The sequence below is a fragment of the Lissotriton helveticus genome, chromosome 7 (assembly GCF_964261635.1).
Source record: "Lissotriton helveticus chromosome 7, aLisHel1.1, whole genome shotgun sequence".
In the NCBI taxonomy this organism is placed as follows: Eukaryota; Metazoa; Chordata; class Amphibia; order Caudata; family Salamandridae; genus Lissotriton; species Lissotriton helveticus.
The window spans coordinates 1,835,019,547-1,835,080,494 of record NC_136068.1 but is presented as its reverse complement, the minus strand read 5'-3'; the positions used below and the strand labels follow the sequence as shown (position 1 = coordinate 1,835,080,494).

The window sequence follows — 60,948 nt, the reverse complement described above, 5'->3', positions numbered from 1 at the left end:
AGCATTCAGTCTCTTGAGCTATATTTTCAAGAATTGTCCGCCAACAGATGTGTCTTACACTGCACATATATTCGTTGATTTAGTAAAAGCCACATGGTGAGCAATGCCTTTATTGTGAGTCAACGTTCCGGTTCTGCATGCAGACCACCACATGTCTGTTTTTTTCTCTGATCAAAATCATTTAGCGTGGATTTTGTCGTGTGGAAAAAGTAGGAAGTGATCAACACATAAAAAAACGGATTTCTAATGTGTGATCTCAGGTGCTCAAACAAAAAACAGTTGGGAGTTTGGCAAAAAAATATTCACATGGTTTAATAGGCACTGAATGATTAGTTAATGCATTATAAAAGCCATTAGTGAGTTTCTAGATAGCCAGTGCTCTGGAAACATTGAAAAATGTTTTTTAAACTTTAAAATGTTAGTAATTCAGATATTTTATAGAAAACAGATTTATACTTTCAGTATGCTATCAAAGTAATGTTCTCTTTTCTTTCTGAAACCTATACTGGCCTGAAGGTTAACTTTGTAAAAACACTCCCAAGACCCGCATTGGTTTGGTAATTATTACTAGAAAACTCCTTAATTAAATAGGTATACACATTGCTAAAAAAATAAATATATATTTTTTTTGAGTCTCGTCAGCAAAGTGTAACACTCGTCCCAGCAGCTCAGCGAATATTTTCCTAACATACACAAGAGTATCATGCATGATGGACAGAGACCGGTCACTAAAGACCATGTCTGGAGTAACTGTGAATATGTGCACCATACATTCTCTAAATACCCCTATGAAAACTTGGCAAAGTTTTCTTTCTTTTATACTTTCTTTCATATGTAGACACTTTGTTACAAATCCAGTGCCGTGTGTTGTAACTGTCTCCACTTTTGACGTTGTGATGGTTGAGGTAGGCATAGTCCGAGTAATCTGCTACCTTGAACCTGCAACAACAAGAAAACACTGTCAGGACTGTGGAAGACGTTTACTTTAGTACTGAGGAAATATGGGCAAAGGCACAAGAGCAGCTAAAGTCTTACAAAATATATAGTAGGGAAACAAGAGAGATACTCTAGGTATGGGATGCAGACTGTTGACCCTCAGTTAATAATAGGTGGGTACTTGGGAAAATGGAAGTTACAAGTTGGTTGACAAAGATCTCAGACTGGTGATGCTTAAAGCTTTTCTAAGCAATGTTGCACATCAGTGGGCAGGTAGGGAATGTCCAAGGCCCGGTCATGGATCTGATGCCGCTGAGGAAGATGAAAGCCTAAGATCATGTGAGAGGGAGGAACAGTGGTCTAGAACAGAGCTTTAAGGCACTCAAGTGCAAGACCACACACTGAAAAGGTGAGGTCCTAAAAGTCTCCAAAGAGGAGCTGAATTTATAGGTTATAGGTTACCGTATTTGACGATCTCAAAGGAGCACAATGGATAGCACAAAAGGTGATGGGTGGAAGGCTTTAATTTAATATAGTCATTGATAACCACCCTAGATCGCTTTCCAGTCCATCCCTTCCTAGGTCATGGATCCCATGCTGACTGTGCCGCAGGACCCAAGAGGGACCTCACTGAACAGGCCCAACAAGGCGTAAGTAAGTAAGTCATTTATTTGTACATGATTAATTAAAATCTTTACAAAACAATAAAACATTGCTAAAAATTGTTAAACAGTTCATATGTGCGCAATCCCCTCAATTTGCAAGGTTGATTAATATCAGTTCATATTTGTCCATAAAATGTTTCGATGGTCGTCAGGCGCTCGTGTCTTTTTTCTGCTAAATCCAAAAACTTTACGACCCGGCAGTTTAATTTAGTATTGCTGGGGTTAAAGCACAGTTTAACAGCCTGCCTGCATGTCCGGACGCCATGTAATTTAAAAGGGGACCGTAATAAATTTTGCCTCAAGTCCTTTAGTTTGGGACAAATACATATCACGTGGATGATGTCTTCCTTGTCAGCTTTACACAGGCGGCACTGCTGCAAGATGTTTTTTCTTACCCAGATGGTAGATGCGGGTTATTGGAATTACGCCAAGGCGTAATTTTAAGAACTTTTCTTTCGTTTTTAGATTCATACCAATGTTGAGATATTCTTGTGGCTGTGTTCTTCCATAGTCACTGGGCGTGATCCAACCATGCGCTCTTTTTGTTAATGCCTCCTTGTCCTCAATAGATGAAATAATGCGTGTTGATTTTTTCGCATCTTTTTTGAAAGACAAGAGGTCTATTAGGGTGCCCCAGATATCAGACAGACCTAGGACTTGAAGCGAATCAAATAGGTAATCTCTAGCTGAAGATGTTTGATGTCGGAGCAGCTCTTCCCATACGTTGGAGTTTAGAGAGCCAACCTCCGCGCTGGGAATCTTATGCCAGCTGGTAACATACGCACTCCACATTTCTAGTGTTTGTTTAAGAATACCAAATTCTAACCGGATCTGTGCAGGTGAGCCATATCTTGACAGGTTAAAAATAGCCCTGTATGAGTTAGCTATAACTATGTCCAGTAATGCGGCGTCCTTCCCTTGAAGGGATTCACTCCCATATGTGAGAGTCGGCTGTAACTTTGCGCGATCTGGAGAAGAGGGTTGAGCCTTAGATCAGGGAGTTTGGCCTTTAAAGATTTTATGGCCAAGTAGGTCATGGTTCCCTTTCCTCGTACGGAGATCAATTGAGGTTTAAACAAGTTCTTGGAGCCCAGATTTACACCCAGATACTTGTAGGTAGTTACCAGGTCTAGCCCTTCTCCGTTTATGTGCCAATTAATTTTCCTTTTTGTTTTTTGTAATTTACTGCCATAACCTTAGATTTGTTGAAATTTATTTCCAGGGCATTCTTTAGTGAAAAGGAGTGGGCTACATTCAGAAGATGCTGGAGGCCCATAGGTGTCCGGCTTATCAGCACCAAGTCGTCCGCATATAGCAGATTGGACAGTGGAATTTTCCCTAGTTTCAGTGCATGACTGAGGCATTTATCAAGTTCCCCTGGTAGGTCAACAAGGAAAAGGTTGAATAGAATTGGTGCTAGCACACACCCCTGTTTTAACCCTTTTGATGTCGGAATGGGTTTAGAGAGATGTGTGCCCGCTCCTAGATTAACTTTAATCCAGGTGTTTGAGTGGAGTAGTATCAGCACATCTAGGAGATGTTTAGGTATTCCCTAGTTGTCCAATTTCTGCCAAAGTTTGATGCGATCCACGTGGTCGAATGGGGCAGGTCTGGGACTCCTTGGGTACCAAGCATAGAGAGGCGTGGCTCTGCAGTTCAGGCTGGAGGGTCTCTTTTGGGACATGGTCACGACTGATTTCAATATGGTTGCTTCCGGTATGCAATGCTCAGGCGGCCTAATGAACTATGCACTGGAATGCAGCCTGAAGACTTACCGGTGGTTGCAATTAAATTCAGTATTACCCAATCCCCTTTTTTGTGCCCTCTCCCTTGATTTAAGGATAACCTCCACCTATTTACACAGGGCCTTGCCTATTATTTGCACCATAACCGCAGGGGAAGCAGCTTTCTACAGCCGCTGGACACTCACTACCCAACACCGTGCTGCCTGCATCCTGCTAACCGCTTGAAAAGAGCAGATGTCGCCCTGCTGTTTTGGTGGCCTTTACTATTTTTTGCACCATATTCCCCAGCGGGTACTACGAAGCTTCAGGTGATGAATCTCCCTCCAGCGTCCTGCCCATATGTGGTTGTCCTAACTGGAGGCCCACACTTTTGGAAAGGCCAACACGAGACTTATGATGAACTATTTATTAAAACCTTGGATTGGCTTGCACGGTTCAGAGGTTTCCAACTGGTATATTATAACAATATTCTATTTACCAGGAGAGTGGCCAGGATTGAGCCCGATAGGATTGAGAGTGCAGGTGATTGTATTATTATTAATTTTAGATTTCCTTTCCTGGCTCACAATGTATTATTTGGTGGTGCAATTCATCCATCTGACAGCACAGAGCCACAACCCTTAGTCTATTTCTCTCAGCCCTCCCTTACATTAAGTGACAAGGGATTACCCACCTCCCTCACCGGCAGTGTCTCGTCACCACCAGAGTGGGCAAGACAATATTTTTGTCTAACCCTTACACAACTGTTTTGACTGCATTGGCAGGGGTGGGCTGACCACTAGTAGAAAGACTGATGGAAGTCCCCGGTTACAAGTCTAAAGGATTGGTTGCTGAAGGCTCTAGCCACTTGAGTGTAGAGAAAGTCTCTAGTTCGGTCCCTGTATCTTGTACCGGAATCACCAGGATTGAACAGGTCTGTCTTGTGAGGATGCAAACGGTAATCTGGCAGGGAGGGGCAGGGATCCCTGCCCCCAGAAACTTTAGAGACTAAAACAATCACCCGCACTACTAAACCCATATTAATGGTGGGCAGTGGCCAGATGTTCTTGTGGGTGGGCAATCATCTGCAGATGGTCTGGCACTACACAGGATGTTACAAGCTACAGAGGGCTCTAATGTTATTGATTTCACTATTAGTGCAGGACGCTCCAATGGGGTTCTCTTCACTGTTAACAAATGCCAAACAATTGATGCGGTAAGGGGGCCTAATCCACTGCTGTAGACTGGCAGATTAAACTCATTTTTTGGAATGTAGCAGGTTTGGCTTCTAAATTAGTTGCAAAACCAACAGTTGATGAACAGAATGTAGAACAATGTCATACATTCACCCCAGTACAGAGATCTGGGCCTAAATCCATTTTTTTTTTTTGCACTCCACACCACTCCAGTTCAGACATGGCCATATGCAAATCAGCCTTGACCCTGCCCCTCATGGGAACAGTCCAGTCCGAACTGACAAGCCATGTCTTTCCTGGCCCGGAATCGAGCATCCTAGGACCGGTTTCTGGCTATCAGCCGTCTTCAGCCAGGATAGCTTGACTCCAGTGGTGTGGAGAGCATGGGACTCCCGTCTGAGCATACCCATCCCACTCGGGGTGACAAATGCAAAACCAACAGTTGATGGATAGAATGTAGAACAATGTCATACATTCACCCCAGTACAGATTAGTTGGCCCGGATTGGGCGAATATATAGAACAATATGATTTTTGCTTATTTCAAGAGACCTAGTCCCACATGAAGGTTATGCAAATTTTTTTAAGGATGCCATCACAGCAGGAAGGGGTAGGCATTCTGAAGGCCTCACAACTTGGGTGAGAACAACTGTGAGGGGGGTCCTGAGAGAGGTGGAGGTGGATTTCCCAGACCTATTATGCGTATCTCTGGTGGATCCCTAGGGCGAAATCTATCTTATATATAATGTGTATTGCAGTTCTTTTGGGAGCAAAAGGGAGTCAGTCGTTTTAGAGCAACTGAATGCATTCTATCCCTACAGCCACCCTATGCTAGGAAAATTGTGGGGGGTGATTTAAATTATCAATTTAAACCATTGAGCATTGAAATTTCACCTTTGTCAGTTGGTGAGGATGAATTTTGGTTAGTTTCAGCCCTTGAGATTCCAATGATTATGAAATGGGCCCCAAGGGCAAATTAAAATCAATGCACTTACCTTAAAACAGGAGTTAAGGGCTTGTAATGGCAGAACTAGGCCTGACAGGATAGGGACCCACACTTGTAATTGTCCTAACTCAACTAGACTAATCTATTATATCCTCTTGGACCTTAAGTTATGGCCATATCTTGGGGATATGCAAGTAATGGCACATCTGGATAGTGACCGTAACGCATTGGCACTTAAGCTCAACTTAAATCTAAAAGGTCAGACTACCCGCACTGGACAGCCATTTGATAGGAGACTAAGCATTAGCAGCAACTGGCTTATGCCAAATGGTGTAGCCTGGAGATCTCGCAGATCTTTTGTTTTTTGGCAGTAGAGAAGGAGGGATTGGTGACCCTCTTTTCAGCAGGGCGTCTGGAAGGATCTTTGGGTGCATTCACTGAGATCCGTACAGGATTGTTTGGGAAACTAAGGAACCTCTTTCTTGTTGTAACCAGGCAAGTGCTTGACAGGAAGCACCCCCAGACCTGGTACAACAAATGTTGTAGGGACTCCAAGACCAATTTTTTCATAGCAATAAAAAAGGAAGATAGGATTTGATCCTGGCTGCTAGGAGCATTTGTAAAAAGGGCCTCATTAATGCTAAAAAAGAATGGAAAAGGGGAAGATGGGAGAGTCTTATACACTGGTAAATGTAAAAATCATCACACATTTTGGAATATAATATCCTTTGGTAGTAGGTGAGGGTCTGGACCAGTAGAAGGTGATGTTTCAGCCAGTGACTGGGTAGCCCATTACTCGAGCCAGTATGTGCAGGAGGAAGAACCGGCTAATGTTGTTAGCGATCCTATGGGTTCAGGGATTCGGGGGCTCTTAACTCAGGACCTGGGAGAGGTAGAAAAATAGTATGACAGCGCCTGCCTTAGGTGGCATTTTTAATGACCAGGGAATTTCCACCCAGGAAGTATGTCTAGCTGTACTGGGTATGTTACCCAACAAGGTGCCAGGCCTAGACCACATTCCCAGAAATGTATTTTGGAGGGAGGCAGATATCTGGGGAGCTTTCTTTACTCTGCTATTTACAGCTTTTCTGAAAGAGGCCCCCATGCCACCCACTTGGGTTAGGGCTGAAATCATCCCCATACATAAGAAAGGACCTTGCGATGCACCTGCGAATTATAGATCCATAAGTCTCATTGACAGCTCGCAAAAGCTGTTCTGTAATCTACCAAGTATGACACTACAGGAGTGGATGGAAGGAAATGACAAAATGTCACCTCTACAGGCAGGCTTTACGGAGGAGACAAGTATGTTTGACCAGGTGTTCCGGCGCCTGATGGCGTACAGGAAGGTGGTCACCCTGGAGGACAGACACTTCTATGTCATATTTGTGGATCTCCATTCCACATTTGACCTAGTCCGCAGGCCAACCCTGTGGTGGTTGCTACAACAACTAGGGGTACCTAACAACCTACTTGATATTATAGTGAGGGTTGCACATGAACAACTATGCACAGGTGAGGTGTGGCCAGGATGGCAAGCTGACTGAGCCATTCCCTGTAAGTAGGGGGTAAGGCAGGGATGTGTACTTGCCCGACACTTTTTTCTCTCTACATTAATAGTCTAATAGATGCCCTGGGGCAGAATGAAAATGACGTCCCCAGGTTGTCAAACATGAAGATTGCTGCCCTCATAATTGCTGATGACACCTTTCTATTGCCCAAATCTCCCATGGGTCTGAAAACGTCCTGGACCGCTTTGAGCAATTTCTCAGGGATCGAGGTCTTGAAATTAGTTCAGGTATGACAAAGTACATGATCCTAAACCCAGGGAATTTGACCAGGACTAATCCAGTCCTATCAGGGGCTCCTTTAGAAAGAGGTCATACCTTCACCTATTTGGGCATCACACTAATTGAACATCTGGAGAGGCAGGCACATGTGACCCAGAGCAGAAGAAATATGGAGCAAGTTACGGGGAACATATATGAGAAGGTATACAGCTCAGAGTTTCGACCTGTCCACCCGGCATTACAGGTATATCAACTGCACGCCCTGGGGACAGCAACCTACGGTGCTGAGTTGTGGGGCCACTTGGCTGCGTCTGCGCTAGACTTAGTGGAAAACTTGTTCATTTGACAGCTGGTAGGTGTTTCTATAAATACTCCCCTACTTCCTCTTAGACTTGATCTCGGGTTAAGAGCACGCTTGGACAAAATTGGCTTAAGCCCCATCCTGTATTGGATGAGGATCTGCGTTATCCCCGAGCTCTAACAGTATCAGCCGGGCTTCGCTGAAATAGGTAATCTTGCATGCTCCTGCAATTTATCCTGGGTCAAGAATGTAAAACCATTCTTGGGAGAAATGGGGCTCACAACAATGTGGAGCGCTCCAGAGGACATAGGAGAAGATACCCAAGAACACTTTCAAAACAGCATACTGGCAGCACAAAGAACTTTTATTACATTCCCAGGAAAATCGAGCCTCCATGACTGACACATTTCTTATAGTCAAAGACCTTTATGGCAGGGAATATTTCCTGGATGAGAAAGAACATACCTTAGCCAGGTGTCTATTTTTGCAACTTCGCTATGGGCCCTACCCATTTACTCTTTTACAGCTAGTTGGGCAAATCCCTGTGGGCCGAGAACTGGCAGTGACTGGTTTGTGGTGCCCCAAAGGAGACCCTAGAACAGAGGTCTTCAATCTGTTGAGTGCGATCCCCAGGGGGGCAGCATGGAGTATTGGGAAGTGGGGCACGCATTCCTCCATCTCTTCAGCTGGAGTGTCATTCAGGGACTCTCCTGTGCTGTAAAACCAAAGCTAAAATCTATATTTTCGAAGCACCATTCTCGAATAACTTTTTGCTCATTTTGTAGCAGTCTATCTTATACTGTGTGTAATGCAAGTATGACATAATGGCTTACATATTCAGTGCTTTTAGTCACAGGCTGTGACCTCATAGCACTAAAAATACACAAGTCCCTATTCTCCACTGCACGAACCAAGATTTCATTATGTGGCTCTCTGATCACACACTGACCTCTGAAGTGCATTAACTAATAGAGGTTTCATATCGTACTATAGTGTATTTCCCACTGAGCAACAACTTTTTATATTTATTTATTTTCCATTTAAGCTGCCCTTTATTTTACATGTAGCTACCTGGTGGTGAAGGACCTAAAAACGTTCAGAATATTCTGTTTTTAGCCACATCTTTGACCCCACCCCATGTTCCGACTCTCAAGGCCCACTAGCTCCACCCCAAACATGACTCAAGTCAACAACAGCAGCAAACTAATATAACCAGGAGTCAGTTTTTGCTAAAATAGAAGTGTCTGTTTTCATAATGTTAAAAATAAAAACATTTTTAGAAAAACAGTATGAAAGAAGATGAAGGGACCACTTCCTCCCCGGGAATTAAAGAGAGAATCCTACTTGGACCTTAGGGTGCATCAATAATCATTGGTATGTTTTAATTATGATGAATGATGTTCAGCAACCTCCAGTTCCATGCAGCTGTAAAAGTCAATCCATCAGTATCTCATGAAATACAGTATGGTTCTCCTTGGATTCCTTTCACTAAAGTTGCAGCCCATGCATTACAGCCATTATACCCAGGACCACTGGACATATGCCATTGTGTGGCCGTTGCAATGATAGCATCATTATTCATTTACTGCTTTTGCTACATCATCCATCATCTGCTGATTTTCACAAAAACCTTTTTATTAGTACATATACGGTATAAATGTCACTAAAAGGCAGCGACACATGTTGCCATGCAGTAGAAGGCCCTTTGCAAAGCTGGGCTAGTCACATTTTTGTTTCTTTTTGCTATTTTTGGGTGTTTAACTTGTACTTATGAGGTGCAACCACAGATTGACTGTTTCTCTGGAGAAAAACAGGCACACGCATCACATTAGTTCAGAAAGGTATTTTAATCCGAATACGTTGTGTCAAACTATGTTTTGTTTGTAAAAATTAAAGAATCATTGTGCATATTTAGGTAATTCTTTTTAGAGACTTCTTGATTGAACTTTGTGGTAAGCCTCTGACACCAAACCACAGCCACCCACAAACATTTGGTTTGCCAAACATGATTTCATATTATTTCCCCACCATAAAAATTATTTGACTGGGGGAGTTTATGTTAGTCGATGATGAGGAGTACCAGGTTCTAGAAATGTTTGTCAGTAGGGGGTCCCTATGCCTAAAAAATGTGGACGGGGTCTCAGCATCAAACAGTTTGAAGACCTCTGCCTTAGAACATGTTCTGTTCTTCTGTCCAGCTTACGAGATCAGTAGGTGATGTTGGATTTTCCCATTGTGCCAGATCCTGGGCCCCTAGAGAGCATAAAGTTGCCCTAAGGATTCTCAGACTTGATCTCAGCAAGCCATTGAGCTTTGCACTTACTCTTTATTTGATGGCTATGTGGAGAACTAGGACAAAGTTTTGTGCCTTATCTGATAAGCAACCCACCGCAGATGCGGTGACGTGACATGATGTGCAAATTCTTGTTTAGACCCCCGATGTTGATATCTGATTGCCTTCCATATCCTCTCATATCTTTTTCTGTTCTTGACTTTCAGTCAACCATGACATCTGATGTATAAAAGACTAGCATGAGTATTGATTGTAACCTAATGAGCTGGATTTTAATTGTATATATCACCTTTTAATGTATTTATGTTTTAAATTGTTTTATGTGCTTTTATGGCTTTTGAGCCGAAATAAAAAAAAATTACTAAATGACTAGTATTTACATTTATCTTACGTAGATATTTTGAAAAACTGCTATAGATCCAGCCCTGTTGCTTGTTGGTTGAACACCCCTGAAGTAAACAATGTGCGAAGGCCATGGGGTGAACAGTAGGAAGGCTGGAGTCAGACAGACAAGGGGAGAAGTACCTACCCCGGGGCAGGGTGGACTGTGCGATGGAGGGATACTACAGTGAGGCTTCAAGTGGAACACAGTCAAACCTGCCCAATGGAGAGCGGGGGGAAATTAAGGTGGCAGATGGGAACATGCACCACTTGACTCTCTCCTATTTGGCTGGATTTAAGGCAAGAGACACCTGGTTCAGAAACACTCAGACCAGTATCCAGACATTATCCAGCCGCACCTGAATAAAGCCATTACAACGTTTACCGCTTGTGGGCCCTGAAACTGGAATTAATCCTAGGGATAGAGGGATACTGGGTCCATTTGTACATGGTTATCTCTGATTCCAGGGACGTTTCTGTTCGGATTCACCCCCTGCAATGAGCAGGAGGTAAATGGGAAGTTTACCTGTGTGTTGTGGGTAGGGTTGGTGCAGGGGGAGGTCTGGCTATTGTTAGTTGGCGGAACAATACATGCAAACCCTTGGCATTGGGGAGGTCAGGTGGGGGCTGGGCTCAGTCTCTGCCCACACCCCATTCTGGAGATCCCAAATCATTGAGTGACTCTAAAATAGATCATTAATAATTGCTCTGACTATGGGGAGGTGCAAAGGCTGAACTTGTTGGGCCTTGACGTGTTACCTATACACACTAGCAGGAGTATTTTATTTCAATGCAGTCTCACTATAAACACACAAAGAAGCTGTGTGATAGAGATGCTAAACAGTCACAGACCAGACACCTAAAGCATGCCAGGTGGCAATGTGGCAGGAAAGGAACAACTGCTTTGTTTGTTGCCACTGTCTATAACAGGGTATTTTAAATAGGGAAAAAATGCATGCACCCACATTTGGAAACAGAAGCCCTCATTTTCATTCCATCATTGACAGACATCAAAGAATCGAAAGCGCAGTCTTTTTTCTCCCCAAGAGGTATGAGTAGTTTTCTGCATTATTTAATGATTAATTCATTTAGGGCCACATGCATCAAAGTCCGGATTTGCGAATCTTAAATAGCGAATTTTAAGAAATCGCTATTTAGATGCGCAACTCCCTATGCATGTAGGAATCACAAAAAAATTGCGATTCCTACAAATTCCTTAACTGCAAATCTCAATTAAGGAATTGCTTCCCATTCATTCATATGGGCCTAGAGGATAGGAATGAATGGCAATTGCATGCGCAATTTGCGTTTACCAAATAGGTACTCGCAAATTGCGCAAGCAATTTCAAGGGTGCCAAATAAACACCCCGTTGCACCCCTGAAAATGAGATGTTACCAAACTTTAGTGCATTTTTCAAAGGTTTTGCAGATTACCATCATGCTCAAATTTATGGTAATTTGTAATCCCTAATTGCGAATTTGCAATTTGGAATTGCATCATGCATTGCATTTAGGGAATCTCAATTTACGATTCCCTAAATGCATTTGCAGTTTAAGTTATCGCAAATGTTGCGATGACTTAAATTGCGAATTTGCATTTGGGTTGATGCAGCCCAAATGCTAAAATACCGGTCGCAAAGGAGCAGATTCTGTTTTTATATAGCTCTATGAGTACAAGGTAGAATACAGGAAAATAAAATGTATTTATTTATTTTAAATGCTTTTTTTATATAGGTGGTCATTTTTTGTACACAAAGAATTGTAGAAAGACACTGATGTTGCACTTTGTGAATCTGGGAAGCTACCTAGGTTTTTTTTCAGCTTAAGAAACAGCAAAGTTATTTTCCCCGCAGAGCCACTTAGCAGGCGGAATCTATTTCCAATCAATATCGGCCAAAAGGTGTGTAAAAAATACTGAATGCTCAGGATACTGTTGTGAGAACTTTATATACAGGCGAAAATACCAACTGCTGGCTTCTCCCTATTGGTGTGTGCTTTTAAAATAGAAATAGGCAAAGAATAAAGTTTGCGTTGATCCCAAGCAGGCCTTCACAAGCACCTTGTATGTTGCAGGGAGAGGTAAAAGAGTTTAACATGCAGGGTCACACATGCCATGCCAGGTATTTTAGGGTATTTCTGCTTGTCGGCGCATGACTTGTCGTTGGTGGCACACTCCGAATCTCTTCATAAGTTTTTTATTTGTTGTGTTGTAGTGCTAAGTAGGTCTGCACCCCGAAGTCACAGGAGAGTTACTGTCTTGTTCTATTTTTACCTAGGCCACAATAAGTTGTGAGAGGGCTAAATACACCTGCTTTTTGGATGAAAAATGTTTATCAGGTAACATAAAAATTCGATAGGTAATACGTGTATTATTTATATTTTCATGCACAGCAAGATGCTATGATCTTTGCTGAATCACATGCTTTTTCAGCCAAGTTCCTTAGGTGTTAGGCCTGGTGACGAAGGCCTTGGTGTCTCAGGGGTTCTGGGCACTCAGCATGGTTTGTGTAGACCCCCGTCTCTGCTCCCCGAGGGCAAGGTGCCACTGCAAGTAAAACAGAAATGCTACGAACCTGCAGTGACTTTTTGCATCCAGAGGCAGTCGAGGGCTGCTCTCAGAGGGTGAAACAGGGTTTCGAAATTCGGACATATTCGTATAAAAATAACATGAGTTTATTTAAACCCAGGTTCAATAGTAGAGTAAAAATCGATCATAAACATGATCTTTTACTTGTCTGCTGTGAGGCGTGGGGTGACGGGGGTGATTGAAATGCTCTCATATTTCTTGAGAAAACCAGAGTGGGGGTGAACAGTACTGTGTTAATCGATGCCACCCCTCACCCTTGTGCGACAGACACGTGGCAAAGTCGAGGCCAGTGTTTGGGTGTGGCACAGCCTTGCCTATTAGGTCTCGCCTACGCAACGCACATGCGTTGGAAAGGCAAAAAGACCTTTTCCCATCGCCATGGCTTTCCAGCCATACAAGTGCATGTGTTCCATTGCCTTCAATGGCAACGTGTGCACGTGAGGCGATTTACTTGCGGGACCGAGCGCCACCATATGGTAGCAATTATCGCTCCCGTAAGTAACTCGTGCAGGCCCCCCGCTTCTAGCGCGCGTGCGCACACACGTAACTCCAGGGCTTTTTATTTTTTTACTTTTAGCGCGAGGCGCGCGTGCGGCCACTGCTTGTTGGGTATGCACAGGGAGACTAAGTGACTACAATGATCTCTTTTTACGCCGAGGTTTCTTCCACCTTAGGCCCCTTTCATAGCACCCAGGTCGGAGGAGCTATAAAATACCGATGCAACGCCTCTTTGCTTCATTGAACTAATTTTCCCTCTGAGACTTCCCACAATGCAGTGGCGAGGGCAGGGAGCTCACTAGTAGCCTCAGTGTTAACTGCGGGTCAGGGAAGTCAGGAGGGATATCGTTAAACAGTGACACTGCCAAACCAGGCCGTATCACTCTCCCGTCTGCAAGGGACGAATATAAGCCTCAAGTCCGAGACGGCACTGCTGCTCGCGGGTCCGCAGCATTCACACGAATCGCTCATTTTGAGAAAGCAGCCAGCCGCAGTACGGACCTCCGCCGCTAAACGAACAAAGGGGGAGTTCTGTAAAAGCAGTGCATAATGGGAACCCCCTTTCATGGGCACTGCTAACCTTTTGGCAGCCACCAGCAAACTCTATTCTGTGCCGTTGATTGGGGAGGACAATAAGCCGAGGCTCCCTCTGAATGACTGATACCGCCAACATTGTCCCCATTCACTGGCTTTTGGGAACCACGGGGGACCATTGTCCGCCGTGACTCCTTCAGACAGTAGGGAAGGCGAAAGTGAGAGCATCTATGGCAGCACAAGTGTTATAATCTCCCTTTAAAGTGCCCCAGCTCGACATTTCCAGCTGAGCAACAGGAACTATACAGTGTCAGAGGAACACAGAGCAGAGGGACTCAAGCGGGGCCTTCCAATCCCCTTATCGCCCTGCGCTGCTAATACCGCAAAGATGGCGCAGTGGAAAACACAGGAGGGCTGGACTTGTGCAGATCAGGCCTTTCAACTGCTGAGGAGCATTTAGCGGCAAAGCAGTTCAAACGTGGTGGGCAATGCTGAGAGCAAAAACAGTTTAATGAGCTAAAGAGTTGGTGAATGAAAGCGAACCGCCGTCCCACGCTCATAACGGCCGCTGCAGGAGCAGGGCCAGTGACTGAGGCCCAGTGTGCTGTGTGCAGAGGGTGTAAAGTCAAGCTGCTTCACCGAGAAAAGTGAATGAGCCTCTTCTGTTCGAGGTTACTTTTCATAAGAAACTTTTGCGAAACAGTTTAAACTAGAACACTTTTTTATAACTTTTAACATTTCTAACTGTTCACTTGCAACCTGCGGTAGCCATGCACAATGAGCAATTCTTTGCCGAGTGAACCTCCATTTACGCAAGATGAAAAACAACAACTATTAAACTTGAGGCTTTAAAAGGAAGACAAAGTAAGAGAAGATGTAAACTAAATTCAGAAATACATAGAACTTATAGTGTATATATATTTTTATGCCCAGATAAACTTTAGGGTTATAGTGACATAAGGCAGCCAACTTTATCTATTAGAGGCCTATTGGTTTTTGGACAATTCAGAATTTATGAAAATAGACCATACCATGAAAGTTTGCCAACTGAGTTGCACTAACTGTCTTGGGGGAATCTGTTAAACATTCAGGGGGCTCTCACCCTTGCAGGACGCCGCTGCCGCAAACGCGGTCTACCGCCTGGACTATCGGGCCACCTGTGTTGCTGCTCCTGACCCCTCCCGCCCACCCAGGGACTACAACACCCGGCAGAACTTGCGGCCAGGACGCCGCCTACGTTGTTCCGGCACCCGGTGGCGCTCAAATACAGCTGGGAGCTCCCGCTTTGAGGGACGCGCGCGCTGGTGCGTCGGGCTAAGCTCGGGAAAAGGGCGGGCCCTCTGTGGCCATCAGGGGCCAGAAGAGGCCGGGCTGGGACACCCCCTTAATATCTGCATTATAGACAAGTCCTCAAGCTATGTGAGTAATTACATGTATTGTGATTAGTGTAAAAACTAGAAAGGCTCTCTTCTGATACTTCTGGAACATGACATACGTGGTTACTCAGTAACACTAAATGAACTTGTGAGGACTTACGCACATTGTAGCTGTAACAGTGGTTTTATTATTTTTAGCATCGTATTTTCAAATACAGCAACATTATTCAGCGATTATAAGGGTATAATTTTGTGTATAAAGCATGCTGAGAGCGGAACTTATCCTGATAGATGACGGCAGCATGTCCAGAAACCTGTTGATATTTTCCCTACTGACGAAGGAATAATCCAGAAACACATGTCTAGGGATGCGCTTTGAAATAATGATGGTAGCACTGGCTATGAACTGAGAACTGAGCGAGAAACACGAACTACATGTACCAAGATGCTAGAGGTAAACACGCTGGACGTGTCAGCGGCCTGCTCCCACCCCCTGTGTTGTTATAATTTTGTGTATGTATAACTCTTTTGGGGATTGAGGTGATGTGTTGACGCATTGACACTGTTGTAATTCATAACACCCCTTAAACTTTCTCCTCCCTGAATTAGCCCAGTTCATTGCTATACATATTAAGTGTTGGGTTTCTGTTTTAAAACTGACAGTGCTTCTTAAATGGCAAGACGGAAAGTTGGAGGTGGCCCGGGGATGGCTGGGACCCTAGATGCTTATCTAACCAAGGCAGAGTCTGTCATCAACAAGGAAATTATAATGACAGAGCTTGGACTATCCCTGGCCCCACCTATGGCAGGTTATCTGCTACTCCAGCACTCCCAGATACCCAGAAACAAACCTCCCCTCCACCTGGCCAGGACAGGACCCCCCAGAAAGAGGATGATATGTCCTTAGTTCTGGGCAGTATGCTCTCTGGGACCCCAGAACTGATAACCAGCCCTGTTAAGTACAAATTACGGGGAAGAACACCGAAACAAAAGTTAGTTTCTTCCCGGCCGAAAAAAAACAATCTCATCCCAAAGAAAAAACGGGTAACCAAACAGGGACTCACAGGGGTAGGAAATAAAGGAGTGACAACAGTGAAAATACATGACACAGGAAAAGAGGACCAAAGAGATTTAACTAACAATGCCCAGAGTGCGGGAGGAATAACGAACACAGGGCATAGTGAAGGAGATTTCTGGGGGGAACTAGAGGGTATGGTAAAAATCTTGCTGGAACCCATCGTATTAAAATTGTGTGGGGTAGAATCTAGGCTATTATTTCTGGAGTCTTCGCTGGCTAAATTTCTGAACGCAACAGGCCCAGCAGAAATACAGAATACTACACCCCACCCTTAAGTACGAGGGACAGATTATCTGGCAATAACGATAAGGTGGCTCAACCAGCGTCAACTAGCAAAAGGCCCATGGCTACAGATGGTGCTAGTAACCCTAATGGAAACATGAGAGAAAAAACACCTCTAGTACAACCCTTATGTACTAGGAGGAAATCTCCTACTCCTGAGTTAACTCAGAGGTTAGATGAGGGATCTAGTGTGGCTCGCAGACCCATTGTTATTGATCTCCCGTCATACTGAGTAATGCCCCTGCTCTCCCATCAAGAGGAACTGAAAGCTATGAACAACTACTGAATAAGACAGTGGTTTGGCTTAGTCAGAACACCCCTGATGGAGTGAACATCACCAACAATATTATAATGGTACACAGGGTTAACTGGATTGGTAGCTCTAACAAGATAGGGAGCGGGGACTGCATTATTATTAATTTTGACAATCCTCATACTGCGGGCCGCCTATTATCAAGAGAACTTCGCCCACAGCTGACGCTGGGCACTGCCATTAAACTACTACCCTTAGGGTTTTTTTACAGGCCAGTTCCATGGAGGGAACTGGTAAGATCTAATCGGGAGGAAAACTGGTGGATGGGAGACTGGTCCAGGGCGAGATCTTTCTCCGATTGTGTTCCCCCCTTGCTACCCCAGATCACACCGAGCAACTTAATCACTACCGGGTGCAGGCTCCCAGTCCATAACAGGTGTGAAATCCTGTCAGGCTTGGAAGCATGTGATTGACTCGAAGAAATTGGTGACCTGGGAGGAGGGAGGATGAATGATACAGGAGCTGTAGCGAATAGATTACACAGGGAGAGTTCAAATAATTTTATCTCCTGGAATATTGCAGGGCTAGCTTCCAAGATATTGAACCCTAGCTGGATTGCTTATATTAAGCAATTCTTGATAATCTGTTTGCAAGAAACATGGTCGGTCGAATGTGATCTCCTTCTGGAAGGATACAAGGCATATTTTATACTAGCAACTGTCTCTAATAGGGGGAGATCAAAAGGAGGACTGGTTATTTATGTCTCTGTAGCCTGGTCATGTAAAGTGCCTACGGTCTCCACCTCGAATCTGGGTATTCTTCCTCTAAGTCTAATAGGAGGGAACTGTATGGTAGGTCTGGTAAATGTTTACAATTCACCTTCTTTATGCAGGGATCGCAGTCACATATTTGCTCTGAATGCTTTTATCAACAAGTCTATGAGTCATAGCCTACACAATCTTATGGTTATGGGTGATTTTAACACACATCCCTGTGGTAACCTCGTATCTACAAGTATTATTGAGTTTAGTTGTTCTCGAATTCGTGGACTTCATTTTGAGCACTCGACCGACGGGGAGTTGCTTAATGATTTGATGAATGATCTTGATTTGATATCCACCATGGCTTTGACAGATCCATACACTAGATTCAAGGTTCCTACTTTTAAGGGTCATGGGAATGGGACATTTATTGATTTTGTGTTAATCTCTTCCCTAATGCAGACATTTGTAGATTCTTTTTCAATTGAGGAAAGTGAATTCAGTGACCACAACTCTTTCATTAAACTTAACAGGACCTTGGGTTACAAAAATAGGGACAAACCTTAGAAAGGAGAATTGAGTACAACTGATGGAAAGCATAGACTTAGATGGTCCCAAGTTACTCCTGAGCTGTTTTATGAGGACATCAAAGCTGTGTGTGCAGATGAAATTGTCACCTGCACTCAGGGGGAGCAACAACACACAAAGATGCTAGTAGCTTTTCAGGTCATCTCAGATAGGGTCACGGAATTGTTGTCTGTACCAGCTAAGAAACAGACCAATACGGGCCCTAAATGGTTTGATCAGGAATGCTCAAAAACTACAAGAAGTCTAAGGGTAGCCTTAGTTTCTAACTCTAGAGTACACGCTGACGTAGTAGTCTATCGCAGGGACTACAAAATAGCGTTAGCCAAACGCAAGGAGACCTTAAGGAATGAGGCCTGGAATGAGTTATTGGATCCTGAAACTCTCAAGACTAGTTCCAAGTTTTGGGATATACTAAAAAAAATTCTTGTCCAGGAGACAGGAGGTGGTCTTGAATGTCACATATCCAAGGAGGATTGGGAGGCTCATTTTGAGCAAATGTATGCTTGCCCCCTGGAAGGGAATTACATACTGGTATCTGATTCTAATGATAATAAAATTATAATTGATAGGGGTGAAATACTTGAAGGAATCCTAGGCTTAACAGCCCCGAAAGCACCTGGCCCAGATGGGATTCCCCCAGACTTATTTAAGTCTGATCCTTCCTTCTGGGCTCCAATTTTGGAATCCGTTTTTAACGCTGCGATTCAACGTGGATGTCCACAGTCATGGAGGGGTTTCCACTATTGTACCTGTTTTTAAAAAAGGGGACAAAATCAGTCCACACTGCTACAGACACATATCACTGATAGACTCTATGGTGAAAGTAATTGAAAGGGTTCTCCTGCAGAGACGTACTGCATGGTTTGAAGACAATAACATCATGTCTGCCTCCCAGTATGGTCTCTGTAGGGGACGATCCACTACTACCCACTGCCTTAACCTTTTTCTGATACTAAGTAAGTATACAATGGCATATAAGGGGACCATCCATATTGCCTTCATGGACCTGTCCTCAGCCTTTGACTGTATGAACAGACAGAAGCTGTGGTGGTTCATGAGGGCAAAGGGGGTTGACAGTGGCATCGTAGACTTTCTAGCAGATTTACATAGACACACCAGAGCAAATGTAAGATTTTCTCAAGATCTGAGTGTGAAGAAGAATTTTAACATCAATAGGGGAGTCCGACAAGGATATATTCTGGCTCCCTTTTTGTTTAATTTTTATATTAATGACTTAGATAGTGTTTTACAGGGGGTGGGGGCTGACTGCCCTAGAGTTGGACGTCGGGGTATTCCGGTCCTATTATATGCGGACGATGTGGTCCTCATATCTAGGACCGAAAGAGGCCTCCAAGCTCTTTTAACTGCCTTCAAGTCCTTCATGACAGATAGGGACTTAACAATAAATAACTCAAAATCATTTACCATGCAAGCAGGCAAGCCACCAAGAAGGTATTTCAAATTTAAAGTGGGTGATGCAATAATCCCCATATCTAGCACGTTCTCCTATCTTGGCGTCCTTTTTGATAACAAACTAAATTGGGGCCCGCATGTTTAAAAAAAGAAGGGGATGTTGCTAGGGTGAATGCATCAATATTTAAGTTTGCATCTAAATTTGGAAAAAAGACTACTGGCGCAATGTTACAATTATATAATGCCAAATCAGTGGCCACAGCAACATTTGGAAGCGAAATTTGGGGGTATATTCGGGGTGACCAACTTCAGTCTGTGGAGAACACTTTTTTGAAACGTCTACTGTGTCTCCAGCAAGGTATGCCTACTTTAGCGGTCCATGAAGAACTAGGGGTCCAGTATGTCAGTGATATTTGTTCTCTCCGCCCACTGTCCTGCTGGTTAAAACTGTGGCTAAACCCCGATATCCCACTCACACACATGATTATAAGGGACTGTCTGTCTTTGGATAACTCCTCTGCTATACCCTGGCTGAAATATCTGAAGACAAGATTTTTGAGCCTAGGGCGCGATTAGTTATTTGAAACTCCTGATTGTATCAATAAGAAGGATGTGGAGGCAATAAAAACGGCATTCCGCATGGAAAAGAGAATGATGAGGGAAGCAATAGAGGTTGAGAAACAGAGTGTCAGGACTTATGTCATGTTAAAAACAACTCTATACATTGAGCCATATTTAATGGGCAATCTGACCTCACATGAGAAATTTGTATTGACCAAATTTCGTCTGAACCAATTTTATTTTCTGCTTGTTAGGCCACAAAAAATATTTTTAGTAATGAAGCGGCTCCTTGCGGCTGCGACGGAAAGTCTCCGCAGGACATGCTGCATTTTATGTTTTTATGTAAATTATATGAATTTCCCCGCAAACGCTATCTGGTGCCGGTTTTAAAGAAACTTAACTTCCACCAGATCAGACCAGCTATGATGTATTTACAATTATTACACAGTGAGAGTATTCTCTTTGTATTAGAATTTTTAAAATCAATTGTACAGTAGAGAAAATCTTTGGATCTGTAATGAGTTTTATCAAAACCTTTTCGCACTTGTAGCTACACATTTAAGCTTAATATGTATTGTTGCAAACTGCTGCTAATTTTGTATCTGTGTATCCTGATGGATTTTTTTTTCCGAATTTTGTATTGCTGTATTTTGTACTTTTATGGTTTGCAAACAAAACCGAACTAAAGTTTTTATTGATTGATTGATTGATTGAACTGTTTTGTGCGAAAACATTTGCACTAAACATGTCGGTGCAAAATTAGCTGCACTGTTGCCACTGATGTGTCCCACATCTCCAGTAAAAAGCAAGGTTAATTCTAATGTTTAAATGTAGACAAAAATCCAGATAGTAGCAATAACCAGGTTGAAGAGGCTCCAGGACAGGAATATGATAGAATTTTCTCCTAAAAAGTTTGGTATAATCCCCTAGAAGGCACAGGTGGATCCTGTACAAACTATTTGTAACTGGTCAACAGGATTCCCTCCTAATGGTGCCCTAAAACTCAACCTGTGGTGCATTTGTCCCTCAGTGGTTTTCATAACAGTTGGCAATGGCAAGAGTATTTAAATGCATGCAACTACTGGATTTTTTTTATTTATTATTCACGCATGTTGTGAACACTTTAGAGTAGGATTACATATACTTAACCTATGTATTTAATTGATTTCGATGAAGTTCATGTGCAAAGCAAAGGCATACTTTAATTCGTTTAACTGTGAAACCACCATCCTAGCCCTGTAGATAAACTAGTGATGATTTTCATTATTGAAAGTTGGAAAGTATACTTTTGGTCTCTAATGGAAAGAAAAAAACAGACGCCCGACAAATGGTCTCATACTCAAGGCTCAGGCTTTACAATTGCATCGATTTCTGATTCACACACACGTCACATCAGTGTTCACCTCTGCGGCACTCTGGGTGTTCCAAGAAGCCAGATGAGTGGGCGCTAGCTTTCTTAGTTTGCCAACCATTAAAATGTTCCCAAATTACCGCCGACATTCAGCGGCGCGAAATGAATTTGTTGGGGCGGGTTGGAGCTTGGAGGCAAACAGTGACAGTGCCCTTCTGTTTTCGCCCTTGAACCACTGCCCGGCCTGTTTCAACAGAATTTTTTTTACATTACAACTGTGAAATCTTGGCATAAAGCTCGCCTTTGTGCTCGCCATTATTATCGCACAAACGTAGAGCATTGTCACACGGCTGAAGTTAATTTGATCAACATTGGGACATTTCACTTTTATGCTCGGTCAAAAGAGCTGCTTCATGCTCATTTGAAAAGAAATGATCGCCAGAAAAATAATGTTACTTCTTTTAACCGTAAATCTTGATGAATGCACGTCTCACTTTCTCGAGTTGCTAACTGGTTACAGGGTCTTATTTGCAGTTGCCCAGTTATAATACGGAAAATAGAACATCAACCATATGATGGTAAATGCATAATAAAAGCGCATCTGCAATGGAACAGCCTTAACAATTTTTGTAGTTTGTATCTTCACAGTATCTCCTTGCAGTGTGTAACATTGCAGCAAATCCTCCAGAAGAAGTTTGTTGTGTCCTAGGAATACGCTAGTATTTAATCTGTTTTTAATGTGAATGTGCATTTTTGACAGCACCTGGAATTAATTTTAATGTCTTATAGTGGTTAAATTGGTGCTCTTTCGCCGCTATGGTTGGCACACGCAGCATTTTTAACTTCAATTTTAGTTGGTGGGAGGGAAAAATAATTTTAGACATTGAAAAAAACATAATGGGAAACGCATCTGTTAAAGTCGTTTTGGACTGTTTGCCCAACGGTCGTTTAAATAGTCACAGAGATAAATGTATGCCCAATTGAAGGCCGAGAGATTAAGCGAAACTCTCGGACCCTCAATCTAAGTTTGCTTTTTTCTCCACTGAATTAACACTCTAGAAAACAAGCATTAAAAATGCAATAGGTCTCGCCTTTGATTAAGTTAAAGCCAATTACTTTGCTATACAATACCATTAGCAAAGCAAATGGCTTTAACGTAATCAAAGGCGAGATCTATTGCATTTTCAATGCTTGTTTGGAAGAAGGTGCCATGAAGCTTTCAGTTGGCTGGCAGCTTACCCAACCACATAAAATAGCCTTGTTTTTCTCCACACACATTCACCACAGTTTTTCCAGATTTAAAATGTAAGGGAAAAACACACCGTATTCTACGTTTTGCAGCGTGATACTGGGTTGAATATGAGCAATTACCAAGTTATTCCGATTCTGACCCACGGAGATCGTAAAGGAGGTAATACCACACAGCAGGGCTACCGGAGGTCTCCAGGCGGTATTAGCTTCCGGTGTTCCAATGCATCGTGTGTGATGCATATTCGTTATAAAGCGAAGTATCACATCGTATAGGCCAAAAAATACAAAAGTATTTTGCAAATGTAATGAAATATCCAATTACAGCTCGCCACACAGCTAATTGTGCTGTGTTGTGATTTATAGAGAAAAAACAAATGCATTGTGCTGCACAGTAACATGCTACCCTCCCACACGTGCAAACTCGGATATCTTTTAATTCAATGTTCATTGGCCCTTAATGGCAACCATCTCGGGTATTGTTATGGGTTTACATTCATATAGTGCTTTATACCCAGAAAAGGCGCCAAAGCGACCTGTTGCATGTCACTTTGTGGAATTGCGTTGTTTGATAGGAAATCCCATGGGGAGTGTGTTTCAGTACATTGCTCAATGCTCCATGAGAAGAGTTGTTCTCGTGCTGTGCTAAGTGCCTGCGCCTCAGCGTGTCAGTATGTGAGGAAGTGAAAATGAGTGGCAGTTATGGTTAAGCTTAGAAGGCACTGATGTATTTGGTGGTTTGCTGTGTGCAATTGGCAGAGAATGCATACACCAGTTCCCTGCTAACACGTATATTTATTTTAAGGAGTTTTAATTAGCGTGAACTTGACCCGAATCGGGTATCAGAGAGCTTTACATAGCACCAGTTGCATTACACGAGGACACATTTATTTATTGTTAGGCACTGGGAAATTAAGTGATTTGCCCAGAATCACAGGATGTTCAGCGTTGTTGCCAAGACTCGAACCAAGTTCCCCAGATTGTAAGAGATGATGCAGACTTTGGGAGAGTGCAGAGACTGCCTGCAGGAAAGATTAGGACGTCCTGTGGATCCATTAGTGAAACAAGAACTTAATGCTTGGATCAAACATCTATGTAAAGAAGACCAGAAGTTCTTATTGGAGCCTTCATCTATTGGTGCAAGTCGCAGTAAAAATAATGGAATGGCCTTGCGGGCAGAGGATGTAACATTCATACAGTATCTTGAGAATTTATAAATAACGCAGCATTACATACTGAAGATATAGTTGAAAAGGGATGGTATCTCGATAAAATACTGTTTTCTCTAATGAAAACAGGTTTAAATGTTTAATGCGAGACTCACGGATGAAATAACGTGGACAGAGAAACGCTGCAATGATAGTCTGCCATCAAGGATTGCCTTACAAGTAAAGGGACATGATAAAAACAAGGCAGCGCTGGAAGGAAGGAGAAATGCGAGTCACGGCCGGAGGCCGGCCGTGAAAACAATGCAGGGTCCTGAAACTGAAAGCACGGCCGGCCGGCCGTGAAAGCCTTTGATACCGCAGGGGGTGGAGCGGCAAACTGAAAGCACGGCCGGCCGGCCGTGAAAGCCTTTGATGCAGCAGGGGGTGGAGCGGCACCAAGCTGGGCAACAGATGGGTGACGATTTGATGCTGTGCACGCGCATTTTAGCTCAATGTGCTTGCGCATTGACCTAAAAGCGCACGGGCACAGCACCAAATCGCCAGCTAGTTAAACTCTGTTTAAGCCCCTTTATATCTCGCTCCCGCTCAATGCGCATGCGCATTGAGATAGGTCGCTCGACCTAAAAAGGAGTGCAGGGGAGGTGTGGTTTTGTGGCTGAATAACTGTCTTCGGAACTCGGCGACCAAGCTGCAATTTCGGGGCCTTGTGTGATTCTGGTTAAGTGATTTTATCTCCCTATACACCATGTAAAGCGGGCATTCTGTGCCAAACTCCTTTGAGAATGGAGCAAAGACTGCATAACAGTGGATTGCGAGTTGCTTTTTGCATCACCTGGCATACAATTAAGACAAATGTGAAAATATATGTTTACGGATAAACTGTCCCGTGGTCAGGTCCCTGGTGTATGTGATCATAATACCCTTTAGCATCAACCTGGGACATTGTTAGAGCTATTTTTGCTTTGTTCAGACTGTGCATGTAAAGGAAGAGTTCAGTTGGTTTACTTTCCGGTTAAATAAGACATTTGAGATATTTCTTAGTAGCTGAACAAATGCCCTAATCTAGTGGCTGCTGTGCGTTCTTCTCTTTGTCTGTCTTTATTTGTGTTTCTTACTTTCACTCATTCTCTCACCTCCCTTAACGCCCTCTCTCTCTTTCTTTGTCTCTCACCCTTTTCTCTCTCAGCCTTCCCCCTTTCTTTTTCTGGTCTCGCTCATTCCCTCTCTCTTTGATTCCTCCTCTTTCTACCCCCACCTTAGTCTCTCTCTCGCTTTGACCCCTTCTCCCACAACCCCCCCTTCGTCTCCCTTTCTCATTTATACATCTTCTCTCTCACTTTCCCAGCCATCAGCACCGCTGCCCCCTGTACACCGACAGATATTGGTGCACACAGAAGAGACAACATAACATCTGAGCAGACAGACTTCTGCATGAAAGAAAAAGAGTTTGCCCTGGAGATTATAATGTACTGGTGTTCGATGCTGAGAGCATGCTACTGTGCATAAAAGTGTCTGGGAACATTCATGCATATAAACAGCGGCTTCAATAAACCATAACTAGACCCTGAGCTCCAGCCAAGCAGGCCAGCAGAGCCTGTCAATTACCCCTCCACGGGACACACCCGCCTCCCTTCTCCACCCGTCAGAAGGAGGAACAAGTATTGGCATAGCCAATAGGTCTCGCATTTGGGACCTTATAAGTGTTTAGCCATGCAACAGTTGATGTTGTTGCACCAAGGATATTGCACTGCATGACTAAATACTTATAAGGTTGCAAAGGCGAGACCTATTGGCTATGCCAATGCTTGTTTTCTTCTGCCACTAACGTGCTCAAGCACCGGAAGTGGCGAGCAGCCAGGCGGTCGCACTGACGTGGGTAACCGTAAGCTGGCCACAAGCCAGTGCCAATCAAAATGCAACATGACTAAGGGCCGGCGTGGTTGAGGTTTTGATGTTTGCAACCACAGCCTCAGACTCCGTGGTGATCGATGGTGGGGGCTGGAGGGGGGTGGAAGGAACATGATGCCAAGGAGTACTGGGGTAAGTTACAATAGAAATCAAAGTAAAAGAACATTTAAACAACAGGAAACATCGTCCTCAGTAGGGCCCTTCCAGGCTGCAGCCTTCCCTCAAGCAGACTTGGGAGACTACACATCCAGGTTCCAAACTGGTAACCTGTTGTGCCAGACCGGTCTTAATCAGGAGAGCACATGATGGACCTTGTGGAAGAAGTCACCTCACATGAGCAGGAGAGAGCAGCCCAGGAACCCATTCAACACAAACGTTCACATAAGAGATCGGTGAAGGAAAATGAACATTGAATGTAGGGGAGGAGCCAAGATGGCGACCGAGATGGCTGCGTAACCGCTCGGCTCCGTGAGCCTTCTCACCCCGCGCATACATCCTGGCATTTATCCTGGGCCGTAACGGAGTATTTATGTAGGCGAAGGATAACTTTCACTTACCGTTCACTCCCGAGGCTCCTGCTTGCTGCTGACCCGTTGAAATGTCCCCGACTGCTTTGCGGCCTTCACGGCGCTGGGACCGGGGTCTTGCGTGCGAAGAGCGGCCGGCCGCGACTGCAACAACAGCGGCCTCTGGTGATGAGGAGGAGTCGGCCGGAGGGAACTGAAGACCTGATGGCCGATGGCGACAGTGCCGACCCAGCCCACCGAGAGGAGCGCCATCTGGGGAGTGCGATACAGCTGCGTTGAGGGGCGTGCATGGTACTTGGGCCCCATTCCGGTGTTGTGTCCGGGCACACTTACGACTTTACCCGGAGTCAACGTGCGGCCCCCGGGGGGGGGGGGCGGAGTTTTTAGCCTTTTGGTGTCTCTCCGCTGAGAACCCTGCCTTGACTTTTGAGATTCCCGCTGTGAATCCTGTCCCTCCCTGGTGTGGGGCCCGATCCCGAGGTGAAGTGGAGAAGGACGAGGCCGGATCAGCTAAGATGGCGGACAGCACCCTCTTACGTACACCTCATCTGGGCAGAGAAGCCGTTGTGTGGGAGAGTCCTGGGGTCTGGCACCACGAGAAAGAGCCCACGTCCAGAGATGTATTGGCTGCGTTAACAACTCTCCAGACGACCGCATGCTTCACGGAACGCCGATACTTTAATCGCGGCTTTCAATAAAACTTTGACATTTCAAAAAAATATATATACTGAAACTTGACTGATCTGGAGATTGCGAATAACCGTTAAACATATGGAAAATATTTATATCTCAAGCTAGAAGACCATTGTGCAGCATCATAAATAGAGAATTCGAGATAAAGCCCTGAAGAAGTCCGGTCACGGACGAAACGCGTTGGCTATTGCTCTTAAAAGTTATTGTGAAAATAAAGAATTTTTCTACTGAAGAAAACCTGACTTTGGAATTCTTGGGAGAATGATTGAAGAGATATTGGATCGCTGTGGATAACATTAATGACTTTGTGATATTTATTATTTAAGTGTGCGGAGTCAATTTGTGCAAACCTTTGATTTGTAAAACAATTTCTTGTTTTTCGAAAATTGGGATCTAGGGGATTGTATCCCAGACTACCTGCACCTGAACACACACACACACTAGGGATTTTGTCACCAGTGCGGGCATAATAGCCTTAATCCCCTGTTCTGGCTTGATTTTTAACTCTGCATATGACCCTGATCCGGGACGCTCGGGATCTGGGAAGAAGGATGTCCGCCATTGTTGTCCCGCCGCTCCACATGGGCATGGTTCAATCTCAAGGAAGTGCCGATGTGCCCGCATCTGCGTCAGTGATGTATGTTCCAGCTGTGCCTACGTTCGTGGAGACGCCGATAGACCCGGTCCTTGATACCGCTTGGATTGCCCTGTTGTATGTGTGAGTGACTCGTCAGGGCCCTTATCTGTGCGGCGGCTGCAGAAACAACATTGATCCGTAGTTTGGGCTGCCCCGGCGGCGTTTCAACGATTACCGGATTGTGTGACCCTCTCTTCCTGGCTGGTGAGACTGTATCCGGACTGGGGGATGTTTCCGGTATCGATACCGACACAGATGGATTTCCGCCAACCGTATTCGGCTGGGTTTTGGAGGCTACAGTCCCATGGCGTAATGGCACTGCCCGGTCCGTCCGGATCGGTTGGACTCAACACACTGCTCTGTATGCCGACTGCTGAATGGCTGCGTGTGGGTACTATTGATAGGAAAGGCCAGGGGTGAGACCGTATAGGACATAGTGGAACGCATTGTTGGCTGACGGTGACTAGAGGGACATTCAACGGGGATGTCATTGATTGAATTGATAATTATTGCTGACTGTGGCTGTACTGACCGTGCTTTTATGATGGTAATTGTGCGCAATGGGTGAGGGGGGTGCCGGGTGGTTTGATCGAGGGCCCTTCTCCTCATTTTTTCCTTCTTTTTCCTTTTTCTATTATTCTATATTTCGGGTTCTCTTTAAGGGCGATAGGCACGCTCCTGGGGGAGGTAGGCTGTAGCCTTCTGCAGGGGTGCAGGGTGGGGGGTAGGGGGAAGGGGGTTGTTGATTTGTTCTTTCTTTGTCTCTATGGCCCTTTGTCTTTTCTTCTTTTCAGTGTCGTCGTTTTTCATGTTTCCTACAGTCTGTTTTGTTTTAAGGGCTGGGGTGCTGTTCGACAAGGCCTGTATGTGCTGTTTACATTTATCCTGACTCGTATGCCTTGTCCCCATGTCTTTCAGTGTTTTCGCACTCTTTGCAGATTTCTGTTTCATGTTGCTACTGTAGGACTATGTATGACCGTATGGCAATTATTCTGATATTTTTCTTTTTTGATTTTTTCTTCACTGTAAAATGAACCCTCTTGAATCCTGATTGTCACGCTGTACGCTTGAATACGAGTTATATCCTGGATGCTTATCTGACCCCGACTTATGGGCTGCTGTATCTTTTTATATTGCTTTGCTGACCTTTCGGATTGCCTAGCGGCCGGCCGGGATGGTTGTAGGCCCATGCTTGTATTTATGTGAAGTGCTAATAAAGGTTCTAAAAAAAAAATAAAAAAAACATTGAATGTAAAAAATCAAATATAAACCAAAAAATAAGTTAAACTTTAACAATATGTTATGCTTTGGTGAGGTGTGTTGTCCCAATTACTGTGGTAGTCCTAAATGAATAGGAATTAGGGAATGTGTTTAATATTATTTTTAATTAAAAATAATAATAATCTTTCTTACACTAGCGGTTTCTGGGATTGGGCGGAGGGGCTACGCCTTTCCAATTAAATGTTACATAGATTGATGATAATTGCTAACAGCAATTACCATTTTTTTTAACTATCCATGATGCAGCATTCACTGCCTTGGTCTGCCGACAAGTCTGTTCTACAAAACGGATGTCAAGCAGTCAGGCAGTTTTAATTTTGACAACTGAGCAAGCGCGCATGTGCCTATGGCCAGCACTGCAGCAGTAAAAGTACAGCAGTACGCCCAATTTTGCAATAATAAGGGTCCTCTGGACCTGCCCAGAAATGACGTTTTAAAATATCACATTCTAAAGCAGCAGAGGGCGTGGCCAGGATCAGCCCTGTACTCCCGGGGCTTCTTTTCTATCATAAGCCGCCTTTCAGCACTCCTTCCTTTGCCATATTGTCACAGTGACTATATGGAAAGGGAGGTGTTGCAGCATTACTTTACCAAGCTTGCTGGCCTCTCACGTGCTCTAAACAGATACACAGCGCATGCTTCAGCACCTCGTGTAATCTGTTTAGAGAAGGCGTGCAATGCCCATTGGGCTCATAGGGCTTCAGCCCCACCTCCCCCTTTTGTGTCAGCTCGGGTTGAGACAGCTTCCCGGGCACACACGCAGCCGCACCGAGTACTTCACAGGGCTTTAAAAGACCATTTACTTGTTAACGAGGCTTTGTTGTTCTTTCACCACTTGCATCTTAACTCTGCCGATTGCTGGAAGAATTACCCCCCCCCATATATATTGGAAAGAGAGAAGTTAGCACTGGGCAAGAGTGCTGCTAGTACGTATGTGCTTCAACTATAGCATAGATATCAATACAATGATTGTAATTCACACTTATGTATATTACCAAAAATATATATTTTTATTATTTTTCTTTTCACAATTTATATGATTAATATCCAAAAACATTAAAAAAGATTTGTATATATACAAAGTTGATATCATATGTCCACAAAAAAACTTCATAAGTAGGTAAAGATAACCTACATCACGTAGCTCTGCTTTTGTTTACATCAGATGTGCCAGCTGCCGTTTTTACATTAGCCAACTTATGGTCACCCCAGATTATAGGACGCTTTGGGCATACCTATACCTCATGGTTTTGAGGTCAAAGCCAGTTGGTAAGATCTCTTTGTTAGTTTGTGCCAGATCAGGTGACAAGAGAACGTCTTGCAGTGTAGATTCATAGCTCATTTACTCTTGCTATATTTTTACAGTTGCAAAGTCAAAGAATTCCATTTAAGAAATGTAAGGAGAACACGACATAGGTGCTAGAACGCATGACCTTTGGCTGCCTCATTTGACATAGGATTTAGGTAGCATTCCATGCAGAACAGGAGCTTTTCTTTATAGCGCTCTTGTTGCAAGACAGAGATTTTCTGTTAGATTATTAGCAATTGCTCTCTTGACAGTATTATTATTTTTATCAGTCTTTAGATATCTGGACAGTCATAACCATAAACTGAATGGTTCTTCTGAACCTGCATGTATGATACAAGAGAAGAAATTCTAAACCTAAGTTAAACTTAAAATGTCTAGTTGGATTTCTTCCATAGTACTCATACGTAAATCTTGCTCCACCATCATAAAACTAGCTCCACCACCTATTATTTAAGGATAGGACTTCATACAGAACCTAATAACATATTGGGCTAGCTTATCAATAAAATATAGGGCCCCATATAGGATTATGCCAAATGGTGCTACCCTTTCAGATAAACAGGTTTGTGAAAATGAGTTGTTTTGAAAATGTTTGGGTATGTTAGAGAACCCTGATACCAGTCTGTTTGGATAAATGAGTTGTTTACACATGTGTGGAATTTTGGTGCATGGCGGTGGGAGTGTGGTGGGATGGCCTTATTGTTAGCTTTGTGTCTTCTGAAACCTGAGTTATGTGGGGCGGTGGGGTTGACAATTTTTTGTAATTTGTACATATATTTTTATTTAGATAGTGCATTTGCAATTGTATCATAGATACATGTCTAAGTTGCTTCTTTTTTTCGTTTTAGTATGCCACTGGTAGAAACACCCTGAGGAAGGTTAAACACCGAAAAGCGTTGGTGATAATCTTGTCATATACCAGTGTTTTTTTCAAAATATTAAGAATTGATATTCAATTGTAGTGTTGTACTAACTCTCTCATTGCACTTTACAATATGAGGTTATCTTTACCTATCTCTTAGAGTGGACGTAGTCATATGACAAATGTATTATGAAGTTTTTTGTGGAAATTATGATATCAACATTGTATATATACGAATCTTTTTAATGTATTTGGATATTAATCATATAATTTGTGAAAAGATATACATGTGTGAATTACAATCATTGTATTGATATCTATGATATAGTTGCAGCACATATGTACTAGCAGCACTCTTCCCAGTGCTAACTTCTTTCTTTACAATATAGTTGTTTTCCCTTTTTGGGTATTATCCGTTACAACAGGGGGCCCTGTGATTTTTTTCAGAGAATTATCCCCCCCCCCCCGAAAATTTTATTAGCCCACCCCTTGAAATTCCACTCTAGGTGCACCTCTGGTTTAGAGCATCCTAGCATCAGCAGAGACGGCCTAAGGGTGATGTTATGACCTGCAACTGGGCCTCGTTGAAAGAGCCTCCTTGGACAGGCTGCTGGCATGGTCTTGGACTGCCGGCCACCTCCCCCCTTGAACACCGACTGAATTACCCAATTCAACCAGTCAACACATGTGGGTCTTTGGAAGTCAAGGGGGGGGTACGGGGCCCCCCCCCCTGGCCGTATTTATTAAAATATAAAAACAAATCAAAAATTTTAATCAAATAAACATTTCTGACAATTATTAAAATGCACACTTTTCAGAATATTAGATTGACATCCGTTTCGACATGGTATGATGGGCTAACCTTAACAAATAGCTAATACAGCGTGTCTCCTAACGTAATCTAATCATCCTGAAAATTAAACTGCATTCTAATATTTCCAATACTTTTTAATACTTTTTAATAACTTTTTAATAACTTTAATAAAGGCCTACGGCAAGGTCGCCAACCGGTGTCAGATCCTTTGACAGCTGCGCTCTCGCGTTGAAGATGCGCATGCGCAACCCAGGGCACGTTACACCCACGTGCGCTCCCCGAACTCCATTTAACCATAACAGGAGGGCCCAGACACTCGCGCACCTTAGTGACGTCATAGTGTTGTGAGGGGTGGCTACCAGCCTGAGGAAAGCGTAGACTCCCTCCCCCGCACCCTTTAAATTAATGGAGACCATCTCCTGCCCCTGAAGTTCTGAGAGAGACCAAATGGCCCCTCCCGCGGGCGGCCCCTTTCGTGAATGGGTCTGCCCCCCCCGTAAGGACCTTAAAATGCTGCTCACCGATTAATGACCTTACCGCCAGACACACATAATAAATACGACAATGCTATTCTAAAGGGAAAAACGCCTAAGGATAAAATTGTTAACACACAGCAAATCATAAACATCTACATATATAATTACTCCTGTAAGCGGGAAAAAGGGGCCTAAGGAAAGAATTGGTTAAAATCACGGTACTGCAACAACGTTTTACTTCTGTACTTCCTTCCAGTAAACAGGAAATTCAAGGCCCACTGGACCATGTCCCCCTCACATCTATGTTCCGGCATATTGGACAAACCTGATACTCACCATTTGCCAAGCCCCAAGGTCTGCTAATAAGGGATGGAGGGTGGGGAAAATTAAACGGCCCCACGGTGGGGCGAGGAGCGAGCCTGGGGAGCGCGGGCACAAAGAGGCCGCTTCCCGCGCTCCCCAGGCTCTTAACCCCTTCGCCGCCGCGACCCCGCCCCCTCGCCCCGGAAGCACACCAGTACTTCCGGGGCGAGGGGGGCGGGGAACGCGGCCCCGAAGGGGACGGGTTATGGGAGGGACCGGGCCCCGCCATGCTTGCGTGGGGGCCTATTGGCCCCCACTTGTATCATGGTCTTGGACTGCCGGCCACCTCCCCCCTTGAACACCGACTGAATTACCCAATTCAACCAGTCAACACATGTGGGTCTTTGGAAGTCAAGGGGGGGGTACGGGGCCCCCCCCCCTGGCCGTATTTATTAAAATATAAAAACAAATCAAAAATTTTAATCAAATAAACATTTCTGACAATTATTAAAATGCACACTTTTCAGAATATTAGATTGACATCCGTTTCGACATGGTATGATGGGCTAACCTTAACAAATAGCTAATACAGCGTGTCTCCTAACGTAATCTAATCATCCTGAAAATTAAACTGCATTCTAATATTTCCAATACTTTTTAATACTTTTTAATAACTTTTTAATAACTTTAATAAAGGCCTACGGCAAGGTCGCCAACCGGTGTCAGATCCTTTGACAGCTGCGCTCTCGCGTTGAAGATGCGCATGCGCAACCCAGGGCACGTTACACCCACGTGCGCTCCCCGAACTCCATTTAACCATAACAGGAGGGCCCAGACACTCGCGCACCTTAGTGACGTCATAGTGTTGTGAGGGGTGGCTACCAGCCTGAGGAAAGCGTAGACTCCCTCCCCCGCACCCTTTAAATTAATGGAGACCATCTCCTGCCCCTGAAGTTCTGAGAGAGACCAAATGGCCCCTCCCGCGGGCGGCCCCTTTCGTGAATGGGTCCGCCCCCCCCGTAAGGACCTTAAAATGCTGCTCACCGATTAATGACCTTACCGCCACAGGCCAGGTAGTTAACCGACTATCTGGCCCCCCCCAGAACTCCCCCCTTCTAGAAAGGTCATACTCCTCCAGCAAAAATTTCCACCCATGCCAGGATGCTTCCTATAAAAAGGGCATTCCCTTCCTCTGTTAAGTGCACCCCATCCCGCAAGTAGAAGTGTTCCCCCCAAATGCAACCGTGAGGGATGGTCTGTAAGACCGGCGTCCTAAATAACCTGTCCAGCTTGTTGTTGACCCTCTTTAACGAGCTGTTCAACGCGCTCACTGAGTTTCCCCCCCTCCATTGCATCCTTGGTATCAGTTGTGACCATACTACAACACTACCTGGTAACCGCTTCGCTAGCCAACCCGCTGCAGATATAATTTCTTCCAGGAGGACCCGTCTGCCCAGACCTGCCAGATCATTCCCCCCTAAGTGAAGTATTACCGCCGAGGGTGGTGTAGTATGTCGTGCTAGTAAGTCCGACATATAGTCCCTGAACTGATTGAGGCGGAGCCCCCCCCTGCCATGGAAGGAGACCCTGCACCCCCTACTTTCCACCCTTTGTTTGCCTGAACCTGCAAGAAAAATTTTGTTAGCACGTTTGACATATGAATGCCCCACTACCCAAATGACTACGGTCTTCTGTCTGTCCTCCTGGTCCCTCCATGCTGTAGTAAAGTTGCCTTGATGCTCCATGGGTAGTTTCCGTCCTGCGTCACAGGCCCGTGAAACTGTAAACAACCAGAAAAACAGCAGGTGTTAGCAATACTCCACATGGCGGCAGCTCTCACAACATGTGCAACCGCACGTAGCGTTTATAAGCGCTTGAGGACCATCTCCCAATTCTTTGCACACTCTTTGTGGTCAAACCCCTAGCTGTTGCTTCTGTGGCTGCCCCTATCCGGAAGGAGTGTGTCCCAAACTCTTTGTGGTTATAACCAGCTTTTGCCATGCTCATGGCTAGTACCCTCTGGAACTGAAACCTGGTAAGAGGAGTCCCATCCCCATGCATCAGCAGTGACCCCACACACTCCTGTGCCCGCTGTCTTATTAGTTCCTCCACATGTGTCACCGGGCAGCAGGGATTGTTCCTTGCCCGATGTAACGCCAAACTTTGGCCCCTAGCGTCCTGATCAGTTTTAGATTTCCTGATGCTGATCCACATAGTGTCGCCCTTTATGCTGATATCCTGCAGCTGAAGGCCGCCTATCTTATCACCTTTGTTGGCCGCAACGAGTTCACCTACCCTGAATGCCCCATAGAAGGCTAAAGAGAAAGCCGCTTTAAATAGGCCCACCTCAGATGTAGAGCTACATGTGTCCGGCAGCGCTAGGAGAACAGCTGACAGACGTTCAAAACCTATGGGTTTCCTGGAATCTATGGAGGGGGGCTGCATGCGCCGCCATCCTTTTAATGCCCTGTGGGCCTGGAAGCTGTGTGTAGGGTCCCTGCCCCCCCGCGCCCGTGCGAAAAAGGAGATAGCGGCCTTGTGCCTGTTGGCTGTTGCCACCGTGCGCCCTTCCTTGTGTAGACTGCCTAAATACTCATTGAAGCTAGCCTCCATAGTCCAACTACTCTCCCAGCCCTGTCCCAGAAAGTGACAGTAAGACCTGAACGCCCCTTCGTATGCCGTCCTGGTCTTGGGTGCTAGGCTGGCTGCCACGAGGTCATGTAGTTGGGGGCACCAATTTGCCAAAGAATCGCCGGGAATTGGGCTGGCGCTGTCTCTGCCTCCGGCAAGTGATCCCTGAACACCTGCATCTTAAAGCGAGAAAGGGCATCAGCTGCATTGTTTAACACCCCTGGGACATGTTTTGCTCTGAAAAGTACATTCCTTGTCATGCAACACAGTACAATCTCTTTTATCAAGCGTAAAATGAGTGGACACCTTGCAGCTTGTTGGTTGATGCATTCAACCACTGACATATTATCTGACCAGAATATTACCGATCTGTTGGCCAGCTCCTCTGGCCAGACTTTCAGTGCCACCCAGATTGGGAAGAGCTCGAGGAAACCAATGTTCACCGTCAGCCCGTTCTCCTCCCACCAGGCGGGCCACTTCTGCGCCACCCATTTCTTGCCAAGGATGGCCCCAAACCCGACACTGCCCGCTGCATCTGTCCATAAACCAATGTCCTCCGAAGACACCGTGGGTGCACCCCACAGCACTCTTCCATTGAAATCCGCCAGGAATGCCATCCATATCCGCATGTCCTGGCGCACCTCAGCAGACAGCCGTGTCCGGTGATGTTTTTCACGAAGACCCCTCATGGCCTGTGCAATTGAGCGTGAAAATGGGCGAGCCATAGGAATTACTCTCAACGCAAAATTCAACTGTCCCACTGTCTGCTGCAACAGCCCTAAATTCACCTTCCTCGCTTGTAAGCACAGTCCTAGAGTCTGTTTGAATTTTTGGATCTTTTCTGCTGGTAATCTAAAACACCCCTCAACAGAATCCAGTTCAATGCCTAAAAATTCCAGGCATGTCACTGGTCCAACTGTCTTCCCCTGTGCCAACGGGACCCCGAAAGAGCGCATGAGCACGCAAAATTCCTGCAATGCCGACGCACACTCCCGTGAACCCGCCGGGCCCAGAAAAAGAAAGTCATCCAGGTAGTGCATCACCCACTGGTGACCCGTATGTTGTCTCAATGCCCATTCCAAAAAGGAGCTAAACTGTTCAAAATAAGCACATGAAATTGAGCAACCCATGGGCATACACTTATCCATGTAGTACTTTCCCTTAAAGGAGAAACCCAGCAGGTGCTGGTCCTGTGGGTGAACCGGGAGTAGTCTAAAGGCTGACTCAATGTCTGACTTAGCCATCAGTGTACCTGCGCCCAAACTCCTCAGCATGCCCGCTGCCTGATCGAAGGACGCATACTTCACTGAGCAAATTGTATCATCAATAGCATCGTTTAATGATGCCCCCCTTGGTGCGGATAAGTTGTGGATGAGCCTAAATTCCCCTAGCTCTTTCTTAGGCACCACCCCCAGAGGAGAGCACACAAAATTCTGCGTGGGAATGACGTGAAATGGTCCTGCTACCCTCCCCAAACGCACTTCTTTAGCTATTTTTGTTGACACCACTGTTGGATTGGCAAAGACTGATAGCTGATTCCTACACTGTGGTCTCCCAACATACCCCCCAGCAGGAATTCGAAAACCATGTGTGAAACCCTCTTGTAATAATCTAGCAGACGTGTGATTCGGGTACCTGTTCAACCAGGGGATCAATGCTGACAGCTGGATGGGTGAATGTGCTATTAGCGGGTGGATCTTACTATTCAGGTTTCCTCCTACCCCTGCTTCCTGCACCACTATTTTTATTTCGGCATGTTGTTTCGGGGTGGGAAGTGTGGCCACATACGCTACATGCGTGCCTGAACTTACAGGTACCTGGTGCCCTGTTGCATGTCCGCCTATTGAAGTCCCAGCATACCCCCTTCGCCTCTCCATTCGCTTTCTGCTTTTGGGCCGTCTCCCCTCCCGGTGCAGATCGAAAGGGCTGTTGAAACGCCTGCTGCGGCCTGGGGAAATACCCCCTACCCGCATTCGTGCTTGTGCTTGCCCCCTGACCCTTCTCGAATTGATTGTGCCATGAGATAGAGTCTACCTTGTCCCATGATAAAGTTTTATCAAATTCTTTGGACTTTCTGAAAGCGACATCATATTCCTTCCATACATCCCCTGCATGATTCTCATGGAACATTGTTATCCTACTTTGATAGCAATTCATGGCTGGTTGCATCCCCTTAAAACGTTCGCCCATTACTGCGCCGAACACTGCAAAAGCCCTCAGCCAGTTGATGAGGTTTTCTTCAACCCTAAACTTGTACAACTTCGCTCTCCATTCACTGGGCAAGAACATTTCCTTCTGTGATTTTGCATATTCCCACTCCCTGTTATCTATTAGCAAAGAAAACATGTTCACATACTTGTCGGCCCATATCATTTCCTTTACACACTGTGACACATGCTGCGCTAAGCACTCACCCCTAGAGGGCAATGTTCCTTCGCCCAGCAAAGGCAGGGCAATCTCCTTACCATTCCCATTGTCGTTGGGTAACATTGCGTCCGCGGTCTTGGCACCGCCTCCATCATTTGCTGGACCTGTTTGGGGAGAAACCGGTGCAGGCGGCGTTGCGCCCCTACCACTAGCCGACAATATCTGATTCACCAATGTTTGTTGCTCCATTGTCAGAGCGGAATTGGCCGGCAACGCACCCCCCCCTAACCATGGGAGAATAGCTGCCACCTGAGCTGCCAGGTCTATTGGCCCGGGCCCTGGCGCGGGAGTGGGAGTAGGGCCCGCACCTAGGGGCACCGGAGCCTGTGGTGGCGCGACGGGTGGCACTGGTGCCGCCGCTGGTATCACCGGCACATTTGGTACTGCCACTGGCAACTGGGGCACCGGGGCTGGAACGGGCACCGGGACCTGAGGTGGCGGGAGTGGGGCAGCAGGGGGTACCTGTGGTGGCAGAATTGGTGCAGCAGGAGGTAGGATGGGAGCAATATTCTGTGGCTGCCCCCCCACCCTCTTATTTCTTGCGCGCCTGGGTGGTGTCACAAAAACGCCCCTTGGCTTGGGCGGTACTATAGTTCGCTTGGGTCTACCAGATGGACCTGCCTGGGCATCTACCTTGGCCCCCAGAACCGCTAAAGCCTTATCCATTTTATCAACTTTCCCCAGTCTCTTATCCATTGCAGACATTCTGCGCATCATTTTTTGTAATATTACACCCACATTTGGATTGCCGCGCCCCCTTCTTTGAGACATAATTATGAGCACACCGTGCTCCGTACCTGACCCAGTTGAAGGTGCACGAGCTGGAATACCTGATCCAATTTGAAGGCGCCTGTGCTGGGGTAGGAAGACCAAAACCTAGTCTTGCAGTCCTGAAAAAGAAAGTACGTTACACTTCCAATAGTGGGTGCCTGCAGTAGATAAGACCCTATACCAGTGAACAGTAGAATGCCACTACAACAGTTAAATATCACCAAAACACTTTAAATATTGCTCGTTGTAACATTTGCTAATATTGAAACATTTCCCGCCACACTCAAAGGGGTATATCCTCCTTTCACCTGTAATTCATTAGAATGCCACTAAAACAGTTAAATAGCACCAAAATTAACACTTTCGATATATATCAGTTATAACACTCTCAATATCGCCTATTGTTAGAGTGAGGAGCATTCACTGTTTCTATCTTAAACACACCCTTTATTAGCGCGAAAAACGTCTTCCTTTAGCCAGACCTTCTTTGGTCTCCCATCCACCGTGTGCCCTTAGCTGTCCCTGCTTCGCTTCGCATTAACCCCAGCGTCAAACCGTCAGCTTTACACAAAGCAGATTATGAAGATCGATCGCGTTTCCTCCCTCGAGAGCTCAGCCCTTCACAATTACACAGCGCTATTCCTAAGATTCACACGGCAGGCAATATATTCGGGCTCACGTACACGCCACCTGATGCGCTCCTCCTTGCTGCCTTATTGCTGAGGGCCCACCTAGCTTACTATCACCGATCGTAGGTGACTGGCCGCCCGCCCGCCCCGCAAAATACCTTGTGCTCCGTTGCCTCAATCGAGCGCAGAAACTGCCGGTCGGCGGTCTGATGGATTCCCGGATCCGTTTTACCGCGTTAAAAATCCCCCTGCGCCGGCTCCGTTATGCGTCGTCCTGGGATCCCCGAGCTCGCCGAGAGCAGTCCTCCACCGCGATCCGTCCTCCGCAGCTAGGGCTCCACAGCGCGTCGGGTTCAGGAAAACCGCTACCGCAAACCACACCTGCAACAAAAACAAAGAAAATTAAACGGCCCCACGGTGGGGCGAGGAGCGAGCCTGGGGAGCGCGGGCACAAAGAGGCCGCTTCCCGCGCTCCCCAGGCTCTTAACCCCTTCGCCGCCGCGACCCCGCCCCCTCGCCCCGGAAGCACACCAGTACTTCCGGGGCGAGGGGGGCGGGGAACGCGGCCCCGAAGGGGACGGGTTATGGGAGGGACCGGGCCCCGCCATGCTTGCGTGGGGGCCTATTGGCCCCCACTTGTATTGCACAGCGCCTCCGTGACCGGAAAAGACAACTTCTGAGGGGGAGTGGTGTTAGCTCTACTTTACGAGGTGTTGGACTCACTTTATCTCCTTTCCTTTTCTGCACTGTCCTTGCCTGTCGCTCTCTCCTTATCCTGCTGTTTTCTCTCCCTAGTCCTTCTGTCTTTCAGCAACAGCAGAGACAGTCAATTCCAATAGTTTAAATGAAATGTTTTCCTGTGCTGCCAAACACGAATACCAGGCAGACAGCTATTCAAAGTTAAGCCTTCCTCCAAGGGTGCCTGCTGGTCTGAAAGCAACACAATGTGCAGTACAACGTGCTATCTGCAAGTGTAAAGCGTGGTTGAGCCGTGTACTGGCTTTAAATGTTCTAATCACTCCAAGGCTTGTGGCAAAGATGTATTGTTTTTGAGCTGTAGTGCAAGAGTTTACTGAGCTGTGAACTGTGCACTTTTAATTGTAATTGTATTTATATTGCGCTTACCACCCTGACCAGGTTTTGAAGCGACAGTTATGTTAGAAAAAAAATGCATTAAGTACAGTCTCGGCATCACTCAAATCTATATTTTGGAAGCACCATTTCATCGTAAGACATTTTGCGCAATCTATCTTACTGTGTGTAATGCAAGTTTAAAATAATGACTGGCATATTCACAGTGCTGTCTGTCACAGGCTGTGACTTCATACCACTAAAAATACAGAAGTTTCTATTCTGTACTGCACTAACCAAGATTTAATTCTGTGGCTCTCTGATTACACTGACCTCTGCAGTGTGTTAACAGACTTTCATAATGTACTATAGTGTGTTTGCCATGAGCATTAACATTTAATATGTATTTTTCACTTAAATTCCTTGTTATTTTATAGGTAGCTATCTGCTGGTGAAACTTACAGAATATTTTGTTTTTTTAGCCACACTTTTTGTACAACTGATATTCTGAACTTAAATTTTTAAAAGTGCTTTCATTTGTCATAATGAAGAAAATTAAGTTTAGGTGAAATACAATATTTGCCTAAGATCACAAAATGTAAGTGGGATAGCTGTGATTTAGCAATATTTTCGGTCTCCACTTTGTACAAATCAGCCACTCAATGGGTTTCTATGTGTCTTTCATTATGTTAAGGCTTTGTTTTTAACCTCTTTGTGTAGGCTTTATATGGTGCGAAGTCGACTCTAAATAATTTAGCGCTTTCATACCTAGGTGTCTGGTTTGACTCTGGTCTGTCTTTTAAGCATCATGTCCTGAAACTGACCGGGACTTGTTTTGGGTTCATAAAAACCTTGAGAAAGTTCTTCAGTCTAATTCCTCTGGGAGCTAGAAAGACAGTGGCAGTGGCTCTGATATCATCAAGATTGGACTACTGTAATAGTCTCCTTGTGGGAATCAATAAAACCACCCTAAGGAGACTACAGGTAGTCCAGAACGCAGCAGCCAGACTGGTGCTGGGTCTGCCACGCAGAGCCTCGGCCACAGCTGCATTAAAGACCCTGCATTGGTTACCGGTTTGTAAGAGAATTCTGTTCAAACTGATCCTGATAACATTTAGAGCCTTCCACAAGCTAGGTCCGGGATATCTTTCAGTAACATTTAAGCAATATATCACGACAAGAACATTAAGGTCAACCACGGCTAACTTGCTTTGCGTCCCAACATTTAAGCTAGTCACCAGAGGCGGAAAGACAGCCACTGTTCTGGGAGCCAAAGCTTGGAATAGCATGCCCAATGAACTGAGGGCCTTTAAACAAGAGAGTCAGTTTAGAAAACAGTTAAAAACATGGATTTATGGGTTATCCGTGGAATGCTGCCAAAAGCTTATCTAGGTTTCAGTCATCTATCTGACCGGTTGTAGCTAGCGCCAGGAGACTCCGTTACGAGTGACAGTTGCGCTTTATAAATGTTCCTTTCATTTCATTTCATGGGCACCAATTACATTACACAAAGTCTCATTCATTTTTTATGGGGCAGATGTGAGATTAAGTAATTTGCCCAGAATCGCAGGGTATTCACATTGAGAATTAAGCCTGGTTCCCCAGTTCCTAAGTCTCTAGCTCTGGCCGCAATACCACACCCTGACTAGAAAGAGGGTGGAAGGCAGGCCGAGGCCAGTATCAGAATTCGATTTTTTTGTCCACTTATCGCATAAATATTGCACAAACTTGCACCAAAATACAACTATTTTGAAAACTTTACGGGGGGGAATACTCACCTCCCGAGGTTCCCCCCATAAACACCAACCTCACACACCCTGCCACTCTCAAATTTCACCAGCCGCCACTGCTTTATTAGAAAAAATGTTTTAACAATTTGCTATACTTTTATAATGGAACTCTCCACCCCAGAGGTGCAGAACTGTTCTCCATGAATTTGAGTCTCTTTGTATCTCTACAAGGAGAGCTGTTTCAGCACCATTGGGGGTTGTCATTAGATTCTCAATTTGCTGTTTGTGTAAAAACATTTAAAAGGTAACAAAAGCAAAATCGTGTGTACTTGCCAGTTACTGAGTCCAGTGCCATTAATCCATCTCCACCGCTTCTCAGAATCCCTCCAGAGGCCAATCCAGTAATCAGGATCGCCTTTGCGATTCAGCAGGAAATCCTGCAAACGAGAAAGAAAAAAAGAACATCAAGAAATTTACAGAGTGGCCTTGAGTCAGTAGTCCAGTGGAATTACAGTGTTCAGATAGGCAAACAACACTCCAAAATGAATCAGAATAGAGATATTAATAGTAGTTATTGTTATTATTAGTAGCAGTGAGTAGTAATGTCTCATAATGGAGAGAAGCTTAGAACATGAATTTTCTGGCAGTGAATAGCTTCACTTTCTGTGTCACGGACCAGTGAAGTGTGGACGCCCTCAGACCCCGTCGGGTGTGATTAGTCCATTTATTTTTTCTTATCCTAAATACTGATATACACCTGCCCCTCCATGGGCTACACTGGACACCTCTAGGCCCTTATTTCTCTCTTCACAAGCTCCCTCCTTCCTTTGCTCGCAGAGCCCCAAATTTGCATTTTAAAGCGAGTACATCATACATTGTATGTGCTTCCCACTCGCACCGAGGCACATCCAAGACAAGGCTTTTAGCACGTGATGGTGTTTCATATTCTCTTTGTGTGACATAAAAGATGATCTTTTATCATGGAACACGACTAAGCGTCCTCTGAAACTACACAAGCAGGACAAGAGAGGAGCGGCGTATCTTCAATGGGGCTTTGCGGGGGATGGCCGACCGGAGGGAGGCTCGCCCCCCCGGGGAATTTTGGGGCCCCGGGAGGAAAGGAGGGGGACGGGAATGACAGGGGACAGGAAGCCAGGATTGGGCTGGTTGGGCTCCTTGGGGAGACTTTAGGCTGGCTTGGGCTACCTTTGGGCTGGGGGGTATAAGAACGGCCATTTTGGGTCACTTTACACCATTTTGGGGACAGTGACCCAGCACCCGAGTTAGGCAGGAGAGTTGTTGTGGTTTGGGTTTTGTTGCAGTGTAGGGTGTAGGAGGGTTTTAGCGGCGGAGGTTGGCGAGCGGTGGTGGCATCGAGGCGTGAGTTTTTGGGAAGCGGCAGGGCAGCGGGTATTGTGGTCTGCGACTCGGACGGCTGGAGCGGCGTTACCTGGCGTGCGGCATGGCGGAGAAGGCGCTGTCTGATCCCCGAGTGCGGGAGGCTCTGCGCCTCTTGGGGGAAGCTGGTAGGATGGACCTGCTGCAAGGAGATGTCCGGGTAAGGCCTCCGCGGCGCGCTGCTGATGGCGCCGCGGCGGCGGTTGCGTCCTGTGAGCCGCCGAGGTCGTAGGCGTGGAGGGAGGAGGGGGCGGGGAAGGGAGGCGGAGTGACGCGCGGCGGCGGTCGGCGGGTGGTGGTGCGCCGAACCGGGGAAAAGGAAAGAAGCGTGGAGGAGTGCGGAAGGTGCCACTGTTGTTTGTGGAAGGGGCGGGGGGGCGGACTGCGAGGTAGAGGCAGAAGGGGCACTGGAGGGAGGCGTGGGGGGATCTAAGGGGGCTGTCAGTGGGGGGAGGGGTGGGGGGGTGCCCGGAAGAAGAGGAGGAGTGCCAAGTTGGAGGTGTTGGCGGGGGGGGAAGGAGGGCGGGAGCCCGTGGTGCAGGAAGGGGGTGTGCTCGGTGGGGGAGGGGATAACGGGAGGGATGCCTGGCGTCCAAGGTGTGGGGACTGAGGGGGTGGGGGAGGGGGGCCGGCCCATGGCGCGGACTGGGGGTGGGACTGGGGCTGGGGGGCCAGCTGGAGGGAGGGGGTGGCTCTCCATTGCTGATTGAGGAATCGGAGGTGGAGGGGGGGGGGGGCAGGGGGAGAGTGACCTGGATTGGGGGTCATCGTCGGAGGGGGAGGGGGGCGCAGTGGGGCCCAGCAGGCCGGCGTCGCCACGGGGGGTGAGGATAGATGTAGGGCAGGGGGGGTGAGGCGCGGGTGGACGGGGGCGGGGGAGGGGCGAGGCGTTGCCACAGGGGGCGGGGGCGGATGGGGGGTGGGGTAGGGGGGTATGGAGAGTGGAGTCACGAGGTTGGGGGAGTGGCGGGGGTTAGCGGGGGAGGGTCGCGGGGATGTGGGGCGTGTTGGGGGTGGGCGCGGGGTGAGACGGGGGTGCGGGGTGGGAGGGGAAGGGGGGTGGGGGGAGGACCGGCGCGACGGAGAGGGCATTCAGCGGCCTGGGGGAGGGGCGCACCAGGAGGTTGGGGGGCGAAGGGGGTGAGTTTTCCTCAGCATGCTGGACTGCCCCGCTTTTTTCTTGGCAGGAGCAGTTGGCAGGGGGCTCGGGTGAGCAGCATCCGGCTCCAACCCGCCGAGAGGATGGGCCGGCTCTGCCTTGTACGGGCGGTCGCGCTCCACCGAGGGACCATGCACATGAGGACAGCGGATGGCAGGGCCATAGGTCTCCGCCGCCCCCCTCCCGATGGGTCGAGACGGCCGCCGGGGACGGGGATGGAGCGAGAATGTGTCAGGCTACACAGATTACTGAGCGGAGAGTGGGAGGAGGGAGAGCGTGGACTTGGGGGCGTTGATGAAGGCGTGCAGGGACAAGGCAGGTCTGAGCAGGGTGAGCACAGGAGGTGGCCAGGCGAGGCAGTGGGGGGATGTAGAAGGATGTGGGGAGATGGAGTCAGAGGAGGAAGGGGAGCTTTGGGAAGGGGAGGGGGAAACGAGTAATGCTGTTGGAAGTAGTTTGCAGGTACGCCCCGGGCAGACGGTGCCATGAGTGACGGCCCCCCCAGCGGAACTGGTTAGGCAGCAGGATCCGGTGCGGATGCCAGCCTTGATGCCAGGTAAGGCCGGTGCACGGTTGGGGAGTGGCTTGGGCGGGCCTCATGGAGGCCAGGTGTCTGGGGGTGCGGATGCCGGAAGGGGTGGCTTGGCACGCCTCGGGGAGGCCTGGTGTCTGTGGGAACGGATGCTGAGGGAGGGGATTTGGTGATATTGGTGAAGGGCAGGTATGTGATGGATACGGGGGTGTGTACGGCGACGGAGGGGGTGGCGGGAGACGCGGCGTCGGTGAGCGCCGGGATGGGGGATGCGGCGAAGTCCGGCAGGTCGGCGGCGTCTGGAGTCGGGGCGAAGGAGAGTTGTGATGTGCCGGTCAGGAAGCTGTCTTATATGGGGGTGGCAAAACCACTGGGGGCGCACTTGTCACTGGCAACTAAGGAGAAGATCTGGAAGGGGGAGTATGTGGAGATTTTGAAGTTGCTTCACAGGGAATTGATGGCCAAGGAGGGTTCGAAGGAGGAGGAGCAGGAGTTAGCCAGGCGCCCCAAGGTGCCAGTGACCATTGAGAATTGGTCGGCTGCCTTCCTGATATATGCCAGTGTATACTGCGAAAAGTATCCGGACAGGTCGGTCGCTTTGTTCAAATATATGGATGTGGTGCGGCGGGCTCAAGTGACGTACGTAGGTTACGTTTGGTCGCATTACGACGAGGAGTTCCGGGCGCGCATGGCATCGCATCCAGAGGCGAAGTGGGGAGAGTTGGATGCAGACTTGTATCAGCAGACGATGAGTGGGGTGAAGTTTGGCCGCACCATCTACACGGCCAGTGGGCTTCTGCTGGCGCCGCCCCCCTTTACGGCCCGCCCCACTCGTGGGGGGGTGGGGTCGGGAGACACCGGGAGTACAAACAGCATCGGGGCCTGCTGGGACTTCAATAAGGGGTCCTGTCTCATGCAAGTGTGCCGTCTTCGGCACGAATGCTCCAAGTGCGGGAGGAGACACCCAGTGGTGCGCTGCCGGGGGCTCGGGGGAGGGCCCGCACAGGGGAACAACAGCCAGCGACCGCTCCCGTTGGGGGTGAGGGGGCGACAGGGGGGGGGGCCTTGGCATGGGAAAAGGCTCGTACACCGGTTAGGCTGGACAGGCTCGAACCCCTCTTGGCGGCTTATCCGCGGGCGGACGATGCGGCCGTGCTGCGTCGGGGCTTCAGGGAGGGTTTTCGGTTGGGGTACGAGGGTCCGCGGATCGCTCGGTGGGCGGAGAATCTGAAGTCCGTGAACGCGCACAGAGGTATCGTCCGGGAGAAGCTTTTCAAGGAGGTGAAGGAAGGGAGGATGGTGGGCCCCTTTTAGGAGCCGCCCCTGCCGGACTTGATCATTTCACCGATTGGAGTGGTTCCAAAGAAGGAGCTGGGTCAGTTTCGACTGATTCAGCATCTGTCATGGCCAGAGGGCACGTCGGTGAATGATTATATCTCGGCGGATTTGGCGTCGGTGTCTACTCGTCCGTGGACGTGGCGAGGAGGCAGGTGACAGCGGCGGGGCGGGGTGCACTCGTGGCGACATGTGATGTAAAATCTGTGTTTCGGCTGTTGCCGGTGCATCCGGTGGATCATCAGTTGCTGGGGATCCAGTTTGACGGCCTCATTTTCGTGGATAGAGCGCTTCCCATGGGGTGCTCCGTGTCGTGTGCATTGTTTGAGAGGTTCAGCTCCTTCTTGCAGTGGGCTTTTTCTGGCACACAGGCTCTGAGGCGGTGGCGCACTACCTGGACGACTTCTTCCTGGTGGATCGGCCCGGTTCGACCGACTGCCAGCAGCAGCTGGACAGTTTTACGGACTTGATGGGTTACCTGGGGGTTCCCTTGGCGCCGGAGAAGACTCAGGGTCCAGCACGGTGCTGTCCTTTCTCGGTATAGAGCTCGACTCAGCGGCCATGGAAGCACGCCTACCGGAGGACAAGCGGGTGGTGATGATGGACTTGGTGAGTGGCATGTTGGCCAGGCGGAAGGTGAAGGTGCGGGAGGTGCAGGTGTTGCTGGGGCATTTGAACTTTGCGTGCCGTGTTGTGCTGGCGGGGCGGACGTTTTGCCGTCGGCTGGGGCAGGCATTGTCCAGTCTGACGTTGCCACACCATCACGTACGCCTGGCGGCGGGTTTGAGGGAGGACTTGAGCATGTGGCTGGCTTTTCTGGGGCGTTTTAATGGAGTGCCCATGGCGCCGACAGAGGACTGGGAGTGGGACGTCACGATGTCGTCGGACGCGGCGGGAGTCGGCGGTTTCGGGCTTTACTGGGCGGGGAGATGGTGCGCGGAGCAGTGGCCGGCTCATTGGCAGGCGGGGGGAAGGAGTATTGCGTTCCTGGAGCTTTTTCCGTTGGTGGTGGCTTTGACAGTGTGGGCGCAGGACCTGGCGCACAAGCGAGTCTTGTTCAGGGTGGACAATATGTCGGTGGTGCAGGTGATGAATCGGCAGTCCGCGAGGGAGCCACAGGTGCTGAAGTTGATGCGCGTTTTCGTCTTGAAGTGCTTGGAGCATGGCATTCTGTTTCAAGCTCAGCATGTACCAGGGGTGGACAATGACATTGCGGATGCTTTGTCTCGTTCACAGTGGCAGAGGTTCCATGGGCTAGCCACGGAGGCGGCCGCAGCCAAGACGCAGGTGCCGGAGGAGGTTTGGTTGGTGGTAGAGCGCGGGTCGTTCAGATGGTGAAGGCGTCTCTGGCGGCGTCCACGAGGAAGACTTATGAGCAGGCTTGGCTGGAGTTTCTACATTTTGGAGCGGTAGGGCAACGTGGCAAGTGGCGTCGGGAGGAGCAGGTGGTGCGGTTCATGCTCGGTCTGATGGACAAGGGGCTGGCGAGGGTGACGATTGCGAAGAAGTTGGCAGGGGTGACGTTCATGGGGAAGCTCTGGTGGGGTTATGCGCCTTCGGCGGGAGAGTTGGGGGGCGTCTTTTGGAGGGTTGGGAGAGGGAGAAGGGGGCGCGGGTGCGGCAGCAACGTCCTATTACGGAAGTGATGCTGGAAGGCTTGGTGCGCCGCCTACCGGGGGTGTGCAGGGATCAGGCGGAGACAGTTTTGTTTTCAACACTGATGTCGTGGATGTTTTTTGGAGCGTTCCGGGTGTCGGAGTTGGTGGGGTTGCAAGGACGGCCGGGAGTGCAGTGGGGGGAGGTAGAGTTGCAAGGCGGGAGGTGGCGGTGCGTTTGCGACGGTCAAAGGCTGATCAGCGTGGAGAGGGTACTTGGGTGGTGCTGGGTCCTGGGGGGTCAGAGGCGGTGTGTCCGGCGGAGTGGGGGAGACGACTGGCGAGGGGGCATGCACTGGACGGTGCAGAGGTTTTTGGCCGGGGAGAGGCTGGTCGGGTGACGGCGGCTCAGCTGCTGTGGGTCCTGCGGCACGCCCTACGGTCTATGGGTGAGGACCCGAAGGAATTCGGGATGCATTCCTTTCGCATTGGTGCGGCGACGGAGGCAGCGCGAAAGGGTCGGGGTAAGGAAGAGATCAAAAGGCTGGGACGCTGGAAATCGGACTGTTATAGGACGTACGTCAGGATGCGGGGGGTAGGAGTGGAGTGAGGTTGACATGTTTGGCCCATTGCTTACATATGTATCTTTGCAGGTGCGGTGGCGGGGCCTACTGCGACAGCGATGAGCATTTACGTGGTGGGCCATTCCTTTGTTAAGAGAGCGGAGAGGGCCGAATGGGAGAAACACAGGAACCTCAATTTGGAGTTAGATGAACAGTTGTTTAGGTGTCATTGGAGGGGAAAAGGGGGCATGCGTTGGCACGAGTTGGTGCCGCCTTAAACAATGTTGTGTGGGGGGGGGGGTCTGTCCGGATGTGGTAGTCATCCACTTGGGAGAAAATTACTTGGTGCAGTGTAAGGGACTGGCACTTGTGAAACAGATGAAGAGGGATTTGCTGGAAATTCAGAGGCAGTTGGCGGGGTGTTATGTAATTTGGTCGGAATTCATTCCTAGACGATGCTGGAAAGGGGCAGAGAGGCCTGCGGCTATTGACAGGACGCGGAGGAAAATTAACAGGGAAATGCGGGCTTTCTGTGAGAAGGAAGGTTTGGGTAGGATGGAGCACCCGGAGCTGAGGTATGGGGCGGTGTATTTTTTCAGGGAGGATGGCGTGCATTTGTCACGATATGGGATGGAGCTCTATATTGTGCAGCTGAAGGAGGCAGTGGATCGGGCCGTTGGGGTGCGCAGGTATCCAAAGGTCAGGGGTCCTAGGGGGGGGTCGAAAGCCGTATGGGGCTTTCAAGTGGCGCTTTTCCTAGTTTAGGGGGGGTAGGATAGGAGGAATGAGGTTTCCTGGACAGAGGGGGAGGGAGTGTACATATGGCAAGTGTTTAAACATATGAGGCAGGCGTTTGGGTAGTTGGTACTTATGTATATGTTGTTTGCGGGGGAACTTTTTAGGGGTGGGGGTGGGGTTTAGTCAGGTATGTGTATATTTAGTTAGGCCTAGTTTTGTACGGCAAAGGCCAAGGATCGGGTCTAGTTCGCGCTATATAAAACTCTTCCCAAAAAAAAAACAACAAAAAAAGGATGTGGTATTGTGTTAAGATGCACCTGTTCCCAATAAAGCGGCCTTTATCACACCTTATATTGTCTCCGGTCGGTCTTTCCCCTCCCCGTCTCCCGATGGGTCCCAATGGGGCTTTGCGGGGAGTGGCCGACCGGAGGGAGGCTCGCCCCCCCGGGGAATTTTGGGGCCCCGGGAGGAAAGGGGGGGGACGGGAATGACAGGGGACAGGAAGCCAGGATTGGGCTGGCTTGGGCTACCTTTGGGCTGGGGGGTATAAGAACGGCCATTTTGGGTCACTGTACACTATTTTGGGGACAGTGACCCAGCAGCCGAGTTAGGCAGGAGAGTTGTTGTCCCGCCCTCCCGCCCTATGGAGGCATGGTTTTTGGGTGGGTTTGGGCAGGGTTGTTTCTCTGGTCCAGGGGGCTGTTTCTGGAGGGGTTTTGTTGGGAGCAGGTGCGAGCTTTGGTTAGGTCGGCTGGGATCTGATGTCGCTGGGGGCAGGTGCTGGTAAAATGTTGTTGGGGTGGCGCTTTTCCTAGTTAAGGGGGGGGGTAGGATAGGAGGAATGAGGTTTCCTGGACAAAGGGAGAGGGAGTGTACATATGGCAAGTGTTTAAACAGTTGAGGCAGGCGTTTGGGTAGTTGGTACTTATGTATCTGTTGTTTGCGGGGGAACATTTTAGGGGTGGGGGTGGGGGTTTGGTCAGGTATGTGTATATTTAGTTAGGCCTAGTTTTGTACAGCAAAGGCCAAGGATGTGGTATTGTGTTAAGATGCACCTGTTCCCAATAAAGCGGCCTTTATCACACCTTATATTGTCTCCGGTCGGTCTTTCCCCTCCCCGTCTCCCGATGGGCCCCAATAGAGGGCAGCAGGAAGGATTTTAGTGAAGGATAAAAAACGTTGTTTCATCAGTTCACTCCTCGCGTGGATGATGCACACTGTGAATGACAGAAAGTCACCTCTCTTACCAGTTCCTCCTGTGTATCTATCATCGCCAGGGTGGAGTCGAGTGCAGCGCACGAGTCTTTGGCCTCCGGCCAGGTTCCTTCAGCTTCAGAGAAATAGAAACACTTGTTCTGGTACCAGGTCCACTCTTTGTTACAAGGGGGCAGCACAACACCGTCCATTAGATCTTCTGTAGCATTTCCCGCTGTCTGTCCCCGCTCATCCCAGAGCTGGTTTTTTTCATCTCGAACTGTTGACACAGGAAGTCAGGAAACAGTCAGGACATCTCATTGAAATGATTTAGTTGGTGTTTGTTAAAAAAAAGTACAAGTTAAATACAACTGGCATTTGTGAATTAATGGTCATAGTGGGTGTAATTGAAAGATACAAGAACGTGACATTTTGAATATAGGAAGATTATTGGTAAAAAGTTATATCTGTTTTATAGACTAAAAAAGGCAGACTAATCCTGGTGCTCTTGAAAAGTATTCACTCGTTTGTGCCTATAAGAAGCTATTACATACAGTTTCTATGCACACAAAAATGTAAACATTCTTATTACGACAAAGCTAAATGTCTGACTCCATCTGATTCGAAGGTGCCTTTCTCCCTCAAAGTGCCCTCCACTGAACCACAACTGTACAAATACGGGCAATATTTTAGTATATTCAGCCAGAGCCATTCAGTATAGCCTACTTGACAAGCTCACCACTCCAGGCCCAGCCTCGACCCCTGAACCCTCCTAAGCGTTTAAACATTGACAACTCATCCTGTCAGCAAAGCTGCAATTTCTTTTGTTTTCTTATGTCTTGTCAAACCTACTCTATAGCGTAAATCTACAACAACAAAAAATCAAATTGTAGAATGCATGTTTTTAATTTCCTTACAATGCCTTTTGCATTTAAATTTGATTATAATAATACACATTGTTGCCTAAAACACACTTCAAATATTAGCACATAATCCATCCACCAAAAAATTCTCAAAACACTGACAGACATACATGCACGTCATGGAAACAAATACCACATAAGCACGCTTAAATATTCTAAATAATTCCTAAGAGTACTAAACTATCGAATCATGTCATAAAAAATACATAACAAGTACCATGGCTAATATAGTCCAATATTGCCATCTGGGGTTCAGGAATCATTTATGAATGTCTATGCCTTCGGCCTTGTAGTTTGTGATGTGCTAATCCTGGGGCATATTACCAACAACTAGCGATAATTTTTGTCTCTAACTTGTTTAGAGACAAAAATTATCGCCGCACATCGGCGATTTTTATCGCAGATAAACCTTGCTATTAGCAAGGTTTATCGCAAATGCGATAAAAAACGGCCGCAATGCATGAATATCGCTGAAAAGTCAGCGATAATCATGCATTATCGAGCAAATGCTCTTAGCCATGTTATCCACCTCCCATTGGATAACATGGTGAAGAACTGCTCAGGCCAGGTGTTAGCTTTTGGAGATATTCGCGCTTAGCGCGAATATCTCCAAAAGTTGGTAATAGGAGATAGCGATGTTAGCGACTGTTTCCAGTCGCTAACATCTTGGCATGCCCACTTTGCATGTCATTAGTGATAAATATCACTGACATGCAAAGCGGGGCCCAAGATGGTCGCTATCTCCTATTAGCTGTCACTAACTGGTGTTAGCGACAGCTTGGTAATAGGGAGATAATTTTATCTCCGCTTTCTTGGCTTTTAAAGCCAAAAAAGCGGAGATAAACCCCCTTGATAATATGCCCCCCTGTTCTTAAAATCTCTCGGAGACGCGTGAGGTGAGCAGATTCAGAGTGTCGCTGGTGTTGTAGTGTGCGCTATATACAGGAGCTTCTCTCTGCCTAAACTTGGGAACTACCCAGGTCGCTGCTTACTTTTTTCCATAAATTATGTGGCATTCTAATCCTGAAAGGGTATTGTTTTGATATATATATATATATATCTATATCAGATTGACAAAGGCTGTTGACACAGCCAAAATGCGTCTCTCCTGGTTGCTGGGTCGTGGGAGGCCCATCTTATTAAAAGAAGCCGTATTCTTTGCACTCCTCGTGTGCGTGCTCTTTTCCTTCGGGAGCAGGAGTGTTGTTGACGAAGTGGAAAGAGTAAACAAGGGCACCTTGTGGCAGATACTTTTTCCAGGGTACTGGAGCACTCTGACCCACCGCACCCGCATCTGAACAGTGCCGCTGCAGTTTCAGTCTGTGAACTTACACGGAGGAACCAAAGGCCACTGTTTCTGAGGTTTCAGAACTGTCCTCATGTGGATAATTTGCGGTAGAACAAGTGGGTGTTTATTTGCTGTGTACTGCCGCGAAGATGTGATGTTAGCAGGCATTTGATAAAGTCACTTAGGACGAAACGCGTCATGCCGAAGCTGTTTGGGAAATAAACCACCTACCTGGCTCCCCGCTGTGTCCCTCCGATTCTTCCTTCGGTTTGAATCCTGTGTGGCATATTATGCGTGCCGGCCCGCTGGAGGGACCCGCCTCACGAAGTGGAAAGAGTAAACAAGGGCACCTTGTGGCAGATACTTTTTCCAGGGTACTGGAGCACTCTGACCCACCGCACCCGCATCTGAACAGTGTCGCTGCAGTTGCAGTCTGTGAGCTTACATGGAGGAACCAAGGGCCACTGTTTCTGAGGTTTGAGAACTGTCCTCATGTGGATAATTTGCAGTAGAGGCGTCCTGGGGACCCAGCAGGTGGTTTTGACTCTGCAAAGCAGCTGGCCAGAACACCAGCACCACGTTCCTAACTGCGCCCTGGATCCCAAAGATGGACACTGTGACACGAGAGGAGCACCTCATCCGGCAAGTAGTGAGAGGTGCATGCTGGGATCTGTAGTCTGCCGACGTGGCTACAGCATTCTGTGAGACTATAATCCTGCCCCCAGGGACAACCCCAATGGTAGAACAAGTGGGTGTTTATTTGCTGTGTACTGGCGCGAAGCTGTGATGTTAGCAGGCATTTGATAAAGTCACTTAGCACGAAACGCGTCATGCTGAAGCTGTTTGGGAAATAAACCACCTACCTGGCTCCCCGCTGTGTCCCTCTGATTCTTCCTTCGGTTTGTATCCTGTGTGCTATATATATATCTATATCTATAGATATATAGATATAGATATATATATATCTATATATATTACCTACTGGCGGTCGCCAGTAGGTATATATAGTTAGGATTTTTTCTCTATGGGATTTTTGAAAATTCTATGTCTAATAACTTTGGCGTTTGTGGACGGAATTGGCTGAAATTTTCAGGAAAATGGCACATTTTGTTTCTGAGCAGCCCTTGAAAATTTGGGGGGGGTCGAGAAAAAAGGGGGGTCCCAAAACGTGTTTTTAACATTGAGTTTTCCATAGGGCGGTTGGCCTCACTTTTAGCCCGAACGGCTGAATGGATTTGCACGAAACTTGGCAAAATTGTAGGGACTGGTAGCCCGATGTGCCTTTTGTAGGTCTCAATATATGTGCTCCAGTGGATTTTGAGAAATTAACGTTTAAAAAAAGATATATATCTGTAACAGCGGACCTGGCAGCGTCCCAGGACGCGTACTTTACGCGCAACGGAGCTTTGTGAAGCGAAGCTGATTGGTTCTCCGGCGTCTGTCAACATTCCAAAAAGTCCGTAGCGGCCGCCATCTTGTCTCTCGGTAGGATCGAGAGACAAGAGGAGGTCAAAACAAAGGGGTAAATAACTATAAGGGGGCATAGTAGATCCTCGCTGACCCCCTAGGTTTGATGTGGAGGTTTTAAAAGGGCCCCGCGGGGCAAAAAAAAATAATAATAATAATAATCGAACGGCTGAATGGATTTGCACAAAACTTGGCAAAATATTAGGGACTGGTAGCCCGATGTGCCTTTGCTAGGTCTCAATATATGTGCTCCAGTGGATTTTGAGAAATTAACGTTCAAAAAAAGATATATATCTGTAACAGCGCTCCGCTTCGCGTAACGGAGGTTTGCGAAGCTGATTGGTCATTCTGTCACTGGGCTATAGTTGGGCTACATCTGGCTGATATTTGGGCTACATTTGTTTTTTTGTGTGTCTGGCGGCCATCTTTGGGCTACATTGGGCTACATTGGGCTTCATTGGGCTACATTGGGCTACATTTGGGCTCCAACATATATATAGGCCAATGTAGCCCAATATATATTTTTCAAAGTTAATTTTCGTAAAAACCACTGGAGCATATATCTTGAGACATAGCAAAGGCACATCGGGCTACCAGTCCCTACAATTTTGCCAAGTTTCGTGGAAATCCATTCAGCCGTTCGAGCTAAAAGTGAGTCCAACCGCCCTATGGAAATGAAGGAAATGAATGGGTAATTTGTAATTAGCAAATAGCTCATCGCAAACTAGGAATGGTAAAGAATCGCTATTTATTCCTTAAAGTTCGCTATTTAGGAAATGCAAAAAACTTTGATGATACATATGGCGGTTCATCTCTAACAAGATAAGAAGCATAGGGATACATTTATGATGACTGGCGCATCACCAGGGATGTGTTAGTCATTCTGTGCCGCTGTTCCGTCACCTATGGTGTGCTGCATTTACAATGCGGCGCATCATGGGGCAAGAACAGCACAGATGCGTGATGTATCTGTGCCGTAAAGGTGGCGCATTGCTGGAGTTGTATCGCAAGTGTAATGAAGCTCCAGCAAGGGTCGGGGGTGCCCCTGTCGCAGGGTTTCTGTTCTCACACAGAACTGTGGACAGAGGATTGGAACCTCGGCGAATTAGGGTGTCCCAAAACACACGTTAGTAATCAAAAACTCCTTAGCAAGCTAGGTACAGTGTCACATTGGATATAACAAACTCTCAATGTTTAGACAATCCAGAATATGAACTTATAGTACCTCAGGATACGTGGAACTCATGAACAGTCGGTCGTTATATATTTCTTAGAAACCAGAACATGGAGTTAAGAAGAACACATGTGTATTTGAAATGTTTATTTACTAATGCCGTCTTCTCAGGCGTAGTATCTTAGATAATAGAAGTACACATATTATCAGTAGCAAAATTACCAGCATAGTTACTAGTACATAAAAAGCGAATGGTGATAGTATGTTAACATGCTGTAAATGAATAAGAGTTAGCAACACTTATAAGCAGCCGCGGGCCGTGGAGGGAGTTACGGTGAGGCAGGGAGGCGGGGAGGGGGAGAAGCAGGGTGGAGAATACAAGTACACATATTATCAGTAGCAAAATTACCAGCATAGTTACTAGTACATAAAAAGCGAATGGTGACAGTATGTTAACATGCTGTAAATGAATAAGAGTTAGCAACACTTATAAGCAGCCGCGGGCCGTGGAGGGAGTTACGGTGGGGCAGGGAGGCGGGGAGGGGGAGGGGCAAGGTAGAGAGGGCTCCACCCTGCTTCTCCCCCTCCCCGCCTCCCTGCCTCACCGTAACTCCCTCCACGGCCCGCGGCTGCTTATATCTCACCCTCCCTAATACACATATTATATTATTTGCTAAGAAGGTCTCTTTGTGTTGGTTTAGGGCGTGCCCATACTTTAGTGTCTTAGATTTGAAGGAATCACATCAGCATACACCAGCTCTCTCTTCATGTGAACCGCATCAACTGTTGTGTATGTGTGTTCGGCAAAGCAATATAAAACCCGCCTCATGCCCAGAATTGGCAGAAGTTGCACTTATGTTATGAGTATGAAGTCGTGGAGATCAGACCTCATAACAATTCTGTATCGTGTTGTTCTTGAAACTTTAGCACTCGCTGTACAGATATAGTTTAGCAAGCAAAGCAGATAGTAGAGCAATAACATATTATTCTCATGTAAACCACGATGAACTACTAGGTGGAAAGCTAAAGCAACAACTGAGTGTCGTGTGCAGAAGTTGCAAAAAAGGAAAAATGGCGTTTAAACCGGTAATGAGCCCATGCTAACTTAACACGGTGTAAAGATATCCAGGACCTAGATGACACCTCCCCATGATCCGGAAACGAACTGAATAAGATAATAGAAGTGCCATCTCATGAGAGCAGATTGCAAGTTTATATGTGGACGGTCCGCAAGGTAAAGCATTAAAAACTAGGAAAATTTAATGCTAAAGAAAAATAAAACAGCCAAGTACTTTATCGAGTCTTAAGCCAATAGGCAAGGTAAATAATAAAAACTTGACAAATAAGTCAATGAATTGTCAATGAAATGCTAGTACTCAGCATATCAAACATGAAAAAGGTCTATGACATAACTGTGTATGCAAAATAAGCTGCAACAGCCTCCAATAGGAAGTCACCGTCTTCATCCGAAAACAGTTCAGCCATCCAATTTAAAAGCGGAAAAGAACATACGTGCTCTCCCAGCACCGGATCCTCTATCACCATCAGAGGACAGCTCGGTGGGTTTTCAAGAAAGCTCTGTTCCAAGAAAGACTGTGCTGCCGCCAGTAAATTCCAGGGACCAAGTAGTCCATGCATCAATGCCACAGCCATAATCCTTTCGCCAGGACAAACCAACTCGTGAGTAATGATAGGAGTCATCAGCTGATTAAAGTCGACGTCAGGAGAAACCGGTCCGCAGAGACACAAATCAATGGCCCAATCGAAATCACAGGTCAGGCAGTGAAATACAGGCTGGACACAGGTGAAGTAGGAGAATCGAAAAGATAATCCATATGCCGTGCTTAATATCGCCAACGGCATTGTGCCATAATATTCTAGCATGCGATTGCGGAACAGTGTCAGCAGCTGCAGGGTGGGAGGTTGCATAGGAGGGACATCCATATTTAAAAATGTAAAAAAGCACAAGAGCGTCCGCTGGTAATGCAAGTAAAAATGCCAATCCACGAACCAGAGTGGAGAAAATAGAATGAAAGGAAGCAGGGATGACTCCAAAGATTTTCTCAAATGAAGTCACGAGACCACTGGTAACAACTTTAAAAAAGTGCGCCAGGGTCTTTGTGGAGGATGCGTTAAAGATAGTCGGAACCATCTTGCTGAAATTGAAAGGCAAATCTGAATTAAAAGTATTCCTTTTATCGTAACAGTAAGTGAACGGGTTATTTGCTGCAGAAATGTTCTATTTCCTCCCACACATGAACATAGGGAGTTTTCAATCTGGCCACAAATACCAACCTTGGGACAGATTTCAACGGCATGGCAAGAATAAGAGCTCTTTTGTCTCAGAGAGAGGTGGCCTTGAGTTCGGCCCGTGAAACTTTCGTGCTTCACATAGCGAACACCCGTACAGAGGTGCAGACCCTTTTCAATTAACTCAGAACAATCTTCATTATTGAGCATCAAATAACTACCATTTTCCAACAACTTGAACGTGGGGATGATAGCAGGAACTGGCGTGCCTTGCAACACGCAAGCCATATTTGGTCGGTGTTTGTTGCATGAACCGTGTAACTGTATGTGCCTACACATTAGTGAATGATCTGGCGTCTCAGTGCATTCCTCTCCATTCAGATAAACTTCTTGATCATCTTTGAAACATCTGTATGTGTATGGAAGCGACCAGACCTCATGAAGAAAAGCACTACCTAAAGGTTCATAACGACCTATTGGTATATATTTCATACAATTTGAAAACTTATATAAAGCAAAAGGCAGCGTTATTAAACCGTGGATAAGGCACGTTGCCAAAAAACCCGCAATCCTCTGCTGATGATGTCACTGAGCATGTCATGAATGATGTAATATGTGACATCATCAGCAGTGGATTACGGGTAATAGTATCTCTAGTTTACTCCCCTATAGCTGTCTTTCTTTTAACATAAGTGTCTGTTTCCTTCCCTTATACTTACTGTTTTTGGTTCGCTTCTAGTTCGCGTACCGGCGAGCGAACTGGGAAGCGAACTAAGAGAAATAGAGGTTGGCACAGTTCCAAATATTGTACCAATTTTTTAATAACGGGGAGGTAGTTCTGAAAAGAACTTTTTTTTTTATTGTTTTTGTTGTTTTATATTTTTTTTTTATTTTTCGGAACATTTTTTTACTTTTTTTGAATTTTTCTGAAGTTTTATATTTTTTTGGGTTTTTCTTGGAGGGGGCAATGAAAACGATTCATTGTAAAGGGCTCAACAGGAGCAACAAAACAAAAAAAGAAGTATTTATTATTTTGGGCGTTTCGTACAAACTTGCATATGATAGTCAATAGCTCTGTTGATCAGAGTGATGCTTTTTTCTCCGTAGGAAATGAATCCATCGCGAAATACGCAGGTGTGTTTTACTTCACCAAATTTCATTTGTATATTTGGCACCATCTCCCTGCCCTCTGGTCCCGTTACTTCCGGTACAACAGATCTTCTGGCAATAATAGGGAGATTATCTAGGTCGTTCCGAAACTGTGCAGCACTGTAGTTGTTAGGATGCCACCTAGTCATATGGCGATGCATTGTGTAGTTTCCGAAACTGTATTTTTTCTCGGTTCCTCTGGACAGTCTATCTTGACATATAAGGCAAGTTACGTATCTTGCATTTACTTTTTTCTGACCTTTGGGAATTTTAAAAAATTGCCAAATGAAGTTTTCTTTCCGGTGAGACGTCCTGGGCTGCTCAGGCTAAAACTGCCTCTCTTCGTGCTCGTCGTCCTGTTCCTCTTCTTCTTCTTCTTGTTGAATTATAACTTGAGCAGGTGGTCCACTCTTCCTTGGATGTGGTGGAGGTGGTGGGGAAGCACCAGCTGAAGCTACTAAAGAAGCCATTGCTCAATGATCACAAAGGGTCTTTCTCTCACAATGATGAAAGTCAGAGTGAGGAAAGAAGGAGGGATTTTCATCATTTGGGAAAAACAAGAGTTCTCAACCAATCAAAAGTGTTCATTTTAGATTATATGACCTAGTCTTACATCATTAGGAAACCAAAAGTGAAATGAACCAATGAAAAGTGTTATTACCAAGTCACATGACTTGCTGTGTTTACGTTAAGCGCTTTGCAGGGCCTCCCGGTTTGCTTCCAGAAACCTGCGCTTTGCGACTCGCTTCGCGTACCAGTTCGCTAACGTAGCACGTCATATGACGTATCACGCGACAACGTGAAACGTCATGCGGACGGGAGGCGTCACGATGTTGTTTTCTGACGCGTTTACCGGCTCGCGGTCTATTTCGCGGCATCAAGGTCAGCTAACGGGAAGCTTCCCGATTCGCGAAGCGGGAACGAAGAAAAAAAAATATTTAAAAAAAAAATTATTCATAAACATATAAAATATATTTTTGGATTTAAAGAAGAATACATTTTACAGCTACAGATATTAGCTGTTAAAAAACCAATGAAATTCACAGAAAAAACCATAGGTTATAGACCATATATAGTTAGGAATTAGCATTTACAAAACCTTGAAAATTCACTGAAAAAACCATAGGTTATAGACCATATATAGTTAGGAATTAGCATTTAGAAAACCTTATTTTACTCACACAAAACCATTGAAATTCCATATATAGTTAGTTGCACTAACTATATATCGCGCACCCGCAATCCACTGCTGATGATGTCACATATTACATCATTCATGACATGGTCAGTGACATCACTGATGACATCACTGATGACATCTCAAATGACATCACTGATGACATCACTGATGACATCTCATTTGACATCAATGACCACATAACTGATGATATCAATGGTTTTGTGTGAGTAAAATAAGGTTTTCTAAATGCTAATTCCTAACTATATATGGTCTATAACCTATGGTTTTTTCAGTGAATTTTCAAGGTTTTGTAAATGCTAATTCCTAACTATATATGGTCTATAACCTATGGTTTTTTCTGTGAATATATATATATATATATATATATATATATATATATATATATATATATAGATATATATATCTATATCTATATATCTATAGATATAGATATATATATATATATCTATATCTATATATACATAGATATAGATATTACCTACTGGCGGTCGCCAGTAGGTATATATAGTTAGGATTTTTTCTCTATGGGATTTTTGAAAATTCTATGTCTAATAACTTTGGCGTTTGTGGACGGAATTGGCTGAAATTTTCAGGAAAATGGAACATTTTGTTTCTGAGCAGCCCCTGAAAATTTGGGGGGGTTTCGTCAAGGGGGGGCCGAGTAAAAAGGGGGGTCCCAAAACGTGTTTTTAACATTGAGTTTTCCATAGGGCGGTTGGCCTCACTTTTAGCCCGAACGGCTGAATGGATTTGCACGAAACTTGGCAAAATTGTAGGGACTGGTAGCCCGATGTGCCTTTGCTAGGTCTCAATATATGTGCTTCAGTGGATTTTGAGAAATTAACGTTCCAAAAAAGATATATATCTGTAACAGCGGACCGGGCAGCGCTCCGGTTCGCGGACTTTTCGCGGTACGGAGCTTTGTGAAGCGAAGCTGATTGGTTCTCCGGCGTCTGTGAACATTCCAAACAGTCCGTAGCGGC

General features: G+C 46.5%; 1 protein-coding gene across 1 annotated transcript; it reads right to left on the bottom strand.

Annotated features, from left to right (window-relative positions):
- Positions 1–495: 495 nt before the first annotated feature.
- Positions 496–52,817, bottom strand: LOC144769734 (C-type lectin domain family 2 member B-like). Its single transcript, XM_078653915.1, has 4 exons — positions 52,769–52,817; positions 50,567–50,793; positions 42,333–42,436; positions 496–939 (listed from the first exon to the last, which is right to left on the bottom strand). Exons 1-4 carry the CDS (start codon positions 52,815–52,817, stop codon positions 777–779), a joined length of 543 nt encoding a protein of 180 aa, XP_078510041.1. The 3' UTR covers positions 496–776.
- Between the last annotated feature and the right edge of the window lie 8,131 nt (positions 52,818–60,948).

Bases quoted from the DNA above. Each gene is read 5' to 3' on its own strand.
- LOC144769734 (XM_078653915.1), bottom strand. From the start codon at position 52,817: ATGAGGACAGTTCTGAAACCTCAGAAACAGTGGCCTTTGGTTCCTCCG. The intron at 50,794-52,768 runs GTAAGTTCACAG...CTGTGTCAACAG, and splicing joins GTGGCCTTTGGTTCCTCCGT to TTCGAGATGAAAAAAACCAG. The intron at 42,437-50,566 runs GTAAGAGAGGTG...TCTCGTTTGCAG, and splicing joins TAGATACACAGGAGGAACTG to GATTTCCTGCTGAATCGCAA.